The sequence below is a fragment of the Biomphalaria glabrata genome, chromosome 3, assembly GCF_947242115.1.
Source record: "Biomphalaria glabrata chromosome 3, xgBioGlab47.1, whole genome shotgun sequence".
Lineage (NCBI taxonomy): Eukaryota > Metazoa > Mollusca > Gastropoda > Planorbidae > Biomphalaria > Biomphalaria glabrata.
This window is the reverse complement of record NC_074713.1, coordinates 23,630,332-23,702,420: the sequence shown is the minus strand read 5'-3', so window position 1 is coordinate 23,702,420 and position 72,089 is coordinate 23,630,332. Positions and strand designations below refer to the sequence as shown.

At 37.2% G+C, this 72,089-nt stretch overlaps 2 protein-coding genes across 2 annotated transcripts in view; both read right to left on the bottom strand.

The window, feature by feature from the left end:
* The window catches only part of LOC106059109 (uncharacterized), a 132,189-nt gene extending 118,554 nt beyond the window's left edge, over positions 1-13,635 (bottom strand). Inside the window, exon 1 of the mRNA XM_013216650.2 lies at positions 13,452-13,635. The gene's annotated coding sequence lies outside the window, so the exon portion shown is untranslated. The remainder of the gene's footprint in view (positions 1-13,451) is intronic.
* Positions 13,636-24,379: 10,744 nt separating this feature from the next.
* LOC106059108 (uncharacterized) lies at positions 24,380-69,423 on the bottom strand. Its single transcript, XM_013216649.2, has 10 exons — positions 69,103-69,423; positions 60,017-60,133; positions 56,034-56,218; positions 35,267-35,431; positions 34,074-34,169; positions 33,361-33,547; positions 28,826-29,028; positions 27,475-27,631; positions 26,722-26,930; positions 24,380-25,561 (listed from the first exon to the last, which is right to left on the bottom strand). The coding sequence occupies exons 2-10, from the start codon at positions 60,096-60,098 to the stop codon at positions 25,256-25,258; spliced, it is 1,590 nt and encodes a 529-aa protein (XP_013072103.2). The 5' UTR covers positions 60,099-60,133; positions 69,103-69,423; the 3' UTR covers positions 24,380-25,255.
* Positions 69,424-72,089: the final 2,666 nt, after the last annotated feature.

Below are 72,089 nucleotides of genomic sequence, written 5' to 3'. Positions count from 1 at the left end.
TGATACTGCTAAACTTAATAACAAACATTTTTTAACATTTTTTTTATGGTTTAGTGTGTACTGTGCTAGTGTGACGAGAACGCTGTAAATGAAAAGACCGCAGGAAATGGTGAGACCTCTGGGAATGAAAGTTAGCTAGTATATCGTTGAAACATGTCCGCTCCGCTGACTTTATTGATAGTGCTTTATAAGTAGCTCAACGCCGTCTCTATGGCGAACGAGGATGCAAAGCCTGTTTTTATAACAAGATGGGCGGCACTAGGTGCCTCTGGAGGTACTTAACAACTATGCAGAGGAGGAGACGACGCAGACGCCATAACTTGCTAATTATAGCAGTCGTTTGTGATCTCTAGAACTACTTGTGTTTTTAAGCGGCCCCTGTAAGGGGAAAAGCCTCTATGTAGTTTGTGCAATATGTTCGTCTTTCCGTCTCTCCTTTTGTTCTTCTATCACATTAAGACATCAAAGCTAAAAGAGAAATGAAAAATTATATTTCGCCATACCTTGCGGCTTACAAAATTAATTACTATTACATCATAGCTAAGTCTATAAGAAAGTGTCTGTTAACCTTTGTTAACTCTCTCGTGTTTAAATAGACATTTTTTTAGTCTCACAAGGCCGTATAACGTAGTGGAAAGTTGTTTTTTTATCTTTGTCGTCATAGGGAATGAATTATTCAAATGAAATGCTATAAGAACTAGTGCGCCAATGTTTATTAAACCTCGTCAACTTTCTCAAATTAAAAAAGACATTTTTTTGCGGCCCTCATAAAGGGAAAAGCCGCAATTAGCTTTCTGTAGTCTTCTGTCAATCTGTCCATCATCTTAAATTTTCCTGCAAAGACATTACTTTATTATCTTTGGTAGGTTGTTCCGAATTTGTTCGTAGCATGCAATTTCAAATCTAAATATCCATAATAGGTATTTTTGGATAATTTTTAAAAATCAAAACATCAAGGACAATTATTTGAATATTTTCAATGTAATTTTCCTGCATGACGTCTAAAAATCTCATTATCAATAAAGTTATTTCATTATTTTAAAGACTGTTTGAAATCGCTTACTTGACATATTTACATTTGATTTTTTTTACCAAAAACGTTTACAAATCTCTTTATTAGTTGTTGTTTTTTATGTTAAAAGCAACACTAAATAAATTTTTTGAAATTTTTGTACTTTGGATAATCAAAATAAAATCATGACTTGAAAATTCCTTACTAATAGGCGGATCTGATGGGGGGGGGGGTACCTCTGAGTTTGTGTGATAACAGAAACTCTCTTTGTAAGCTCTCTGAATTGATCAGTTAACAATTAAAATTGGGAACTAGTTCTTTACAAGTTGAAGGAAAGCAATTTATTCTTTGTAGCATGATAAAAAGAGAATGGTTTAGAGATCTTAAGAGTTTAAAAAATGTATATAAAAATAGAATAAAATTCTTTTAGGAAACCTTGCTGGGCCAAAGCTAATTAAGTTTTCAGCCTCGAGGCCTTCCTCAGCTAGTAACAGACAAACAGTTAATACTAAATAGGCTTTTAGTTAACAACTTATCTGTCCAATGTTGTTGTTGACTATCCATGCAGAACTGAAATAAACTCCTCTGGGGAAAAATTGTGGGACATTGGGAGTAGGCGGTTCAGTCTAAGATCCATTGGACAACGGCTGAATGTTTGTCTCTATCTGTTTGGAAAGATGCTTGTGTTGATTCTAGCCAAGCATCTTCCACCCGTCAACAACCTACACAACATACTTTGTTATTTTTTACCTTAGTCAGGCGTAGGTTTGCTATTTGTATGTATATAGTGAATCATGGTGTAGATCAGGGGCGTAGCTAGGAATTTTCCATCATTTGGGGCCCGGGGGCTTGACCTCTTTGGGGGCCCCTGGTATTTAGCGTAATACTTAATATTCACTGTAAAAACACTCATTTGAGGGCCCCCTTAAAGTGGGGGCACGGGGGGATTTTGAAATTCTCCCCCCTCCTCCCCCCACCCTAGCTACGCCACTGGTGTAGATAAGAAAAAAAAACAAGGTGACCATAAGAAAACACCAGCTCATCTAAAACATTTCTCATTTTTCGGTCTGGCGACAATTTGACCTATCATTTTTTAAATTGCTTACCCCCCCCCCCCCCACTCCTAATTTGACATTGCCGAAAAAAATGGACAAATGAGGGGGTCGTGACACGCATTTCTAAAGTCCGAGAACTCTAGCACAAAGTGACAGAACCGAAGCAGAGATTTCGTCACGTTCAGCTAAGAATGAGATGCGTCAGTTTTTGTCTCCTGGGAATGTTGAAAAATGTGATCTATCAGATGTGGCGGCGATAACATTCAATCAATTTAGAAAACTTGATATATCTCGACTCGCATAATTCTTGCCTCATCCACTTCCTTAAACATCTTTAGGTAGGATCTCGCTTTTACCCCACTCTTTTTTTTTTTTTAAGAACATTTCTAAAGGCCCCCTATCAGCCACCCCAATTATGACTAATTGATGTAGAATCATATGATATCGCTTTTTTTTCTGAAACTTGTTGTGTATGTAATACAAAGGACAAAAACAATTAAAGGAATATTTTTGGTTATTTTATAAAAACAGAGAAAAAAGGTTTAAAAAATGTTACAAAAATAACATTTAAAGTTTCAGAAAAAAAAAAAAAACTCTTATTACCTACTTGTAAAATGATATTCCATGACCTTCAATGCAACATTATTTATTTATTTATTTTTGTTAATAAATCTCTTCAAATAAGCAACGACTTTCATTGACTTCTTGACATTATACTTCAGCATTTCTTTTTTAATCTACACAGAAATATTTTTCTATTCGACAACCACGCAGGGTCAGAAAACTATCTCGCATGGTGATGACCGCATGTCACATAGGATTTTTTAAATTTTATTTTGGCAAGTTTTAAGAAAAAACGGCCTAACAGAAGTAACCGAAAGTAACACTATAAAGATCAAATCACTGGCCTAGAGGGAAGCAGCTGGCAACATACTGTCTCTAAAAGCGACAGCTGGAGAGCTCTTACGCATGTCTCGAGACACCTATTTAAGACCCAAAGAAAAGCTCTTGCCGAAAACAGTTGCAGGAAACGAAGAAATTTGCAAACTATACAGGTCGTAAATTGGTCTGCGTAAACAAGTTCCCCTATCACCTTGTGGCCAATAGGTCATCTGTTTTGGGGGCCTTCGGTTAACGAGGATGTCATGTGGCCAAGCACAACGACCAACCGCCTTTACTTTTCCCCAACTAACGTCAGGTACCCATTAAAGCTGGGTGGACTCAGAGGCGCCCTAAGATCCCGAAATTGAAAATCCCAGTCTTCACTAGGATTCGAACCCAGGGCCCCGGTTCGGAAGCCAAGCGCTGTATCCCTCAGCCACCGTGCCTCCTAAATGGCTCTGTGTTGTCAGGTAAAATAATGTAATTATTTCCCATACCCGCAATCGAGAACAATGACTTACATTTTTAGTGAGGTACATTATAGCATGCAATTCAGGTCATCTACATTTACATAAATAAACAAATTCAATAAAAGAATTGAACAATTTGTCATGGGGGAGCTGCTAAATTAAAATACATTTTTACTAATCAAATAACAATAGGACGTTATTATCTATTCTTTCATAGTAACGTCTGCAATTTATAAGATTTGATAAGATTATCTTCTACCAAGCACGTCCCCTGATGAGGATAAGGACTCTTAGATATAGGATAGCGGCTAGAAGGAAAACTGTCTAGAATGTTCCCTGATCTGAATACCACACTGCAGTTCATCTCAGATATGACTATAATGTGAACCCTATTATTATATTTAGGGCACAGAAACAAAAATTTGTTCTCTTTTCCTTTCGGTGTATCTTTCCGTTGATCTCAAATGGAGTGTGACAAGAACACTAGAACAGAGTTGTTGTATTTTATTTAGAAACTCAAAAAAAAGTGTACACATGCTTCATATTTCTTAAATCTATGAGTGTATTTACAAGGCTATCTGGTCGTGTGGCTTGCGCGCTTTACTTTCTGTTGTCTCGATGGTGCCGGGTTCATTCCCCGTCGTCACTTGGTAGGTTTGGACTAAGAAGTAGATAATCATCCAGTCTGAAGGGACAGCAGAAACATGTCAAACATTGGTACAAAACGAAAACCTTTCAGCTTACGATCTGAATTGTTTTCAATTCATAGCCAAGACAAAGATGCACTAGTCTAGAGCATTGGTTCCCAAACTGTGTTCCGCCGAACCCTACTGTTCGAGAGACCTGAGTATGTGTTGCACGAACTGCTGGAATAATTAACTAGTAGGCCATAAGGTCAAATAATCTCTTTTAAAAATAAGCACAGTTTTCTGCTAAATACTCAGAATGTACGAAGTGTTCCGTTAAAGAAACTGTTTGGGAACCACTGGTATATAGTATATTATCTCTCTACAAGACAACCAGACTAGCTTTACAAAAAGATTCAATTTCAGTTTTTAGTTGGACTTTTATGTTAATTGATTTCAAGGGACATTTTGTCTAGTCCTAAATTATTCCAACACAAAAGTAGAAAAAAGTAAGGTGTAACACCCATAAATCAAATGTTTATTGTTGCCTGGCAACTGCAACAGGAAAACAAAAATATACCCTCAGGCTATTACGTCATTCGAAAATGTGTTCTAAATAAAATATTTAACTAGAAGAGGCAGGATGGAAGGTGTTTTATAAAGCATTTATTGTTTATTTATAGACTATTATAGGACTACAAGTACTATGTCTAGCACCTTCAAACCTAGAGAGACATTGAAAAATAGATTTAAGTGAAGTACAACATTTTTATAAGTATTCTGTTTGTTTTTAGGATGTCGCTTTTTACACTGTGCACAAGTTTAGAAAGACATTTTTAAAAATATTTATTTAAACAGACCTGTACCTGATTTAAAACGTACTAACACTATGTAAAAGAAATTTGTACTAAAGAACATAAACACTACATATCATCATGCCTTTCACCTGTCAGGAAGGCACAAAGCTGCTTATCGATTGTGTGCGTGTATGTGTGTGTGTGTTTCCTAGGTGATCGTGAAGAGAGGTTAAGTGATCTGCTGGTGGATATGCTGTGAGAATGATGAAATGACAAGAGGGTCTAGCAAATGTGAAACTGCAGACGATCTAGAGACATGAAAGAGTAAAGACATGTTTTTATTGTCAGTGAGAGTTGTTATTTATTAGTTTAATTTTTACAATTAAATCTATATGTAATCTCAAGTTAAATCTGTGAATAGTGTAATCAAAGTTATTATGAGTTTTTGTTCACAAGAGAAGTGTATTCAAGTTATTTAAAGTTTATATATTAAAAATAAATGCTCCTTCATCGCGGCCTAGTTGTACTCTAACTGTTTGGACAACCGGCCAACAACACCCACAAAAGTGGTCATCATGAATAGTCGATGGAAGAACTACATACATTAATTTCTAACGTAAAAATATGCGATATGCTTCCAAAGAAAAGCAATCTACAACTTAGACAAAACTACCGCACCATCAGCCTCATAAGCCATCCCAGCAAGCTTCTGTTATAAATTATATTAAACCGGCTAAAGCCATAGCAGATTAAATTATAACAAAAGAACAAGTCACTGCATTTATTTTTATTCGGGACATACATACAGGGGCGGACTGGGTATCAAAATCGGCCCGGGCATTACCATATAAACCGGCCCACAATGGCATGTCATATATTTTCGGTGTGGGGGGGGGATTTTTACCCCACTCCGCAATTTATATATATATATATATATATATATATATATTAGTGTGTGTGTATATCTAATTAATCTTCATTACATTCTGATCTTTCATTCTTTCAAGCGTTTTTTCTACCCTAGAATACTCTCTTCCAATAATTAGTGGAAAGACAGTACACACCGCCAAATTTCTGCTAGGGAGTTCGGGGGAGCGCTGCAAGCTCCCTCAGCGGGGTCCGGTGCGAAGCCCCCGTAACCAAGCATTATTTCCGCTATTTTAAGCTTTAAAAATGCATATTCTGAGGTATCTACAGTGCAATTAGCCTGCTTCTCTTCCTCTAAAAAAATTCAAAAACCAAATCTGTTATTCAATGGTGTCCAGCGACTGGTAGAAAATGGTAACTATAGTTTTGCTTTAGCTTTTCTATTGGAGGGGGGAAGGGAAACCACAAAACCCCTTTTGGATACGCTCATGAAATTTGGTGACTGTAGTTTGCTTAAGTTGGCTGCACTGGGGCAGTAAGTAAAGTTTCCCTTTCAGACAATGAGGTCTGAGGCAAGTGATGATTTAAAGACCCTCCCCTCCCGGCTACGCCCATGTGTTATATTATAGGTGTAAGCCTAATTCTCTACAAAATATATACAGTTTGATAACGCATCGAAAACTGGATGTATGCATTCATAGGATTACATAATATATTCTATTTGTACATGCATGTATTCTGAAAACTATAAACAATACAATAGCAGCCTAATGAGTTTGAAGCTTTTTGGTATTACTTATAGATTACAGACGTTTCTTCAAAAAATATATTGTTACGTCTTACGCATTTCATGTGTCAATCTAGTCATGCATGTTGATCTGTGAGTGAAAATATGCTAAATCATTGGTTTTCCTGGCTGACTCAGGCAACCCATTCCATTAAAAGATAAGAGAAAGCACAACGGTTAGAGAGGCACTTACTTAATATAAAAAGCTCTTGCTTCCTCCTAGTACATTCTCAAAAACGCGATTTGTATATGAATATACTATGAACCATTATTTAAAACTAGTCGACCGGCGGCGTAGCATATGCCGCTATTTTGCATGGCCGGTCTTAGGCCTCTGCAACCTAAGCGACCGCAGTGAGCCCCCACTTTCAAAGGATCCGCACTTTCATAGGACCCGAGCTAATTCAAGGTGTATAAATTATTAAATTTAACCATTTTATAAATTAAAACAGATTTCCCGCGCCCTCCTGTCGATTTACCAGGAGCTCCTGGAAATCTCCCGAAATTACAAAATATACGAAAAAGTCCTTAAAATATACGGAAAATATAGAAAAAAATTGTCCTTTTGGGGGTGTCATTCAATATGGAAAACGCAAATCCTACGCGCGATAAATAAAAACGGCATTATGCATTAGCCGTAATTGTGTAGTCTGGTCAATGAAGCTTCTCGCACCTCAAACTCATGAAGAGTTACTTGAGGTCAACAATTCTCAAAGATAAATTGAAACATTTGGTAATTCTTGCTATTGAGCGTGATCTATGTAGGAAACAGAATTATTATGATATACTCTATAACTTTGCTATACGCAAGGCTCGTAAAGTAATTCTGTACGTAGTAAAGAATGAATAAAATACTTAGATGAATTTATTTTCTAATACAAACTCTAAAATCTCACAGATTATCCGCTTCCCTACCCAAACTTGGCCCAGCGAAATCCGTTTCGCATAGGGCCCCAAAATGGTTAAGTCCGGCCCTGCTATTTAGTGTTTGAAGAATTTTTAACATGTTTCGGATGTTCCTTCAGAATTGAAGATAGTTTAGTTTTTAGTCCAAGCCTCCCGCAAGACGAATGGGGGTGGGAGCGGGCAGGGTTTGACAGTCCAGCGCGCAGCCATCCGTTGCGACGTGTGAATACCCACTTGTTCTCTCCCACCCCTTCTAGTTTTCTCGTGGACTATCCGCAGAAATAAGAGAGTGACCTTTCCTTTACTTCTTCTTCTCGGTTAAACTGTTGAGGGAAGAAGAGAATTATATATATAGATATAAATCTCCTTTCATTTTAATATCGGATGTGACAGCGTATAATAAATTATTGTAATAATTTTCATCATTAATGACTTCATACTAAGCATAAGTTTGCCATTACTTTTAATTATATAGTACCATTTAGATCTAGATTTATTTTGTAATTAAATATTTTTTTTTGTAAGCCTTAAGTGTAGCAGCATATATTTAGATCTATTTTATTAAAAATAAACAAAAAGAAACTTACTTTTTCTTTTCAAATCGCAGAAAGTAGAGCTTTATACCCATATTGTGCTGTGAATAAGTTGGGTGGTTTGCAATTTCGCGGCTGTGTGTATGTGTTTAAGTTAATTTCTATTAAGTATTGTTAAAGAGTTAATTGTCGCCCCTTTTTCTGCGTTATATCAATGTTTTCTAACTTAACCTCTCTCATCCCTCTTTTTGGTTAAATTTCATTGGAACCATTAAAAGACGGGGGAGGGAAGGAGCAAAAAAAAAATGGAAGTGCCATCAAAGGCCCATGCCGACCAGCAAAATAATTAGGCCAAACACAACCTCGAAGACATCAAAGCAGTCCATGCCGCTCGTGCATAGCAGAAAGTACGGTCTAACGTTTTGCAAATGATAATACGTACAGTGTATAGTGTATTTTTTAAAATTCTTGTTGAATTTCAAACAAAATTAATTGTAATAAGAAGTTCGGGCCTTTGTGTCTTGCTGCTGTGACTTTTTTTTTTTTTTTTAAGTTGTCTGCATTGAAATTTTTTTTTCTTTGGTCGCGACCAGACCGGCCCATTTGGTACCGGCCCACCGGGCATTTGCCCGTTTGCCCATATAGCCAGTCCGCCCCTGCATACATACATACTTACATAGATACGCCTTACTTTCTGATTTATATTATATATCACTAGTATATATGACAGTAATTGTTCGGTTCTTTCCCTTATAGAAGCTTTTGATTTATCTATTTTTTTCAAAATATTTTTATATTTTGTTTGTTAGTTTGTTTTACATAAAAAAATTGAATGAAAAAAGGTCAATAAAAAGAATAAGCCTATGTGTCAGTGACGTGATTTCGTTGCCCTAACACCATTAGCGAAGTTACATTTATGATAATGTCAGCCCGGAAAGAAAGAAATGTTTCTCCTTCTCCTCCCCTGCTCTCTCCCCACCAACTTCCAATCCATTAATTTAATTTATCTTTTTTTTTTCTTTCATTATTCATCAGAATTTAATGCTAAAATAGAAGAAAAAAAATAAGGTGCTGGGCTGACGGTCCCAAATAAAAGTTAAAAGAAGATTATGTTATGAAAAAAAGATCACGGGTTTTCCCCCGTTTTGGGGGTCGCGATAACAAAGATGGAAAAGGTTGTGTATGTGGAGTGTGATACACAGGCATACGTAGGCGGCCGCTGCGATAAGTCAGGCCTCCTTCAGTCGTTCTAATGGTTCATCTCGAACACTTTTTCATGTGAATGTGGAGCCCAATTTTGAAAAGGGCAATAAATAGTATGTGACAAACTCAAACCTAAATCGCACTCACAGTGTTGACCTATTCCAACCAATAGCAGACCATTTTTCTTATCCACAGACTTTATAGAAGAAAAACAAAATCTCCACTTTATTTTTAATCCTTTTTATTGCTATTGATATGGAATATTCCATTTTGGAATAATTTATAATCAAACAGCTTGTTTTGTTTTGTTTTTTAAAATGGTTGATACGTTTTTGCATACAATATGTCTACATTCTTCTTGCTCGCTGCAAAACCTAAGTAGCTAATGTTCCTTTGAACATATTTTAAACTTGATGAACGGCATAATAACATTGCTAGCTCACAATGAACATGATCTCCAGAACGCGGTAAACGAATTTGCATACGCTGCCGCCTCTTTCGGTCTATCTATAAACCTCGGGAAAACAGAAGTCATGTTCCAGAAGTCACCCAATGAAACATACTCAGCCCCAAGGATCACAGTAAACGGACAGCTCTTAACATGGTAGACCATTTCACATATCTAGGTAGTAGAGTGTCAAATGACGTCTCACTTTCAATGGAAGTTGATAACCGTCTTGCCAGAGCCAGTAGCGCTTTTGGACGCCTTCAGGCAAGAGTTTGGCAGAACAAATCGTTCCGCCTGCCTACAAAAATCAATGTCTACCAGGCGGTGGTTCTCTCAACCCTTCTATAAGGTTCTGAGACATGGACACTATACAGAAAACAACTAAGACTTCCTGAGCGCTTCCACCAAAGATGATTGCGCTCCATCATGGACATACGGTGGCAAGACCGCACTACAAACAGAAATGTCCTTGTGAACGCCGGTATGGACAGTATAGAGGGACTTCTTATGGTCCGACAGTTGCACTGGGTAGGGCACGTATCCCGTATGGGAGACGAACGTATGCCAAAGGCAGTCTTTTTTTTGGTGAGCTAAAAGGTGGTCGACGTAACAGAGGCGCCCCACTCCTCACTCCTCACTAATCATCGGACTCCAAGACAAGCCTTATTATAAAATGAATAATACCGCGTCTATCGTGTACAGAAGTTTTATATCTTGCTTTAATTAACAAAACAGTTTCTATGTGAATATTTCATAAGTAAAATATGACAAAGAATTCCTTTTTAAAAATCAAAACCTTTTTGATGTGAAATTGCATCCATAATTTTGAATCAGTCACTGAGCTATTTAACTCGAGCTTCCACGATGAAAGACCTACGTGTTGACACTGAGATATTTAACTCGAGCTTCCACGATGAAAGACCTACGTGTTGACACTGAGATATTTAACTCGAGCTTCCACGATGAAAGACCTACGTGTTGACATTGAGCTATTCAAGTACTGTTAAAAAAAAAAATGTCTGAATAGTCTTTTGTTAGTTAAAAATTGTGTAACTCACGATCTAATTCTCTTCATAAGGATTATCTGCCCTTAAAATAAAATGACTTTATTACGACTAATTCATGAGACAATTGGTTCACCTTTTGATTTATTCATATGTTGTCATCGAAAATGAACAATTTGTTCAAAGTTTTAACTTGATCCGAGGATAGAAACTGGGAGAAATAGTGTGTACAAGATTTAACCCAGACAGACAGAGAGACAGACAGACAGACTGAGTTGATATTAGCTTTGTAAAAAGAAATGTGCTTGCTTTAAGAAGATCATAAATGTTATTTGGAATCATTCAGAGCATAAAGTAGGAGTCGTTGACGGGATACTTTACATTTGTAATTCTTAGTGACTGTATCGAAGAGTGTCATGTTTTTGTTTTTATCTAGGTCAGACAACCTTGAAATAATGAGCGCTTAATTAAGCATGCAGTCACGAATGAGACTTTTTACTCTTAAGACCTCTAGAAAGTCATCAATTGCGTCATTCCTTGACGATGATTAGGTAATGTAACATTCGTCATTCTTAGTTCTTTGTATGGTCAATGATATAGGCTCTAACCATCTTTAACAAGACAAGCGTGAGTCGCTTGTTATCCACTAACAAGTTAAGAAGAGAAAACTTTTAAGTATTAAATCCATCAAGGCTTCAATCTGTCAGTCAGTGTAGAGAAAACTAGTCCAGACTTAGGACAGAAACAGTCTCGACTGAAATACTCAGTGTCAAGAGAAACAGAAGTTGAGACCAAACATATTTCAAAGTTCTATTTAAGTCGTAACATTAATACGTTTGATCTCATTATTTTACAAGCAGTGGCGTGCACACCCACAAGAAGGAATGAAAAGGATGGCCCGAACATATTTTTTGTCCTATTATCGCTTCACTAGATTAGTCATTAGTAATAGTTGGAGTCAGAGTCTTCTTTAAATTTTAATACTTTTAATTCATCACAGACACACACATACCAGAGCATGGTTGAAATATTTTTTTGTATTATGCAATGATGACCAAACTAAGACCCGTGGGCTATATCCGGTCCATAACGCGGTAATATCAGGCTTCTTGAAACTCTTACCCAAAGTGCAGGAAGAGCCCGCAGAGACTTGATTCAACTCGGAAGTGTTTTACGTTATACGGTCCATGGCCCCAGTGTCCATTATTGAAATACAAATTTAAATTACCTCCAGGTCGGAAAACAATATGCACCACTGCTATTTCATTTGCATTGCATGTGTCAATCTAGTCCTGCACCACTGCTATACAGTACTTTACCACTCTTTAAGACATCTGTCCCTACAGAAAAGGATCCGAATGTTCAACACAAACGTTAAGTCGGTTCTATTACATGGAGAGTCACGAAAACGACTATGGACAAACTCCAGACCATCACAAACAGTCGCCTACGCCGTGTATTAGGTGGCCCGAAAAGATATTTACCGTCAAGTTGTGGAAGAGAATGCAAAAACCCATAGCCCAGGGTATTATAAAGCAAAAGTTGAGTTGTATAGGACACACTCTGAGAAAACCAAGTACCAATGTTGCCAGGCACTTGATTGAAATACCCAAAGGAAAGATAAAAGTGGGCAGGCCCAAGCTAATATAGAAGAGGTCAGCTATCAGAGGTCAGCTATCAGCAAAGTATGAAATGGGAGCAGATGAAGAAAGCTGCTCTGAACCGATGTGTCGTTGCGGCCCTAGGCTCCCCTGGGGGCTCAATGAATAAGTCAAGTTAAGCTATACTGCGTATCCATTTTCTTTTCAATAAATGCGATAACGCAAAAGTGTGGATCTATATTTATTTTCTGAGATACCATTGCAAGGCTGGAATTACTTATAGGCTACAAAAGCTATAGCGTAGGGCCCGAAAGACATATTTAGCACTAAGACATAGTATCTGGACTTTAGCCCCCCCCCCCCCCAAAAAAAAAAAAAAAAACAAAAAAAACAAAAAACAATATCTCAATTAGCTATGGCTTTTTCAAGTCTAAATACGGCACCTCATCTTAGAAATTGTTATAATTTTTAAATCATTGTATTTATTATGAATTTAGTTATACTTTTTAATCATTTATGATGTTTATACATTTGTAAGGAAATAACAGTTTACTTCTAAAGGCTGTATTCATCTCAGGGCAAAAACTTTTTAATACCTGTGGGGCGAATAAACTATGGTAGATACCTGGATTTTCTACATCCAGCAGCTCAAATAAACGAAATATTACCGTATTATAAAACTAAATTACATATACATTGTTAGGCAAAATCAAGGAATCTGTTTTTGTCCTTAAGTTTAAGGTCTTATATATTCTATAAAATTACTGCATATATTTATCTCAAAAGACATATACAGTCCATGCGATGCTGTCTAATGTAATTGAGATATAAATTCATTAATTGATATCAAGTGCTACTAAGTGCTATCATGTGCTTTAAGTCTCATTGTTGTGTTGACATAAAACAGTTCTATTGCTAGCTATTGATCGCGTTAACAAACGTACACGCCATTTTGTTAAAGTTTGCTTTGATCATTGCCAACAGTCCTTTTTTTTCTCAGATAATAATTATTATAATTATACTTAAATAAATAAGACAATAATAGTTATAGCACTATTTATAAATCAAACCCGAGACCCTTGGTTCCGAAGCCAAGCGCTTTACCACTCAGCCAGGACGCCCCCTATTCTATCTAGTTAACTTGTAATTGGAAAGAACTTAAAACTGTGAACACCAAATTCTGGGGTCATGAAACATCGAAACAAAAAATGCACGTTTAAATAAAAGTTAAAATAATAATAACACAAACAAAAGACTTACCCAAAGTTGATGGAAACTATAATTGTCTTTAAAAAGTTTTGTATTCAATTTAACGGCCAAAATATTTTTAAAAAAAATAGAGAGTGGTCTGAGTGAAGCAACTTGCCGCTACTCCTTGAATGGTCTATCTGGCCGGCACGATGCCAGCGAATGACCAAAGGGGAGTCAATACGCGCGTAGGACATCAAACGAGTAGTTTGTTGAAACTTGTCTTCGGGTTGTCTCTCTTCCGGCTATAAGTGCTCTCGGTAGGTGGTAAGCGATGGATCGTGGCAAGCTGGGAGACGACATTTCGACGTCATTCATTCATAAAGACATATTTCATTCATAAAGTTTTTATCTGAAGATTTAAAAACTTAAAAAGACAATATTCGTCCGTAAAGCGATAAAGAAATATCTATCTATCTATCTATCTATCTATCTATCTATCTATCTATCTATCTATCTATCTATCTATCTATCTGTCTATCTATATATCTATCTATTTGTCTATCTATCTATCTATCTATCTATCTACCTATCTAAAACAAAGCTAGTACTTTAATAAAGTCATTCTGTTCTTCAAGTAACTTAAAGATGTATTGGTTATTAAAACGGTATTTCTACTTGTAAGTTTCTTATAATTGGGAGATTGTACACTTTGTTACTTTCCATCAAATGTACAGAATGAAATTTGGAGCATTGATATTTGTTTGGTTTACATGTTTTCAATATTCCTTCAGAATTGAAGATATTTCATCATAGTCCAAGACTTCGCAGGAAGGAGAGAAACAGCAGCGGGCAGGGTTCAAACCCGGGACCATAGAGACGACAGTTCCGTGCTCAAACCACACCACCAAGCACACACATACTCATAGAAAGAAAGATAGATAGAGAAATATATACTGAGATACAGAGAGAGAGAGAGAGAGAGAGATGTTGTAAACCTTGTCAACATTTAAACAGTCAATGCAAATGATAATAAAGGTGATAGTTTATGCTATCCTTTATGGCAGTGTTTCACAAACTGTGTTCCGCGGAACCGCGAGAACTGAATAGGTGTAGCACGAACTACTGGAATAATAGGGTTTGTTGCTGAACATAAAAATTATTGTGTATCTGACGCGAATAGCCCAATTTTCAGTAAAAGAAATTACAAAAGTCATTTCTCTATAGAAGAAGTTACGAAGGCTATATAAAATACAACCACAGACCTATATATACTACAATAAATATAGGTTTTTGATTGCTAGTTACGATTTATTTAGGTAGGTGCTGTTTTACTATTACATACCAAGTATTAGAGTTTAGAAAAACCCAGGTTTGTTTCTTGTACAACGCTATTAGCTAACACCGCATATCATCTCTCCATTAGTATATTTAGATCTATAATCTAATTCTAGTCTAGATCTATATATAAAAATCGAATAGATCTAGTAATAGTATAGATTCTATCTTCAGACTAGATTGCCGAGTCTAACCTATGCTATGCCTATAGTCAGTTTTTATTAGAAAAAAAGTCTAGATATTAATAAAGACTAAAGTTTTTTAATTATTAGATTATTAGATATAGACATAAGACATAGATCTAATAATACTGTAATACGTTTACTATACTCTATACTTAATCTACTAAACTAGAGATCTATCTATAGATCTATCTATAAGCTAGTCAATCTAGATCTATACAATATTCATTATAATACTTCTACTTATAATGACTTATTTAATAAGTTAGTACTTAGACTTAGATCTATTATAGTTTATTAATAGATTTACTTTTCAATGCCTAGACCTAATAATAAAATTGCGAATGATGTCTATAATGACTGATTATTATTTTTTTTTTATAATAATAGGCCTACTAAATCTAGGTCTAGACTCTACTTAGATCTAGTCTAAAATAATGACTGTCTAAGACTCTAGATCAGTGATTCCCAAAGTGGTCTATATAGACCCCCAGGGGTCTACGAAGACTTCCAAGGGGTCTACGAAAGTGAAAAAATAAATTGGGGGTCTATGAGGTGTCCATGGGGGTCTACGATAATGGATTTTATTTAAGCAGGTCTTAACTTTAATTTTCACATCCCTTTAATGAAATTATTTTAAACACTAATATACAAATTGTAGTTATTTGTGCCTTAGTTTTAATCCTATAAATATTTATCCTGCTATTCAAATGAATATTTTTATTTAATATTTTATTTTATGACGATATAACTAACTACGCTGGAGAATCATTTGAGACATTGTCACCCTGATAAAAAGATAAAGATTTTGAAAAAACTTTCGAACACTCAAAGTTCAGAATAGACCCACAAAATCTCTCTTCGACATCATGTAGAGAAGTTGATAGTTTGTGAGCGTCTTACAAGATCACTTTACTTATAGCCAAATACAGAGACACTACAGGTTAAACATTGATTTTACCAGCTATTGAAGTATTTTTAAAAACCTCCTTATTTTTCCTCAGGGTTGACCAACGAAACCTTTCCCATATTTGGTTAAAGCTGCAAAGCAGCAGAGGTTTGCATTCAGTTTTCCTCCTGCTAGGTGGGTAGCAGGTCAAGGCTAATGAGTCCCTCCTGCCCGAAGCTTACTGGTTTAGGCACCAGTTACTCGCCTTCGCCCCTTCTGTTAGTGGAAACAGTTCCGTGAACCAAATATTTGAGCCACTCGTAAATATCAAGAGATACACGAGAAACCTCTTTTTACAAAAACTTTTACTATGATAAATACAAATTAATTAATTAATTAATATTTAATGTGTGATTGACTACTTCATAGAAAAATGAATTCTTATATGAAACATAATATTCGTAGCCAGGCATGATGAACCTACAAAAAAACAACATAATTTTCCAGTGTGTTTGGTGATTCCAGTAATACATATTAATTGTTTTTAATTGGTTAAAACTTGAATTTTATCAATAAAAAAGATAGTTCTCCATAGTTGTGCATAAAAAAGATAGTTCTCCATAGTTGTGCATAAAAAAGATAGTTCTCCATAGTTGTGCATAAAAAAGATAGTTCTCCATAGTAGTGCATAAAAAAGATAGTTCTCCATAGTTGTGCATAAAAAAGATAGTTCTCCATAGTTGTGCATAAAAAAGATAGTTCTCCATAGTTGTGCATAAAAAAGATAGTTCTCCATAGTTGTGCATAAAAAAGATAGTTCTCCATAGTTGTGCATAAAAAAGATAGTTCTCCATAGTTGTGCATAAAAAAGATAGTTCTCCATAGTTGTGCATAAAAAAGATAGTTCTCCATAGTTGTGCATAAAAAAGATAGTTCTCCATAGTAGTGCATAAAAAAGATAGTTCTCCATAGTTGTGCATAAAAAAGATAGTTCTCCATAGTTGTGCATAAAAAAGATAGTTCTCCATAGTTGTGCATAAAAAAGATAGTTCTCCATAGTTGTGCATAAAAAAGATAGTTCTCCATAGTAGTGCATAAAAAAGATAGTTCTCCATAGTTGTGCATAAAAAAGATAGTTCTCCATAGTTGTGCATAAAAAAGATAGTTCTCCATAGTAGTGCATAAAAAAGATAGTTCTCCATAGTTGTGCATAAAAAAGATAGTTCTCCATAGTTGTGCATAAAAAAGATAGTTCTCCATAGTTGTGCATAAAAAAGATAGTTCTCCATAGTTGTGCATAAAAAAGATAGTTCTCCATAGTTGTGCATAAAAAAGATAGTTCTCCATAGTTGTGCATAAAAAAGATAGTTCTCCATAGTTGTGCATAAAAAAGATAGTTCTCCATAGTTGTGCATAAAAAAGATAGTTCTCCATAGTAGTGCATAAAAAAGATAGTTCTCCATAGTTGTGCATAAAAAAGATAGTTCTCCATGGCTGAAAATGTAGCTACCTTTTCACTCTTCGACTCACTACAGTTAGGAATTTTTATTTTTTTTTTAAATTGATGTTGAGGAATTTCCAACAATGCAATATACGTTAAGCAGGGGGTCTACCGAAAACTAGAAAACATGCCAAGGGGTCTACGAGACAAAAAATTTTGGGAACCACTGCTCTAGATGATTGAGAAGTTCACATAGAGGTGTTTTTAATAATACGGCATGTCGGCTGAAAGTATATAAAGTGCTTTTTTTTGTAATAATAAAAAAGAGGCTTCGGTACTCATTTCAACTTTCAACTAATAATAAATTTGCAATTAACTTTGAATTACAAGAAAAGTAATAATTTTTCCCGACATTGAAAAAAGGTGCCGGTACCCCGTACCGGTGCGTACCGTCACAAAAATATATGTATATCTCAATCTTCTTTCATTTCATTTTTTTTTTTGCGGGGTTATTGCTACTTAATACATTGATACCAGATCGATTTTAAATAGGGCCTAAGTACAGGGCCGGTCTTAGCCCACTTCAAACTATGCGGCTGCAGTGGGCCCCGCACTTTCATAGGCCCCGCGCGAATTCTACGTGTAAATTATTAAATCAAACCATTTTTACTTATTATTAAAGGGTTTCTGGAATTCTCCTGACATTGTAAAATATACGAAAAAGTCATGAAAATCTCCTGAAGCTATTAAAATATTCTGAAATCTCATGCAAATATCCTTAAAAATAGACAAAATTATAATTTCGAGGTGTCATTCAATATGGAAATCGCCAATTTATTCGAGATTTAAAAAAAAAGACATTGTCAGCTTTCATTTTTTAAAAATGCAGTAATAATAAACCTTGTCTTCGAATCCGAAGATTAGTGAGGAATAATAATGCAATAATAAGGCGAATTTTTACCGAAACAAAGAAGTTCAAATACTTAATTTACTTTAATGGTCACTGGCATTTAAATATAGATCTAAATCTATCTCGACCTATTAAAAAGAATAAACAAAAGCGATATTTCGCTAGTCGATAGTAAATCTAAAAGGCAGATCTAAATGTTTATCTGCTTTTTGTTGGAAAACTCTTATCTACTGTAAATGGCTCGTAAAGTTAATTTGACAGTGATTTTGTACTTAATACTCTAAGAATAAAATGCAAAGACGAATTTATTTTCTAATACAAAATCTTAATTTTCACTTTTTTATCCTTATCCCTACCCAGACTGGGCCCCGCAATCTGTAGGACCGGCCCTGCCTAAGTATATAAGCAGGATTTCGAGCATTGGATAAATTTATTTTTTAAGTACAAAGTTTTATGGAAGAGGAAATATATTAGTTGTTTGAATTTTGTAACTTCTTAAATTCAGGCTAAAAATATCGAAGCCTACATTTTTACACTCCTTTCTAAACAATTAGAAGAGATGGAATGACTCATAGTGTAGCTTATGTACATCTGCAAAAACACAAACTCAGACTTTCAAAACTATTAAAAGAAAAACTTAGTGATTATTTTTACTGTATAATTCTATTATTATTCCTTTTTAGAATTAGGATATAAACAAAAATTTGCCATATGACTTTATCTAACAGAAAAAAAAAACAACTTATGTCTATTTATACGGTTATTTATAGTTACCTAGTAATATAAAATATATTGAACTAACACGTACATTCATCATAATGCAGCCATGCGATTTTTCGTTTATAAACACAGCATTATTTAGGACCAATATTTTACAAAGGCTGCTTGGAGAAATCAGGTATATTCATTAGGAGAAAAACGACCCTTTTACTCAAGAAAAATTTAAGAAACTAGAACAGACACAAAATAAACAGTGACATTCATAACAAAATAATATTCAAAATTGATTACAGTAACACCTTTTTAACTAATCATTTAAAGTTTAAAATCACTACAATTTTTTTCAACAATTATTTTGTGTATGAAATTGTGTATCGGAAAATGCCGGGTACATGAAATAAGCTAGTCCTAAAAAAAAACAACACAGATCTTGGGTAAAATACTCATCAAATAAAGTACTGTAAATGTGTAGTTTCACGCGCTAGTTTCAGGTCTTTTCTTTTTATAGTCTCTATCGGGTTATATCCCAACAACCCGTATTTTTGTGCAGAATTATTTTCTCTATCAGGTACTCTTAAAATTATAGCATAATAATGTCAGTTTAATTTAAAAAGAGAACTGAAAAATACAAAGATATATAGGGAAAAAAGCGACTTCCGGCCCAATACTCTTTAATTAAAGAAACGAAACGGACTAGTCCAACAAACCCTATTAACTAGTTACGTCACTACGTGAATTCATCTCTCTCTAAAAAATAAGCAAAGTGTTTCCCTAAATACTTAGAATGTGCGAAGTGTTGCGTTAAGGAATCTGCATTAAATTCCAAAATGAGATAAAACATATTTTCGTTCAATTCAAAATGAATGCTGAAAAATATAAAGAATTAATTTTTTTTTATTTTGTAATTATTTTCTTTTGAAATGTTTTTTTCTTCTCCAAAATTCCACCTTTTTCTCAGAATAATTCCTTTATTTTCGGTCCATTTAGTTCGTAATTTAACTATTTCCTATCTAGATATTCTACTTCCTGTTTGATATATTTCTCCACAGATCATGGCCATGTACTTTTAATGCTACAACAAGATGCTCTCTAGTCTGTTCATAGCAAACAATTAACCATTGTGCGTCATTCTCACCTGATGTTCTGGTGAAAAGATCTTTTAGTCTCAGTTGGTGTAACACGGTACTAAGCTTCTTCCCCCCCCCCCCCCTCCATTTGGAGGACAATACTATTTTCATTAGCGCCCTATTCAGTTTAGCAGATGAACCGCAAATTTGCACACGAACTAAATGGGTGATTGATGGACATGAGACATCCATCTTTTTCGTTAACAATCAAACGCAAACACATTCAAAATAAGGAACATTAAAAAATAAGGAACATTCAACTGGTACTAAAACGAAAGAAAAGATGAAATGTTTGCCCAGCGCCCGTGATAGTAACTGTTGTCAGTGTATGGGTATGTAATGAGCCGAGAGCGTGGCGGGCTAATCAATGAAAAGTTTGATCTAACGACGCTCCTGGAAAGCCTTCCGCGGCCTGATCATGTTCACCAAACAACAAACACTAGGCGGGGAAGTGTCAACATCAGGGCCATGTGGGAAACTGAGTTGGAACACCTTTTCCGGGTGACGTCAGCCGACTGTTAGCCAAGGATTCCCACTTATTTTTCTGCATGCAGAATCATGTCTACATAAATGTACACGAATTATCCTTCTACGACCGACCCATGATGGCGCCGAGTGAGTTAAAAAACATATTGTAGGTAGATAAATAGGGGGCCATGCTCTTCATAATCACCATTTAAAAATAAAAATCTAATTCAGACTACAAATCTTCACACGCAAATATATATGACAAGCAAAAAAACAACAACAAAGTGTATATTAAGTGTATCAATTAGTCTGGATCAGTCATGTATTTAAACTTGTAATAGATCTAGACTAACAATACTAAATCTGTGTGATTAGAAATATTTTTTTTTACCTATTGTTTTTGTTAAGCTCAATGTCATGCTTTTAGCTTTCTCAATAAGCTATGATCCTATCACTTGTCTGGACCAGTTGGAAAGAGGTAGGGGGAGAAAGAAATGTGTATCTGGGTGATCGCTTTTTAAATGTATTTATAAAAAAAAAGGGAACGACCTGAATTGGAACTTGTGGGCTAAAGCCTTCTCAGGCTTGTCAAGCCAACGCGTTAACCACTCTGCTAGCGAATAGTGTATGAACATGGAAGCTTGTATCTATTTTTGCTATTTCATATTTGTATCCTCTAAGCCTCAGACGACAATATATAAAGTACATAGTACATATTCTTTAGTTTGTTTGAGATACCCCACAAAATAATTTATTATTAATAGTTAATTGTCTGGTAAAAGAAATAGTTATGCAAAATTTCAGCTCGATCCGAGATTTAGTGTCAAAATAAGGTACCAGTTATATACTGAATAAGACTGGTGAAGAATTCAGCTAGGTTTAATTACATAATGGGATGATGGTTTTATTTCTCTAAATCCAAACGATATTTCCTAGCAGTCCATTTGCCATGTTTCTTGCTCCCAACCCAAGCCGCATACTCTTTTTGTGTACACGTCCTTCGTCTGTCTGGCCACGTCACTACTTTTCACTGTCGCTACATATAATACCAAATATTTATATACAAAGTATTGTACTCTGCTTACTTTCTTACTTAAAGTAACCACTACAGAAGCAAGTAAAATGATGTAAACAAAATTAAAACAATGGCAAGAAACTGTAGAGTAGTCTTGTAGAGAGAAATATACGAATTGAAGTCTTGTCAAATACTTGAAATGCTGTACTGACAGCTGGAGTTGTCAAATACTTGAAATGCTGTACTGACAGCTGGAGTTGTCAAATACTTGAAATGCTGTACTGACAGCTGGAGTTGTAGTTGTAGATAGAAAAGAAATAAACGACTCGAAATCTTGTTTGAAAGTGAAACTGCTGTAGCAACCGATGGAATTCAATACTTGTAGATAGAAGCCATCATAAGAGATTAAAATGTAGACTTAATGTTGGTAGTTCGATTATAAAATTAAGTATTTGATTAGGAAGTCAGGTTGAGATATGTAAGTATTTCATTGAGCTGTTGTGGACCTATCTAGATGGTAGATGTAAACTAGCCTTAACTAAATATTAAATATTGTAGTTTATACTCTGCAAATGAAGTATACATAAATATATTTGTGTATATTCTAATAAATTTTCTTATTGAAGATTTTCATGCCTGGTGTTAAGGACTCAGGGGCGCCCTAAGAATCCTGAAATTCAAAATCCCAGTCTTCACCAAGATTCAAGCCCAGGACCCAAGGTAGGATGCCAAACGCTTAACCACTCAGCCACAGCGCCCTCACAAAACTAAATAAAATGTTGATACTCTATGTTCGTAACAAACTTTATATTAACTGTATGCAACAACATAGCACTGTGCTATTTAATCTATGAAGCTGTTTGGTTTGTGAATTCTATTTAGTAAGCGACTTCAAAGCTCAATTTAGAGTCCTTAACCTTGTCTAGTTCATCGTGAAAGTCTTCAATAAATGTTACAAAGTAAATAAATATAAGTCTTTGAATTACATCTAGTCATTCTATCTGTATATATTAAGAATAAAAACTAAGATCAGAATTATCACAGATAAATAAATATTAAAAGTTAAGAGAAAACATATTTACAAAGATATTGTGTATTACTGTTTATGTTACTGGCTAAGCAGCTATGGGGAAGGGAAGCGACTGTTAGGCTCCAGCGGGAACGAAATAAATCTCTGTAGTTATCGGACGTTGATCATCTTGACAATCTTGATCTAGATGGCTTTGCTTTGTTATTTTGTCAATTTTAAATAAAATGGTACACAGGGCCGGATTTAAGTAAGTGGAAGCCCCGGGGCAGGATTTTTATTTGTGGAGACGCTCAAACTTTTTCGAAAGTCTTACTACAAATCCACTTAGTACTAATACTATTTCTATCTACTAGGATGCCATATTTTAGAAGAAAGAAATAAGGTATTTGTAAATTTAATCTGTTTCTTTCTTTAATAAAATATATGCATATTATAGTTTCGAAGGATAAGTCTCTGAATAGACGAACTGTCGTAAATCTGGAACTGCATTTGTATTTTACGACCACGTGACAGCTCCAACCAAAGTAAAGGGACAATTGAGTTTTATCGTGTTAATAAAAATACTTTTAAATACTTAATTGAGTCCGTGACTGCACAGGTACAGTATTCCTAAATCAAAACTGCTTCTGGGACCGCCTATAACTAAATTTGTTTTGTATTCCAGATCCAGGTCCAAGATGATGTAATTACCAAGCAGAAGAATTTGAGTATGCTGTCGAGTCCAGCTCCCTGACCAGGTCTGCCCAATCGATTTCACTCTTATAGGAATTGCAAATGAGATATTTTAAAAAGAAAACTGACAAGAATGTTGATTCAGGACGATGTAAGTGACTTTCACTGTGGTACCTCGCCATTCCAGTTATAATTAACTCATCTGTTTATTCAGTGGTACACGACCTTTCCAATTTCATTTCAATTAACTGGTCTACTTAAACATCAATACATAACATTGCGCTTGGCTTCCAATCCGGAGGTCCCCGGGTTCAAATCCTGAAGAAGACTACGATTTTTAATTTCTGGATCTTTAGGGTTGCCTATGAATCCACCCAGCCCTAATGGGTACCTGACATTTGTTAGGGAAAAGTAAAGGCGTTGACCGTTTGTGCTGGGACACCTTAGTTAACCGTGGGTCACAGAAACAGTTGATCTTTACATCATCTGCCCTATAGACAGCATGGTCTTAAAGGGGAACTTACAAAGCCTTTACATCAACTGCCCTATTGACCGCATAGTCTTAAATGGGAACTTACAAGACCTTTACATCATCTGCCCTATTGACCACATAGTCTTACAGTGTAATTTACAACTCCTCTCCTCATGTTTTGGGACAATGTCTGCATTGAATTCCTGTATGTCGATATCCTGGGATATTAAATGCATAAATAAAACACCTTCAATTTACCTTCACTTATCCATAAGTCTGTTGGACAGTTGGGGCACCATATAAGATCTGTTCTCCATTCCTCTATGTAACAAAAGTTTAGAATCTTAATTAAGTTTAGGCAACTAGACCTTTAAAAAAAAACAGAACAATTTATTTTAAAACCTATTGCATTGCAGTGAAGCCAATGTGTAATTAATTACATTACTTTATATAGGTCTCTGGTATGGAGTGATATTATTAATTTGAATAAAAACGATCATTTAAACTGTAAATTTTTGTATTTATTTGTTTTCCACATCTGTACATTTGGAAATTTGGATTCATGAAATAAAATTGTCTTCTAAGGCCCGTTTTTTTTTATAGACATTAATCGTTGCTGTTTTTTTTTTTGTTTTTACAATAAAGTATGTCATTATACAATTATAATTATAACAATAAATAGAACTAAATAAATAAAACATAGAATGTTCAAACCAAAGAAAACATGTAAGACAGATTATTATATTATATCATCATATCCATGAGCTTATTTAATTCTGTTTTTGTATTTTGTTTTGTTGTTGTTTTATTTAGACTTTACTAGTAAATTAAAACCATTTAACAAATATTAAATAACTAAATAATTGTTATGTGACGTACAGAAACTAAAAATAGCTTGTGGTGTCTCTGGTGTACAGAATGAAGGAAGTGTTAATAAACCAAGTTTTTAGGAGAATTTTGTTGTCGTCATCAGAAAGTCACATGTTCTAATCTCTTCCTCCATTGTTGTTGTTTTATTTGGTTGACGCCACTGAATTGAACTCTTGCATCCTTGACCTTCTAGAGCGTAGCGTGCACATTCCCAATAGTAGGCCTTCACTGTTTTTAAGGACAACGTATTTACGATGGTCAGATTTGTTTAACCTTACAACAATTTTTTGACCACATTATCAAAATAAATAAAACCAGCTCTTTAATAGCAGAGGTGCCAAATATATTCAAACTATGTAAACATTAAATGTGCGATACAATGTTCAGACAAAAAAAGCAAACTGAGACCATTATTGCTGTACAAGCCTTACAGTTTTAGAACCATTGAAGTAATCGCTTATCATATACTCTGTTAGACTCAGCGTAATCCATCGAGAACTAATTTGACCTATTTTTACCCCCGCCTCCCATTTGTAAAATTTCTCTTCCAATGTTAAAATGCAAATCTTCCAACCGTTGAAAAGTTCCAACTGAAAAATTTAATCTACTTATGTTGTTGTTTTTTCAAAGCTACTAATTTCATTGTTATCCAATAATTTTTTGTATTTATGTCAAACATAAACCTCAACCTTAAATATTAAGACTATATTCTTTTTTTTTCAAATTGTTGATTGGAATTGGATCAATACAATCTTTCGTCTTTATACCACGTAATACTTTCCACCAGCCAATCACTGGGCTTGACGTAAGCGCGCGTAACCATGTCGAACTGGGCGACGGTCAGTCCGGTCTTGGTGGACACTTGCAAATACTGTTTGACATTGTTCTTCAGGTACATGAAGTAATCCTTGCTGGAGCCCTGCCTGTAGAAAGGAACGGTCCTGAGGGACTGTGCCACAACTTCGGGCACACCGTCCGTGACGTTGGGCGATCGAACGTTCGTCATCTCCAGAAACATTTCCGAGTTGTTGCCGTTGAATAAACTTTCCTGTGAATGTGTATATAGTGTTAATGTATCAATTATATGAAATTTAAATCACTAAAGATAACATTTAGCAAGCAAAAATATTTTTTTAAAACAAGGATTATATAAGGGGAATCATCTCCCAATCATTGCATATCTCTCAATACTGCAACGTTTGTTTCCCCTTTTTATATAAAACAAAATTAATTAATTTCGACTAATGAACTAACTAACTGGTTAATTTTTTTATTGATTCGTATATTTGTCCTCGATTATGAATAATCGTATAAAGTTTCAACTTAATCTCTCTCTCTCTCCCTCTCGTCCTCTTTTACTGTAACGCTAAGTTTGTTACATTTGTTTGTTAAGCTTTGTACTATGAGACTGATTCAACGACTATCTCTGGATAACCTTAATGCTTATCATCATTCCACTAACTAAATTTAATTCAATGACACACCAATTCTTGGGTGGTTGGAATGGAATGAAAAAATATATTCCATGCTATTGTAGCTTATAGTGTCACTGTATAAATTGTAACCCCGCCCCCCCCCCCTTAAAAAATCTACATAACAACTATCTTGTTTACAAGAGATTTATCTTTAATTTATTATAACTGGATAACCAAGGCAACTAGTAATAACCCTGTCAGCTAGGTAATAACCCAGGCAGCTAGCTAATAACCCAGGCAGCTAGGTATTATACACAGACAGCTAGGTAGTAACCCAGGCAGCTATGTAATAACCTAGGCAGCTAGGTAATAACCCAGGCAGCTAAATAATAACTCAGCCAACAAGGTACTGAGCTTTGTGAATAGTTATCAACCAATATGTTTAATTAATAACCCAAACACCAAGTTAATAACCCTGATAACAATTTAATAATCTAATATCTAATAAAGTACCAAGATAACTAGCTGATAATCCATATAACTAGTTAAACCTTGAAAATCAGTTAATAACCCAGATAATTTGTTAATAACCAATGTAACTAATTAATTACCCAGTTAACCAGTTTATAACCCAGATAATTTGTTAATAACCAATGTAACTAATTAATTACCCAGTTAACCAGTTTATAACCCAGATAATTTGTTAATAACCAATGTAACTAATTAATTACCCAGTTAACCAGTTTATAACCCAGATAAGTAGAAACTAAGAAATAAGCACATGCACCCTGACCTTCAACTCGAGCTTGACCCTGATACTAGAGGTCTCCATGGCGTACAAGAGACTTGTGACATTCCCAAACGTGACGTTGTTTTTACTGTCCATTACAACCACTTGGTTCCAAGGCCTGGTATCCACTGACCACGTCATCTGCATGTTCTCTGTTGACTTGGCGGAGAGTTCTCCATTTTCAATGAAGTAAAGATGGCTACGAACCACACCTGCAAAAGAGCACAGCAGTGTTCTGGAAGCTTGAAAGCTTTATTCTAATCTTCTTTCAAGATCAAAGGCTGCAAGCGTGTTTCAATTATTATTATTATAGCTTTTATATAGCGCTACTTTCATTTTATAGCATGCTCAGAGCGCTTTGGTCCAATCTCATTTGTGGACCTGTGGAAGGAAGGGGAATCTAGGAGTTGGTTTTCCGTGCTGCCTTTAATAGCTCAGTAAACGCAACTCTGCCCGAGTCGAGTGTCGAACCTCGAGCCCCCCTCTAGGTAGCAAAGACAAGCCAAGTTCAAGCGCACTCAGCCTCTCGACCACGCTTCCCAACAATGTGCTAGCTAGGGTGTCATGTGGCCAACACAACGAACATAGAAAAAGCGGGATTGAGAAAAATGTGTCTTTCAGAATGACTATTTCATATTTTAGTAGATAGTGAGACAGTTAATGTTTTGTTAAAACAAGAAATAGAGGGCCCCGAGTCTGGCCGCCTTCATTTAAAAACAATCTGGAAAATATAAATCTTAAAGCCATTTGACTTACCTGTGGTATGAATAAGTCTGAATATTTGTCTTGTTTTGGTGTTAAAAAATGTCTTGTCATTGTCAGCGCCACCTCTACGGGCCATTTCGGCAGATGTTTGGGCCACAATCACGTCATCAGGAGAGACAAACACAGAGTTTGCTTCCAGTGAGTATCCCTGTGAAGAGTTATGTTCCCATTAGTCTCCAGTTATTTCCCCTTTAAGACCTAAAACTCAAGCTAACTTGATGCCAACGGTTAACTAGGGTCATTATAAGTTCACCCCAACCATTCAGCACATCAAGTTTAACTTGGTGTGGCATTATATCTTCTCATAATTGGATGAGCCTATTTAAAAATCATTCATTAAACACTCTGGGCTAGGAGTCTAATATCCTCCATTAAAACACACTGTCGGCGTGATAACTGATTGGTAAGGCATTCAAATAGTCTAGTGTTGGATGGCCAGTAAAAAATTAAGGAATTTTAATTGATTTTTGGGGGGGTGGGGGAGGGGGGGGGGAGGTCATTCTGACTCCAATTTAACTTCACCGACAAACGAATAATATTTGTGAGACGGAAAGATGCTAGTCGTTGTGCTGGCCACAAGAAATCCTAGTTAAATGTTGACCTTAGAGTCAGAAAACATTTAGCACCACGTCTCTTACATGTCTTAGTTACAAATAGTGTCTTTCATTGAAGTCTTCTTTCATTGTATATCTCCTTTTAATATCTCCAACTCATCACTACACATTTTCCTTGGTATTTCTTTTTTTTAAACTGTCAATCCTACAGTTCAAGATAGTATTTCTAAATGTCCAGTTCTCACTGCCTATTTCGTTGTGAAGGCCACATACATTTCCGGTATGCGTGTCACAGACCCCACCACCCCAATAAATCCTCGCCTATGGAATGGAGTCTTACTATGCACGTTGGTAGAAATTTCTAGAGGTTAACTGCGTCACTGGCCAGATATGCCTAGATATGGCCCGCGTGTCGTAGTTTGAGCACGACTGCTGCTTGTCTAATAGAAATCGACAATTTATAATTTCTAGATGTGGCATTAAATACAACAGGGAATAGGATGGCCACTGATCTTACAATAGGGAATAGGATGGCCACTGATCTTACAATAGGGAATAGGATGGCCACTGATCTTACAATAGGGAATAGGATGGCCACTGATCTTACAATAGGGAATAGGATGGCCACTGATCTTACAATAGGGAATAGGATGGACACTGATCATCTTACAATATGGAATAGGGTGGACAATGATCTATGATCTTACAATAGGGAATATGATGTCCAGTGATATGACAACAGGGAATGGGATTGACACTAATCGTACAACTCAACCCTTCTGACTCACATCAAAATTGACCCTGACTCTGTATCCCATCTTGACAAATGTCTTCAGCGTCTCAAAAGATCCACGCAAGGGTTGGCCGTTCTTGTCGTGCTCGTAGACCACCGACCAGCAGGAGTCGGCGTACCACTGTAAGGCCACGTAGTCGTTGGTGTGTTTCAGTGGCTTCATATCCCCCATGGTCCATCTGGCCGAGTCCCGACGTCCTGAAGAGAATGCAATTTACCTTATTTGATATCAAACAAAATAATTAATTACCAATAATTAATTGACATATTGAGTAGTTCAGCTTGATCCGAGAATGGGTTTTGTAGAAATAACGTGTACACACTTAATACCAGACAGACAGAATGACAGACAGACAGATTGAGATGATATAAGTTTTGTAAAAAAAAGGTTGCTTTTTAAATCCATATTTTCTATCACTATTTAAATATAAAATGGCTTTTTTCAATACAAACTATCATATTTGTTAATGCCAGTGAAATACGAAGCCTCTGTAATTCGCTCTTTATCCGACAAAACAAGAAATGTCAAATGTTTTTAATCTCTTGAAACAATACCATTGTCATTTTAAAGAAAAATGATACATTGTGTTACAAGTAGCTGTTGATAATGGCAATGGGGTTTACGACATTGTCACGTGACAGGAACATTTGCACAAAGTCGGTTGACATGAGTGTAGACACAAGATGAGGTGTAGGGCTGTGCTAAATCTACAGACAATAACGTGCATTAATTAGCGAATTGTTGACATGGCCTTATACCCACAAGATGGTGGAATTCATGTCTTAGATCTAGAAACAATATTGAAATATTTTTTTAACAAACATTGATTATAAGATTTGATACCTATAAAGATGGTGGAATGTCGAGTCAGAAGCCATAAAACCCTTTGAGTTATGATTGAACTAAAAAAGAACTTTATAGAACCCAATGAGTTATGATTGAACTAAAAAAAAACTTTATAGAATCCGTTGAGTCAGGGGCGTAACTAGGGATTTGGGGGCCCGGGGGGATTGACCTCTTTGGGGGCCCCTTGCATTTTGACATTGGACATATGACATAGGATAATGTATGCAAAAATGTATAAGCCTCAAATCAAATTGGTTCAGTATATCAGTAAACTTAACAAAAAGTAATCAAGACTCTTTTAATGAATAATACCGTTGTTTATTAGTTAAATAATGCACAAGTGACAAATCTAAATTGATATCGCTTAACGTCGTGCATTCTGTGCAGCAAAGACATCTATAACATCATCTGCATCGATACTTTCTAGTATTAGGGACTTCACTGACATTAAAGCCATGATAAGCCTTTCTTGTGTCATTGTGCTCCTGAGATAGCTTTTGATGAACTTGAGCTTTGAGAATGATCTCTCACATGACGTAATGGAAGTGGCCTGAGTTAGCAGTATTCGGAGGAGGTTGCAAAGTTTGAGCACACGTAATAACCATATGAAGCCTGTTTCCTCAATATGTCTATTGGTGATTGTATTACTTGTTTGTTGATGAAAAGTGCTCGTGCATCAATGACATCATTAAAAAAGCGATTTGCCATTTATTTCATCATATTCACTACCTTCTTTTGCTTTTTCGATGGATTGGGTTTTTGTCAGTTTCTCATCATTTTGCAGAAAGCATGAAAGGGAACTAATTTCTTTAGCAGCTTCCCGTATATGCAGTCCAGACTTTTGTAGTTTCTTCTGAACTATAGTAATTGGGCGCAAGAGCTTTGACCAGAATTCAAGATAGGTAAAAAAATCTTAATTTTCCACTGCATGAAGAAGATTCTGTGCTAATATTATATGGTATTACGTCATTGTTGGTTGTTTATGTTTTGTGCGCAAGAAAAAGGATTCAGAGAATACAAAAGTGGGAAAGATCCATATCTCGTTATGCTCGAGTATAGAAATACTCCGATAAGTGGACTGCCGTATGCACCATCACAACTGCTGACGAGTAGAAGACTCAGGGAATCATTCCAACTGATTCCAAACTATTGAAACCATCGGTAGCTGAAAATGCAGAGACATTACTCAACGAACGACAGATGAAAAGCAAAATGAAATATAATGCAAAAGCAAGACTACCTAAAGATTATTCTGTCGGAGAGTTCGTCTAGGTCAAACATGGCAGAAAGCAATTGTCATAAAAAAACATTCAGCACCCAGATCTTACATCATAAAGACAAACGGAAAAACATACAGAAGAAATCAACGCTTTTTGAATAAGAGTTTCGATGAAGACATCTCTGGGTACTATGATACCGATGGAGACAATGAACTGCAAACTGTTGGAACAAACGAAACTGACAGTTATAGACCAACGTCTAGAGAACTTGTGCCAGTCAAGACAACCAGAAGTGGACGAATTGTTAAAGTTCCTAGTAGACAGGGCCGGCCTTAGGCCACTGCAGCCTATGCGGTCGCAGTGGGCCCCGCGCTTTCATAGGACCCGCGCTAATTCTAAGTGTACATTATTAAATTAAACCATTATAACGTATATAAAATAACAGGGTTTTCGCGACCCCCTGATTTTTCAGGGCCTCCAGGAAATCTCTTGAAAAGGCAAAATATACGATAAAGTCCTGAACTTTTTTTTAATTTATTAAAATCTCCTGAAGAATAGACGAAATTGACATTTTGGGGTGCCTATAAATAAAAAGTGGCATTGCGAGCTTTCATTTGATAAAAATTTATTGCAAAGACGAAAGTAGGCCTATTTTCTAATTAAAAAAAAATAATATTGACATTATGCTCATCCCTACCCAGACTAGGCACCGCGCGATCCGTTTCGCATAGGGCCCCGCAAATGCTAGGGCCGGCCCTGCTAGTAGATATCACTCTTAAGAACTTTAAATAGAAGGGTGTGGTAATAACTTCAAAAGGAAGGATGTGCTAATATTATATGATATTACGTTATTGTTTGTTGTTTATGTTTTGTGCGAAAGCAAAAGGATTAGATGGAAATAAAAAGAGAGTTTACATTGGATTGATGAAAGATGAATAGAGGGGTAATAACTCGAGTGTAAAGTTTAATTCTGAAATTGTAGACGCCAAACCTGAATAATGGACTATTCTAGCATTATTAAGAATAACTTTAGGATCTGTTATGCTCGATTGTGTGAATTTTGCTTCAAGGTTAATTAGTGTAGCCATAAAATACTCGCCATTTAGATCTATTATTAGTAAAGGTAACAAGATACCTGGAATTCGCTGTATATCATGCAGTTTTATTCGTGGCAACAAAGTTTAAAATGTAAAACTAACTTTAAAAAAAACTTTGATTTCTGTGGGAAAAAATATTTTAAAAATGTCAACAAAGTCAACGTACTGATAGACCTAGATCTAGGTTTAGTCCTTGTGATAAATTTAATCCATAAATGTTGAAAAAAAAAAAAGACACCCGTTGACACTATTTGTCAATCAAATATATTAAATTTATATATATTTACAAATAAATTTCGGACACCCATTTGGGGGCCCCCCCTAGGTGGGGGCCCGGGGGGATTTTAAAATTCTCCCCCCCCTCCCCCCCCCCCTTAGTTACGCCACTGCGTTGAGTTATGATTGAACTAAAAAAAACTTTATAGAACCCATTGAGTTATGATTGAACTAAATAAAAACTTTATAGAACCCATTGAGTTATGATTGAACTAAAAAAAAAAACTTTATAGAACCCATTGAGTTATGATTGAACTAAATAAAAACTTTATAGAACTCATTGAGTTATGATTGAACTAAAAAAAAACTTTATAGAACCCATTGAGTTATGATTGAACTAAAAAAAACTTTATAGAACCCATTGAGTTATGATTGAACTAAAAAAAAAAATTTATAGAACCCATTGAGTTATGATTGAATTTTAAAAAAAAACTTTACAGAACTCATTGAGTTATGATTGAATTAATAAAAACTTTATAGAATCCATTGAGTTATGATTGAGTTTAAAAAAAAAACTTTACAGAACTCATTGAGTTATGACTGAACTAAAAAAAACTTTATAGAACCCATTGAGTTATGATTGAACTAATAAAAAACTTTATAGAACCCATTGAGTTATGATTGAACTAAAAAAAAAACTTTATAGAACCCATTGAGTTATGATTGAACTAAAAAAAACTTTATAGAACCCATTGAGTTATGATTGAACTAAAAAAAAAAACTTTATAGAACCCATTGATTGAACTAAAAAAAAAACTTTATAGAACCCATTGAGTTATGATTGAACTAAAAAAAAAAACTTTATAGAACCCATTCAGTTATGATTGAACTAAAAAAAACTTTATAGAACCCATTCAGTTATGACTGAACTAAAAAAAAATTTAAAAGGGGCTGGGGGGGGGGGGCAAGGGAATTATTGTAAAGATAGGTCAGTGAGTTAGGCACAATGACGACCAGATGTTCGTTCTCGCTGTTTCTAGTCAGACGCTCTATCAGTACGTAGAGGTGTAGCTAGCTCACCGTGGGAATACTTCTCTATTCAAGAGATACACATGGAATTATAAGCTCATAAAGATCAAACTCTATTCACCAGTGGTCTCCCATGACGACAGCCAGTGGTATGGCGGGTCTCTGAAAACGATCCCACCAGCGCTGGTGAGGCTTTGGCTCACATGACTCAAGCTCTGTCCGCTGATGTGTTTCGTGGCGTAGTCTATGTGGATGTTGTCCATTGTAAAGGCGTATCCTCTGTCCCTCATGACACCTCTCATCTCTGACTGAAACACATAACAAACAAAATATTTTAAAAAATACTTTAAAAAAAGAAACCAAAGCTTGTATCAAAGAAAGGACTACAAAATTACTGCCATATCACATTCTCTCAATAGTACAATATATGTCTCTCTTATTTCTATAAAACAAAATGTATATTTTATTCATGTGTTGTCATCGACAGTGAATAATTGTGCTAAGTTTCAGCTTGATCCGAGAATGGAAAATGGCAACAATCTCGTGTACAAGATTCCAACAAGGCAGCCAAAAAGAGTGAGTTCATACAAACGTTACCGAACAAACAAACCCGGCATGTAAACTTATGGCATGTAAACTTATGTATTTATTTTGTAACTACGTTAAATTCTCAGAAAACAACCAATGCCTTAGTCTGGCTACTTAATTATTAACATAAATGTAATTTTAATCCACAAATTTAACAGAAGTATGAAGACTAGTATCTATTTTTATTGGACAGTAATATACTGAAAGCTCAAGGGCTAAAAAGGGTATGCTAACTAATTATATTACCTTGACTGCCATGGCCATGAAGTTGTCTCTGATGCCGTTACTGCTTGACCCGTCCAGGTAACGTGAGGTCACTGGTATATGTTCAGGACTATAATCCTGATGAAATATGAAAAGAGGTAGACGTATAAAGACCATACACATATAACATTCGAAATGTTTTCATATTAGCTATAGTTTTGGAGTGGGACAAAGCAGGCATTACATAGTGTTGCTATTAGTAAATTGCGAGAAAGAGACTTTAGGAAGTCACCAAGAATTGCTGTAACAACCTCTTGAGCACTTTCATAGTCCCCTCGCTAAGTCTAGGTGTAACTTATTAAATGAAAACATTAAAACTAATATATAAAAGGTTTTCCGCGGCTTCCTGATTTTCCAGGGGCTCCTGGAAATTATCCGCAATTACAAAATATAACAATAAGTCCTGAAAACTCATAAAAAATCTGAAAAATAGACAAAAGCATTTTTTTGGGGTACCAATTTTACGTGTGATAAAAAAAAGGCATTGTAAAAATTTTGACCTTATGCTTATCTGTAGTCAAACTGGGCCCCGCGCAATCCGTTTCGCATAGGGCCCTGTGATTGCTAGGACCGGCCCTGGTGCTAAGTTCCAGGAAATTGATCATAATTGAGTACCAAGGTCCAGAAGCATTGATGTTAAGGTGCTTGTGGGTTTTTTGTTTCACTCCATAATCTAGACCTAAGGGACGTGTTATCCCAAAGATTTGACCACTTATCTCGGGAGAATATTTCTATTATTTGGTTTAGTAGTTTTCCCAGTAACGACAATTAATATACTTTAGGTTTTTTTTTAAAATATTGGCCGTGACGTCACGTGGCTTAGTGAGTTGATGATGCTAAACAATGACATTATGAGTATCAAACATTTTGATTGTAAAACCCAACATTTTGTTTTCAAGATGAGCTAACAGCAAGCGCGCTGACTGAAGATCGAGTCTGTCCATTCTTTTTTGTTTAGAGATCTAGTAACATGTTTCTGTTCAAGTTGGTCACACATTAAAAACATTTTCTCTACGTTATGACAGCAGGGGACAGAAATGGGGGGAAATATCATCAATATATTGTTGCTACTAATTAAACAAACCAACAGATCTAAGTACTTTAATACATTTTTATTTTTTAGATCTGAACTAATTTTCAACGATTGTTTCCCATACGAGGGTTGACCTACTTACTCTGGTACTAAACATGAGTGAGTCCACCTTCCAGGCATGTGCTAGAACGTAACCATTCCAACTTCTGGCTGAGATGTTCAGGAAGCTGACGTCACCATTGGTGCACACAATGATTGGCTGAAATTCTGAATCCGGTCCTATGGGGCGTGACATTCTTTCAATGGACTGAAGGAAAATAAATGGAGCGGAAAAGTGGGTATACTGAGTTAATGGAGCTTAAAGATTATGATTAGAAATGATTTTTAGCCATTTAAAATATTTACTTCTGAAAAGAAAATAGAGAGTGAGAAATTTATTTGTGTTTGTAAGCATGTTTGTTAACGAACTATTTTTAAATACAAGATTTCACAAATTCTTACAAACATAAAAGCTTCATAACTTTTGTTTCGGCTATAATAAAAATAACATAAAGCCTAGGAACAAATGAACGGACGTAGTCGATGTGTAATGCTAGTATTAAATATAGACTCTTCTAGTAAACAAGATTTTGACACGCCCTTGTATAATTGTTGAAAATTAATAATTGATTGATATGATTAATAGATTGGCTTTAAGTTCATTCATACTAGTCTGGTCTAGCTACATTCACTACATTTACTTTCATACTCAAAATATTGAAATATTTTCTAATAGCATTAATTAATTACCAGTACATAATGGACTAATTAGTTAAATTTATTTCATTAATTCATGTCCTGTCTACGCCAGTCAATAATTGTGCCAAGTTTCAAGCTGACCCGAGAATGGGTGTGGGAGAAATAACGTGTACCAACTTTTACAATTCAGACAGAGATGATATTAGTTTTGCTATAAAACGTTCCCCTTTCAGACCTTGCGATCTATAGGACTGATGATGTAAAGGTCCCCTGTTTCTGTGGCTCACGGTTAACGAGGGTGTCATGTGATCAGCACAACGACCAACCGACTTTACTTTTCCCCAACTAATGTCAGGTACTCATAAGGGCTTGTTGGACTCAGAGGCGCCCAAAGATCCCGAAATTCACCAAGATTCAAACCTAGGACTCCCGGTTCAGAAGCCAAGTGCCACTCAGCCCCTCCCCCCCCCCCCTCCCAAAATGGTATGAACTGCCCAACTATCAAACTTGTCTTCCTTTAAGAAAGTCAGTGAACTGCAATCAGTTTAGAAACACTTTCAGTGACTTCCAGATAGCTGATAGGAACATGAAATCAAAAAATAAAGTCGCTGTCTGAAACTGAACGGTTGACCCAGTTATCGCCAATAAATTACCGTATAGGCCTACTTGAACATTTCATCTTCTCCTGTGACAGAGAACATCCTTACATCTTTAGTTTGAATATGTTTAATTATGTTGACTGTCACTTCTCACGTTTGTTGATACATGTAATCTCACGAGAGAAGCCTACTAACAAACGTCTGTGCCCTGCACAGTTTTTTTGGCATTCAGTGTAAAATGTCAACGCAGTTATGGTTCTTATTAAAGTAATAATATATTTATATATTTCTTTAACATCGTAAATGACATTCTATTTATAATTGTATTTTTATAGACATGTGACGGAAAGTTCTGAGCCTCTCTGTGATTGGTTACACATTAGGAACGTTACTTTCATAGAGAAAAAAATTAAGTGTTTCATGTGTCTGTCTAGTCCAGAGTCCTTCGTGTTTCATGTGTCTGTCTAGTCCAGAGTCCTTCGTGTTTCATGTGTCTATCTAGTCCAGAGTCCTTCGTGTTTCATATGTCTGTCTAGTCCGGGAGTGTTTCATGTGTCTGTCTAGTCCACAGTCCTTCTTGTTTCATGTGTCTGTCTAGTCCAGAGTCCTTCGTGTTTCATGTGTCTGTCTAGTCCAGAGTCCTTCGTGTTTCATGTGTCTGTCTAGTCCGGGAGTGTTTCATGTGTCTGTCTAGTCCAGAGTCCTTCGTGTTTCATGTGTCTGTCTAGTCCGGGAGTGTTTCATGTGTCTGTCTAGTCATTAGTCCTTCGTGTTTCAGGTGTCTGTCTAGTCCAGAGTTCTTCGTGTTTCATGTGTCTGTCTAGTCCGGGAGAGTTTCATGTGTCTGTCTAGTCCAGAGTGCTTCGTGTTTTAAGTGTCTGTCTAGTCCGGGCGTGTTTCATGTGTCTTTCTAGTCCAGAGTCCTTCGTGTTTTAAGTGTCTGTCTAGTCCGGGTGTGTTTCATGTGTCTGTCTAGTCCATTGTCCGGCGTGTTTCATGTGTCTGTCTAGTCCAGAGTCCTTCGTGTTTCATGTGTCTGTCTAGTCCAGAGTCCTTCGTGTTTCATGTGTCTGTCTAGTCCAGAGTCTTTCGTTTTTCATGTGTCTGTCAAGTCCGGAGTCCGGCGTGCTTCATGTGTCTGTCTAGTCCAGAGTCTTTCGTTTTTCATAAGTCTATCAAGTCCGAGTCCGGCGTGTTTCATGTTTCTGTCTAGTCCAGAGTCCTTCGTGTTTCATGTGTCTGTTTAGTCATGAGTCCTTCGTGTTTCATGTGTCTGTCTAGTCCAGAGTCCTTCGTGTTTCATGTGTCTGTCTAGTCCGGCGTTCGCCGTGTTTTATGTGTCTGTCTAGTTCGGGAGTGTTTCATGTGTCTGTCTAGTCCGGAGTGTTTCATGTGTCTGTCAAGTCCGGAGTCCGGCGTGTTTCATGTGTCTGTCTAGTCCCGAGTCTTTCGTTTTTCATGTGTCTGTCTAGTCCGGGCGTAATTCATGTGTCTGTCTAGTCCGGAGTGTTTCATGTGTCTGTCAAGTCCGGAGTCCGGCGTGTTTCATGTGTCTGTCTAGTCCAGAGTCTTTCGTTTTTCATGTGTCTGTCTAGTCCGGGCGTAATTCATGTGTCTGTCTAGTCCGGGCGTGTTTCATGTGTCTGTCTAGTCCGGAGTCTTTCGTGTTTCATGTGTCTGTCTAGTCCGGGCGTGTTTCATGTGTCTGTCTAGTCCAGAGTCTTTTGTGTTTCATGTGTCTGTCTAGTCCGGGCGTAATTCATGTGTCTGTCTAGTCCGGGCGTGTTTCATGTGTCTGTCTAGTCCGGAGTCTTTCGTGTTTCATGTGTCTGTCTAGTCCGGGCGTGTTTCATGTGTCTGTCTAGTCCAGAGTCTCTTGTGTTTCATGTGTCTGTCTAGTCCGGGCGTGTTTCATGTGTCTGTCTAGTCCGGGCGTGTTTCATGTGTCTGTCTAGTCCAGAGTCTTTCGTGTTTTATGTGTCTGTCTAGTCCGGAGTCTTTCTTTTTTCATGTGTCTGTCTAGTCCGGGCGTGTTTCATGTGTCTGTCTAGTCCAGAGTCTTTTGTGTTTCATGTGTCTGTCTAGTCCGGGCGTGTTTCATGTGTCTGTCTAGTCCGGGCGTGTTTCATGTGTCTGTCTAGTCCGGAGTCTTTCGTGTTTCATGTGTCTGTCTAGTCCGGGCGTGTTTCATGTGTCTGTCTAGTCCAGAGTCTCTTGTGTTTAGTCCATAAACCTTTCTGTTTCATGTGTCTGTCTAGTTCGGCGTGTTTCATGTTTCTGTCTAGTCCAGAGTCCTTCGTGTTTCATGTGTCTGTTTAGTCATGAGTCCTTCGTGTTTCATGTGTCTGTCTAGTCCATAGTCCTTCGTGTTTCATGTGTCTGTCTAGTCCGGCGTTCGCCGTGTTTTATGTGTCTGTCTAGTCCGGGAGTGTTTCATGTGTCTGTCTAGTCTAGAGTCTTTCGTGTTTCATGTGTCTGTCTAGTCCGGGCGTGTTGTATGTGTCTGTCTAGTCTAGAGTCCTTCGTGTTTCATGTGTCTGTCTAGTCTAGAGTCTTTCGTGTTTCATGTGTCTGTCTAGTCCGGGCGTGTTGTATGTGTCTGTCTAGTCCGGAGTCCGGCGTGTTTCATGTGTCTGTTTAGTCCGGGCGTGTTTCATGTGTCTGTCTAGTCCGGAGTCCGGCGTGTTTCATGTGTCTGTCCAGTCCAGAGTCTTTCGTGTTTCATGTGTCTGTCTAGTCCAGAGTATTTCGTGTTTTATGTGTCTGTCTAGTCTGGGCTTGTTTCATGTGTCTGTCTAGTCCAGAGGCCTTCGTGTTTTATGTGTCTGTCTAGTTTGGGTGTGTTTCATGTGTCTGTCTAGTCCGGGCGTGTTTCATGTGTCTTTCTAGTCCAGAGTCCTTCGTGTTTTATGTGTCTGTCAAGTCCGGAGTCCTTCGTGTTTTATGTGTCTGTCTAGTCCGGGCGTGTTTCATGTGTCTGTCTAGTCCGGGCGTGTTTCATGTGTCTGACTAGTCCAGAGTCTTTCGTGTTTCATGTATCTGTCTAGTCCGGGCGTATTTCATGTGTCTGTCTAGTCCAGAGTCTTTCGTGTTTCATGTGTCTGTCTAGTCCGGGCGTGTTTCATGTGTCTGTCTAGTCCAGAGTCCTTCGTGTTTTAAGTGTCTGTCTAGTCCGGGTGTGTTTCATGTGTCTGTTTAGTCCATTGTCCGGCGTGTTTCATGTGTCTGTCTAGTCCAGAGTCTTTTGTGTTTCATGTGTCTGTCTAGTCCGGGCGTGTTTCATGTGTCTGTCTAGTCCGGGCGTGTTTCATGTGTCTGTCTAGTCCGGAGTCTTTCGTGTTTCATGTGTCTGTCTAGTCCGGGCGTGTTTCATGTGTCTGTCTAGTCCAGAGTCTCTTGTGTTTAGTCCATAGGCCTTTCTGTTTCATGTGTCTGTCTAGTTCGGCGTGTTTCATGTTTCTGTCTAGTCCAGAGTCCTTCGTGTTTCATGTGTCTGTTTAGTCATGAGTCCTTCGTGTTTCATGTGTCTGTCTAGTCCATAGTCCTTCGTGTTTCATGTGTCTGTCTAGTCCGGCGTTCGCCGTGTTTTATGTGTCTGTCTAGTCCGGGAGTGTTTCATGTGTCTGTCTAGTCTAGAGTCTTTCGTGTTTCATGTGTCTGTCTAGTCCGGGCGTGTTGTATGTGTCTGTCTAGTCTAGAGTCCTTCGTGTTTCATGTGTCTGTCTAGTCTAGAGTCTTTCGTGTTTCATGTGTCTGTCTAGTCCGGGCGTGTTGTATGTGTCTGTCTAGTCCGGAGTCCGGCGTGTTTCATGTGTCTGTCTAGTCCGGGCGTGTTTCATGTGTCTGTCTAGTCCGGAGTCCGGCGTGTTTCATGTGTCTGTCCAGTCCAGAGTCTTTCGTGTTTCATGTGTCTGTCTAGTCCAGAGTATTTCGTGTTTTATGTGTCTGTCTAGTCTGGGCTTGTTTCATGTGTCTGTCTAGTCCAGAGGCCTTCGTGTTTTATGTGTCTGTCTAGTTTGGGTGTGTTTCATGTGTCTGTCTAGTCCGGGCGTGTTTCATGTGTCTTTCTAGTCCAGAGTCCTTCGTGTTTTATGTGTCTGTCAAGTCCGGAGTCCTTCGTGTTTTATGTGTCTGTCTAGTTCGGGCGTGTTTCATGTGTCTGTCTAGTCCGGGCGTGTTTCATGTGTCTGTCTAGTCCAGAGTCTTTCGTGTTTCATGTATCTGTCTAGTCCGGGCGTATTTCATGTGTCTGTCTAGTCCAGAGTCTTTCGTGTTTCATGTGTCTGTCTAGTCCGGGCGTGTTTCATGTGTCTGTCTAGTCCAGAGTCCTTCGTGTTTTAAGTGTCTGTCTAGTCCGGGTGTGTTTCATGTGTCTGTTTAGTCCATTGTCCGGCGTGTTTCATGTGTCTGTCTAGTCCAGAATCTTTCGTTTTTCATGTCTCTGTCAAGTCCGGAGTCCGGCGTGTTTCATGTTTCTGTCTAGACCAGAGTCCTTCGTGTTTCATGTGTCTGTCTAGTCATTAGTCCTTCGTGTTTCAGGTGTCTGTCTAGACCAGAGTCCTTCGTGTTTCATGTGTGTCTAGTCCAGAGTCTTTCGTGTTTCATGTGTCTGTCTAGTCCAGAGTCCTTCGTGTTTCAGGTGTCTGTCTAGTCCAGAGTTCTTCGTGTTTCATGTGTCTGTCTAGTCCAGAGTCTTTCGTGTTTCATGTGTCTGTCTAGTCCAGAGTCCTTCGTGTTTCATGTGTCTGTCTAGTCCGGGCGTGTTTCATGTGTCTTTCTAGTCCAGAGTCCTTCGTGTTTCATGTGTTTTTCTAGTCCAGAGTCCTTCGTGTTTTATGTGTCTGTCTAGTCTGGGCTTGTTTCATGTGTCTGTCTAGTCCAGAGTCTTTTGTGTTTCATGTGTCTGTATAGTCCGGGCGTGTTTCATGTGTCTGTCTAGTCCGGGCGTGTTTCATGTGTCTGTCTAGTCCGGAGTCTTTCGTGTTTCATGTGTCTGTCTAGTCCGGGCGTGTTTCATGTGTCTGTCTAGTCCAGAGTCTCTTGTGTTTCATGTGTCTGTCTAGTCCGGGCGTGTTTCATGTGTCTGTCTAGTCCAGAGTCTTTCGTGTTTCATGTATCTGTCTAGTCCGGGCGTGTTTCATGTGTCTGTCTAGTTCGGGCGTTTTTCATGTGTCTGTCTAGTCCATAGGCCTTCCTGTTTCATGTGTCTGTCTAGTCCGGGCGTGTTTCATGTGTCTGTCTAGTCCAGAGGCCTTCGTGTTTCATGTGTCTGTCTAGTCCAAAGGCCTTCGTGTTTCATGTAACTGTCTAGTCCAGAGGCCTTCGTGTTTCATGTGTCTGTCTAGTCCGGGCGTGTTTCATGTGTCTGTCTAGTCCGGGCGTGTTTCATGTGTCTGTCTAGTCCGGGCGTGTTTCATGTGTCTGTCTAGTCCGGGCGTGTTTCATGTGTCTGTCTAGTCCGGGCGTGTTTCATGTGTCTGTCTAGTCCGGGGGTGTTTCATGTGTCTGTCTAGTCCGGGCGTGTTTCATGTGTCTGTCTAGTCCGGGCGTGTTTCATGTGTCTGTCTAGTCCGGGCGTGTTTCATGTGTCTGTCTAGTCCGGGCGTGTTTCATGTGTCTGTCTAGTCCGGGCGTGTTTATTAGTTACTTCAACTTTGTTTAGAGAACGTTCGGATTTTAAGTAACGACAAAAAATAGGGGTGGGAGGATGGGTAAAAAGTTGTTACAACTTGTTTTAAGGGAGGAGAGGGGTCTGAAGATTTGTTACCTAAAAATAAAAAATATTGAACTGTAATAGCAGATACAGAGGTCCCGTGACTTTCGTACTTGGGACAAATACTCCTCGGTTTATTTTAACACCACAGAATCTCTCCCGGTTTGTACTGCGAACGCCCGATGTGTACAGTACTGCGAACGCCCGATGTGTACAGTACTGCGAACGCCCGATGTGTACAGTACTGCGAACGCCCGATGTGTACAGTACTGCGAACGCCCGATGTGTACAGTACTGCGAACGCCCGATGTGTACAGTAGTGAAAACAAAATGAATACGTCCTCCAAGTTCCAACAGAAGTCGATCAAATCCTTTCTGTGTACACTATGAAGAAAAATTAAATTTGGGAAAATGATAACGAATTCCTAGTGTAAAAATTCACATTTTCTTGTTATGTTACTGTACTAGAGGGGAGAGGGGGTAAGTCTAGTTACAATTTGTTATAAAAAAGGAGGGAGGGGGAGGGGCTAAAAAGGTGACTTTCGGCGATACATAATATTCGAACGATCCCTAAGGCGTTGATTAACCTGACTGATTCAGGCAACCCATAAGAGCATATAAACTGCTCTACTGGTACAAGGGAAGTAGGAACATTTGTACAGATTTATTGTGCACATGAAATAAGGAATCTGCCTTTATCTTTATGTTGTTTTATTTTAAGTGTTTTATTAGGTTTTGGTTTAGTATTTGAAAATCAGGGTTCAGTGTTTTAGGTATTATTGCTACTTTACGTTTTAACGCTTATATCAACTCACTCTGTCTGTCTGTTTGTCTGTCTGGAAGAAATTTTAAACACGCTATTTCTCCATCTTCTCAATCTCGAATCAAATTCTAAATTTGCACAATCACAACTGTTTATACATGAAACAATAAAAAAGATTATCCAATAAATTAATGGTGTTTAATTTATTTTGTTTAATATCAAAGAGGAAAATAAATCTTATAATATCCATATATATGGTTGTAAATGTGGAGATCTTCCCCTTAGATACTCTAAGTTGTCGTTTTTTTCAAAGTATTTTGTTACTTTTCCTTTCTTAGTCATCTGTGACGTCTCTAGATCTAGTTCTATTTCAAATACATAATTGACATCAAATATGCAGATTCGTTCTATAGAAATCTTATGCATTTATTTTGCGTCTGTTTCTCTAGGTTTCTACGAGTTGAATGACCCTCAAACAGAAGTCGCATACTTTAGTATTTGCACAACAACATTCACACATTTCGTCTTCTTTGTATGTACTGGATTGATTTGTAAACTTTTCTTTAAATAAAAACATAAAAGTATTGTTTACTATCAATGGACAAGAAGCACCAAACGTTATTGCACCTGTCAGTATTAACTAAACAAAACATCCTGCACGTTTTACATTACAATATAGTCATGGATTATGCACTAGGCAAGAAATCTTTTAAGGGACACTACCTTTACAGTTTTTAAAAATCTCAAATACTTTATATGTTTATTTCCCTTTGATTATGTCCTTTCTCTCCAATGCAATCTCAAGGAAAAAAAATTATAACACGTTATTCACGCTGTCGATACAAAAGATGTTTCATATTCTCTATGTAATCTAACGATACAGAAGATGTTTCATATTCTATATGTAATCTAACGATACAAAAGATGTTTCATATTCTGTACGTGATCTAACGATACAGAAGATGTTTCATATTCTCTATGTAATCTAACGATACAAAAGATGTTTCATATTCTCTATGTAATCTAACGATACAAAAGATGTTTCATATTCTCTATGTAATCTAACGATACAAAAGATGTTTCATATTCTGTACGTGATCTAACGATACAGAAGATGTTTCATATTCTCTATGTAATCTAACGATACAAAAGATGTTTCATATTCTGTACGTGATCTAACGATACAGAAGATGTTTCATATTCTCTATGTAATCTAACGATACAAAAGATGTTTCATATTCTGTACGTGATCTAACGATACAGAAGATGTTTCATATTCTCTATGTAATCTAACGATACAAAAGATGTTTCATATTCTCTATGTAATCTAACGATACAAAAGATGTTTCATATTCTCTATGTAATCTAACGATACAAAAGATGTTTCCTATTGCGCTGTGTAATCTAACGATACAGAAGATGTTTCATATTCTCTATGTAATCTAACGATACAAAAGATGTTTCATATTCTGTACGTGATCAACTGACAGAATATGTTTCATATTCTCTATGTAATCTAACGATACAAAAGATGTTTCATATTCTCTATGTAATCTAACGATACAAAAGATGTTTCATATTCTCTATGTAATCTAACGATACAAAAGATGTTTCCTATTGCGCTGTGTAATCTAACGATACAGAAGATGTTTCATATTCTCTATGTAATCTAACGATACAAAAGATGTTTCATATTCTGTACGTGATCTAACGATACAGAAGATGTTTCATATTCTCTATGTAATCTAACGATACAAAAGATGTTTCATATTCTCTATGTAATCTAACGATACAAAAGATGTTTCCTATTCTCTAGGTAATCTAACGATACAAAAGATGTTTCCTATTCTCTAGGTAATCTAACGATACAAAAGATGTTTCCTATTCTCTAGGTAATCTAACGATACAAAAGATGTTTCCTATTCTCTATGTAATCTAACGATACAAAAGATGTTTCCTATTGCGCTGTGTAATCTAACGATACAAAAGATGTTTCCTATTGCGCTGTGTAATCTAACGATACAAAAGATGTTTCCTATTGCGCTGTGTAATCTAACGATACAAAAGATGTTTCCTATTGCGCTGTGTAATCTAACGATACAAAAGATGTTTCCTATTCTCTATGTAATCTAACGATACAAAAGATGTTTCCTATTGCGCTGTGTAATCTAACGATACAAAAGATGTTTCCTATTCTCTATGTAATCTAACGATACAAAAGATGTTTCCTATTGCGCTGTGTAATCTAACGATACAAAAGATGTTTCCTATTCTCTATGTAATCTAACGATACAAAAGATGTTTCCTATTGCGCTGTGTAATCTAACGATACAAAAGATGTTTCCTATTGCGCTGTGTAATCTAACGATACAAAAGATGTTTCCTATTCTCTATGTAATCTAACGATACAAAAGATGTTTCCTATTGCGCTGTGTAATCTAACGATACAAAAGATGTTTCCTATTCTCTATGTAATCTAACGATAGAAAAGATGTTTCCTATTCTCTAGGTAATCTAACGATACAAAAGATGTTTCCTATTCTCTAGGTAATCTAACGATACAAAAGATGTTTCCTATTCTCTATGTAATCTAACGATACAAAAGATGTTTCCTATTCTCTAGGTAATCTAACGATACAAAAGATGTTTCCTATTGCGCTGTGTAATCTAACGATACAAAAGATGTTTCCTATTCTCTATGTAATCTAACGATACAAAAGATGTTTCATATTGCGCTGTGTAATCTAACGATACAAAAGATGTTTCCTATTGCGCTGTGTAATCTAACGATACAAAAGATGTTTCATATTCTCTATGTAATCTAACGATACAGAAGATGTTTCATATTCTCTAGGTAATCTAACGATACAAAAGATGTTTCCTATTCTCTAGGTAATCTAACGATACAAAAGATGTTTCCTATTCTCTATGTAATCTAACGATACAAAAGATGTTTCCTATTGCGCTGTGTAATCTAACGATACAAAAGATGTTTCCTATTGCGCTGTGTAATCTAACGATACAAAAGATGTTTCCTATTGCGCTGTGTAATCTAACGATACAAAAGATGTTTCCTATTCTCTATGTAATCTAACGATACAAAAGATGTTTCCTATTGCGCTGTGTAATCTAACGATACAAAAGATGTTTCCTATTCTCTATGTAATCTAACGATACAAAAGATGTTTCCTATTGCGCTGTGTAATCTAACGATACAAAAGATGTTTCCTATTCTCTATGTAATCTAACGATACAAAAGATGTTTCCTATTGCGCTGTGTAATCTAACGATACAAAAGATGTTTCCTATTGCGCTGTGTAATCTAACGATACAAAAGATGTTTCCTATTCTCTATGTAATCTAACGATACAAAAGATGTTTCCTATTGCGCTGTGTAATCTAACGATACAAAAGATGTTTCCTATTCTCTATGTAATCTAACGATACAAAAGATGTTTCCTATTCTCTAGGTAATCTAACGATACAAAAGATGTTTCCTATTCTCTAGGTAATCTAACGATACAAAAGATGTTTCCTATTCTCTATGTAATCTAACGATACAAAAGATGTTTCCTATTCTCTAGGTAATCTAACGATACAAAAGATGTTTCCTATTGCGCTGTGTAATCTAACGATACAAAAGATGTTTCCTATTCTCTATGTAATCTAACGATACAAAAGATGTTTCATATTGCGCTGTGTAATCTAACGATACAAAAGATGTTTCCTATTGCGCTGTGTAATCTAACGATACAAAAGATGTTTCATATTCTCTATGTAATCTAACGATACAGAAGATGTTTCATATTCTCTAGGTAATCTAACGATACAAAAGATGTTTCCTATTCTCTAGGTAATCTAACGATACAAAAGATGTTTCCTATTCTCTATGTAATCTAACGATACAAAAGATGTTTCCTATTGCGCTGTGTAATCTAACGATACAAAAGATGTTTCCTATTCTCTAGGTAATCTAACGATACAAAAGATGTTTCCTATTCTCTATGTAATCTAACGATACAAAAGATGTTTCATATTCTCTAGGTAATCTAACGATACAAAAGATGTTTCCTATTGCGCTGTGTAATCTAACGATACAAAAGATGTTTCCTATTCTCTATGTAATCTAACGATACAAAAGATGTTTCCTATTGCGCTGTGTAATCTAACGATACAAAAGATGTTTCCTATTCTCTATGTAATCTAACGATACAAAAGATGTTTCCTATTGCGCTGTGTAATCTAACGATACAAAAGATGTTTCCTATTGCGCTGTGTAATCTAACGATACAAAAGATGTTTCCTATTCTCTATGTAATCTAACGATACAAAAGATGTTTCCTATTGCGCTGTGTAATCTAACGATACAAAAGATGTTTCCTATTCTCTATGTAATCTAACGATACAAAAGATGTTTCCTATTCTCTAGGTAATCTAACGATACAAAAGATGTTTCCTATTCTCTAGGTAATCTAACGATACAAAAGATGTTTCCTATTCTCTATGTAATCTAACGATACAAAAGATGTTTCCTATTCTCTAGGTAATCTAACGATACAAAAGATGTTTCCTATTGCGCTGTGTAATCTAACGATACAAAAGATGTTTCCTATTCTCTATGTAATCTAACGATACAAAAGATGTTTCATATTGCGCTGTGTAATCTAACGATACAAAAGATGTTTCCTATTGCGCTGTGTAATCTAACGATACAAAAGATGTTTCATATTCTCTATGTAATCTAACGATACAGAAGATGTTTCATATTCTCTAGGTAATCTAACGATACAAAAGATGTTTCCTATTCTCTAGGTAATCTAACGATACAAAAGATGTTTCCTATTCTCTATGTAATCTAACGATACAAAAGATGTTTCCTATTGCGCTGTGTAATCTAACGATACAAAAGATGTTTCCTATTCTCTAGGTAATCTAACGATACAAAAGATGTTTCCTATTCTCTATGTAATCTAACGATACAAAAGATGTTTCATATTCTCTAGGTAATCTAACGATACAAAAGATGTTTCCTATTCTCTAGGTAATCTAACGATACAAAAGATGTTTCATATTCTCTATGTAATCTAACGATACAAAAGATGTTTCCTATTGCGCTGTGTAATCTAACGATACAAAAGATGTTTCCTATTGCGCTGTGTAATCTAACGATACAAAAGATGTTTCCTATTGCGCTGTGTAATCTAACGATACAAAAGATGTTTCCTATTGCGCTGTGTAATCTAACGATACAAAAGATGTTTCCTATTGCGCTGTGTAATCTAACGATACAAAAGATGTTTCCTATTGCGCTGTGTAATCTAACGATACAAAAGATGTTTCCTATTGCGCTGTGTAATCTAACGATACAAAAGATGTTTCCTATTGCGCTGTGTAATCTAACGATACAAAAGATGTTTCCTATTGCGCTGTGTAATCTAACGATACAAAAGATGTTTCCTATTGCGCTGTGTAATCTAACGATACAAAAGATGTTTCCTATTGCGCTGTGTAATCTAACGATACAAAAGATGTTTCCTATTGCGCTGTGTAATCTAACGATACAAAAGATGTTTCCTATTGCGCTGTGTAATCTAACGATACAAAAGATGTTTCCTATTGCGCTGTGTAATCTAACGATACAAAAGATGTTTCCTATTGCGCTGTGTAATCTAACGATACAAAAGATGTTTCCTATTGCGCTGTGTAATCTAACGATACAAAAGATGTTTCCTATTGCGCTGTGTAATCTAACGATACAAAAGATGTTTCATATTGCGCTGTGTAATCTAACGATACAAAAGATGTTTCCTATTCTCTAGGTAATCTAACGATACAAAAGATGTTTCCTATTATCTAGGTAATCTAACGATACAAAAGATGTTTCATATTCTCTATGTAATCTAACGATACAAAAGATGTTTCCTATTCTCTAGGTAATCTAACGATACAAAAGATGTTTCATATTCTCTATGTAATCTGACGATACAAAAGATGTTTCCTATTCTCTAGGTAATCTAACGATACAAAAGATGTTTCCTATTCTCTAAGTAATCTAACGATACAAAAGATGTTTCCTATTCTCTAGGTAATCTAACGATACAAAAGATGTTTCCTATTGCGCTGTGTAATCTAACGATACAAAAGATGTTTCCTATTGCGCTGTGTAATCTAACGATACAATAGATGTTTCCTATTGCGCTGTGTAATCTAACGATACAAAAGATGTTTCCTATTGCGCTGTGTAATCTAACGATACAAAAGATGTTTCCTATTGCGCTGTGTAATCTAACGATACAAAAGATGTTTCCTATTGCGCTGTGTAATCTAACGATACAAAAGATGTTTCCTATTGCGCTGTGTAATCTAACGATACAAAAGATGTTTCCTATTGCGCTGTGTAATCTAACGATACAAAAGATGTTTCCTATTGCGCTGTGTAATCTAACGATACAAAAGATGTTTCCTATTGCGCTGTGTAATCTAACGATACAAAAGATGTTTCATATTGCGCTGTGTAATCTAACGATACAAAAGATGTTTCCTATTCTCTAGGTAATCTAACGATACAAAAGATGTTTCCTATTCTCTAGGTAATCTAACGATACAAAAGATGTTTCATATTCTCTATGTAATCTAACGATACAAAAGATGTTTCCTATTCTCTAGGTAATCTAACGATACAAAAGATGTTTCATATTCTCTATGTAATCTAACGATACAAAAGATGTTTCCTATTCTCTAGGTAATCTAACGATACAAAAGATGTTTCATATTCTCTATGTAATCTAACGATACAAAAGATGTTTCCTATTCTCTAGGTAATCTAACGATACAAAAGATGTTTCCTATTCTCTAAGTAATCTAACGATACAAAAGATGTTTCCTATTCTCTAGGTAATCTAACGATACAAAAGATGTTTCCTATTGCGCTGTGTAATCTAACGATACAAAAGATGTTTCCTATTGCGCTGTGTAATCTAACGATACAAAAGATGTTTCCTATTGCGCTGTGTAATCTAACGATACAAAAGATGTTTCCTATTGCGCTGTGTAATCTAACGATACAAAAGATGTTTCCTATTGCGCTGTGTAATCTAACGATACAAAAGATGTTTCCTATTGCGCTGTGTAATCTAATGATACAAAAGATGTTTCCTATTCTCTATGTAATCTAACGATACAAAAGATGTTTCCTATTCTCTAGGTAATCTAACGATACAAAAGATGTTTCCTATTGCGCTGTTTAAACTATTAATATAAAAGATATCTCAAATTGCACTCAGTAAACTATTACTATAGTAGATCAGGGGTGGGCAACCTTTTTCAACAGAAGGACGCATTAACGAAATTTGGGTACTTGTTGCTCATATATATGTATATATATAAGAGTTAGCAATTTTTAAAACTAATTTTACGAATTATTTTTATTTTATTTCGCTATTGTCTATTTACATCAAACATTTCACCACGAATGTATAGTAGTACTTGAAGTATATAAATGTTTACTCTCGTGCATAATGTTCCGGAACCATGGAACTAGCTTACTAGTTTTTCTTGTGACTACTGTCTAATTAACTTCAATAAGCATCGACCTATTCTAACACTTGATAATTTTCAAACAAAAGAAAAATCTTTTTCAAAGATGAATGTGGTTCCATAAAATGTGAAAGTATAAGTTTTTTTAAAGTGTGGATATACAGCTTTTGGCACCCTTGAAGCTCCTGTGAAGGAACTGACTGGAACTTCTATTTCAGGTCATAATTTGCTTGGAGGTATGTCATTTGGAGTTATATCAGTTTCTGCATTAAATGGTGAGCTGATGGTATTGAAAACTGGTTTCAAGTTCTTGACGTCTTAAAATTTGCTTTAAAATTCCACAATCAAGGAATCCAAATAAGTCCTGTACTTTTCAACGATTTCCCTAGAACAAGTTTCACCTTTCAGCCGATGTAAAATGATAAAGCCTTAATAATTTCGCTTGCTGGCCTCAAGAAATGGAATAGCTTGGTTTGAAAAGATTTAGGATGCACACACATTTCATGTGCAAGCAACAAATTGCAATGCTTCCGATGATTAACATGAAGTCTGTCTTCAACTCTTCATTAGAAATATAAGGAAAGGGTCACAGTCAATGTCCATCAAGGAACCTAACAATTTCTTCCTTGTTTTTCCATATTGATTTAATGATTGGCCAGCGGATACTACTGTGATGTTTTAATTCCAAATCTTCACGTACTTTTCTGAACTGCCAGTTGGGGCCAGCCTTGGATAATTGGAGGCCATAGGCGAAGTGTTTTTGGTGGCCCCGAATAAAATAGAAAAATACAAAATAAGGTGACACATAACTAAAAGTATGGAATTAAAAACCTAGTGTACTTCGAACACTAACATGGAGTTCAAGTTTCGCTATTCCTTCTGTTTAGTATTAAATTGTATATCCTGTGTGAGGCCCCCAACAATCGTGAACCTGGGAAGCTGCATACTTGGTCTATGCCCAGGGACGGTCCTATGCACGTCAGTATATTAACTTCATGATGAGCATCTACATTATACGAATTCAATGTAGCTTTGTGTAAACTTTCAAGTTACTAGTTTATGGTTGGGATATTTTCTTTATTTTATTAAAAAGGCTGTTTTTCTCAATCAAAGCTCCATTATTTGTTACCATTTCCATATTGTACAAGCCAACCAAACTTTTTCAACACAATTCTTCAGAGCATTGAATAAATACTGGCATGGGCTTATGTCTTTTACTGAATTTATCGAAATATTGCTATTAAATATAATATTCGTTTACTTTAAACTTTTTAGAAGGATGTTTAGAGAAAATGTTTCTTTAGCCTCTTCATTATAAGTGATAAGAAATAAAAGTTATAATAAATTAAAGATATTTACAATTATTGATTTTTAATGTATTTGCATTTTTATATGTGTAATGTGTGGGCACACATGATTTATTTAGGTTTCCGCGGGCCGCATAAAACACTTCGGCGGGCCGCATGTGGCCCGCGGGCGGTAATTTGCCCACCCATGTAGTAGATGTCTCATGTCACAAATTAGTTTTGGTTTCTACTGTAAACTCTTTCTCTCAAGACGACAAATTCCAACACAAATAAAAAAAAAGATACAAATTGATTCATTATTGTGAGGCATTTGTTTTATGAAAGAAAATGTCCGGCATGGCATTCCAAAGTTTATTTGCTTGAACGGTAAACTAATGTAAAAATCAGTTCGTCTGTATAACTTTTCAAAATGTTCAATTTCCTAAAGTTATACATGTTGAAGATAAAACTATATTCTAACTAGGGGGAGGGACGGTAGCGGGAAGGATTGAACCCGAGACAACCAAATGATAGTCCGGCTAGCATATCGCATTTATAAATATCTTTCAGACAAGATAAGATTAGATAAGATTAGAAATTCATTCATTCAATGAGCCTGTCCCTGTTCGTTAATGCCTGCAAACATTTAGGTCTCACTATTAATGTAAAAAAGACAGAAGTGCTGCACCAACCTCCTCCAAATAAAGCTGTCACAGAACCAGACATTCTCATAGATGGACAGAAATTAGCAAACGTCAAAACGTCTGTCTATCTGGGAAGCACCATATCAGCAAACGCCAACCTAGATGATGAGGTTGACTTCCGTGTTGCTCGTACCACTGCTGCTTTTGGCAGACTTCAAGAACAAGTGTGGCAACGGAGAGCACTCAGCATATCCACAAAACTGAAAGTCTACAGTGCTGTGGTTCTCATGTCACTCTTATATGCATCAGAGTCCTGGACCCTATATTCCAGCCACACCAAAAGCTAAACTCCTTTCACCTACGCTGTCTAAGGACCACTTACCAGACACAGAGATCTTAAAGCTGTCCAACATGCACAGTATCAATGTGACAGTAAAAGGGTCCCAACTTCGATGGGCGGCACATGTAGTCCTCATGCTAGACTGTCGCCTTCCCAAGCGACTTCTGTACGGGGAGTTGTAATCAAGAAAGCGCTCCCAGGGAGGCCAATACAAGCGCTACAAAGACACTCTCAAGGGCTCTTCCAAGGAATGCGAAATAGACATTCACGGCTGGGAAGCACTACCTCTCGATCGCTCCTCATGGGGTGAAGCTGTGAGTCTCGGAGACTCAAGATTTGAAGCAAATACAGTGGCCAGGATGAAAGAGCGCAAAACCAACAAAAGGCTGAGAGAAGAAGCAGGCCTATCTGCAACTGACCAAACCCACCCCATGACACGTATGCGGCCGGCTTTTAAAGCGAGGATTGGACTTTACAGCCATCTTCGAGTCCATAGGAAATGAGAAATGTGCTCATCTTCGACTACACTGTGCTATGTAACAGCACACTGATTGGAGACACTTTAATCAGCTTCTTTTCTAATGTTCAACAAATGCTAGTGTAAACTAGTGTAACTGTAAATCTTTTGAATTCGTTTTATTTTATTATGGTAATGAAGGGCACTTATGCAAATGATCTTAAGATGTTTACTTTTACATTGTTTATTTGGTTTGCAGCCTTACGTTTACGTGGCAATACATTTATAACCAAGTGGTACTATTAAAAGACATTGAATATTTCAATTTAAGTTAACATCTCAGTGACTCGATTTAATTAAATTATCAACGACGATAATCTATCAAAGATTGAGATCTATACCTAGAGGCCCAATTAGAAAATATATTACTACAAGATACCACAGTTGAACAGTAACCATAGATAACACATAATTAGATTATATTACAAACAAAACAGTACATTATTTAGCTACGTGTATGCGTCTTAGGATAATAGTTATTGTGTGTGCTTTGTGTAAAAGTTAAGTTCTGTTTTCGGACCATGCGGTCTATAGGGCAGATCATGTTAAGGCCATCTGTTTCTTTAGCCAGCGGTTAACGCGAAGAGTGTTATGTGGCCCGCACAACGCGCAACAGCCTTTACTTTCCCTTAAGATAGTCAGGTACTCACAAGAATTGGGTGGTTACAGGGACGCCCTAAAGATAGTCAGGTACTCACTAGAATTGGGTGGTTACAGGGACGCCCTAAAGATAGTCAGGTACTCACTAGAATTGGGTGGTTACAGGGACGCCCTAAAGATAGTCAGGTACTCACTAGAATTGGGTGGTTACAGGGACGCCCTAAAGATAGTCAGGTACTCACTAGAATTGGGTGGTTACAGGGACGCCCTAAAGATAGTCAGGTACTCACTAGAATTGGGTGGTTACAGGGACGCCCTAAAGATAGTCAGGTACTCACTAGAATTGGGTGGTTACAGGGACGCCCTAAAAATCACGAAATTCAAACTCCTTGTTGAAGAGGTTCGACTCTAGGACCTCAAGTTAGGAAATTTTAATTTCATTTCGTTACTAGATGAAAACACACTGTGTCATTAATACAATTAGTTCAAATCCAGAGGCGGACTGGCTATCAGGGCATTCGGGCAAATACTCGGTCAGCTAGTGGGAATGCCGCCGTGTAGGCTCCTTGAAATACATGTTTAATACCGTTACTCTTTTTCAACCTTTTATTGAGACCAACAGAGCCTCGTAACTTGACCACGCCTTGAGTAAATGATCCTTGGGTTACACACTTTACAGAGTACTACCATGAGACGATGCTATCCATAATAAGGAATTAACTTAAACCCGTAAACTGTGCTTACTGTGAGCTTCAAGCCGTATGCATAGTGATTCAAAATTAAACTTGTACAATAAACAACGTAAGTTTTTTTGAGTTCCTATAGAATTCAACTTCAAGATGAACATATTTGGATGCATCTAAATGTGAATACTCTAGGCCTAGCTATAAATCAGTAATGAATTTCTCAGCGTTAAAGGGTGATCACGTTATGGTTCCATTATTACTGACATTGGCTAAGACATGGCATTCTAGTTATGTGTCAATGTATTGTGTTGGAATGTGAATAGGATGATGGCTCTAGTGTTGGCGATGTGGACTCTAGTTGCTATGGTAATGGAAGAGACTATATTTGCACACAGTCTACCCCTGTTGACGTCAATATTTTTTTTTCAAAAATCCACGCTTACAAAGTAGGAAATAAAATATAATGATATGAAAACATACAGGGACCTAGTAAATGAGAAGAAGGAATTCATAACAAAAGCTGAAATAGATTTAATGGCATGCCTCACTTTCAATAATGTAACAATATGTATAAGAGGCTTTAACAGTCTAATGTTTAGGTTGAGAATAGAGATGTTATCATCTAGAAAGACTGCACCACAAAGGAAGTAATTCTAAACAGGATCACAAATGATAATTGGATCCTACGAAAACCTGCTGACCTGATGATTATTGTGAAAAAAATGGAGAACAGAAAAGTGAACGTATGACCATATCACGAGGTCCTAGGGGGCTCTCAATGACCTCCCTGCAAAGAACAGAAAGTGAACGTATGACCATATCACGAGGTCCTAGGGGGCTCTCAATGACCTCCCTGCAGAGAACAGTGTACCATTCGATGGGAAGGCAACATCAAAAGATGGACGTGCCTGCCATTAAAAGAGATTCTCTTCCAGGGCTAACATAAAGAGGAATGGAGAACGTCGGTCGACTGACTAGGGGATAGGTAAAGGTGGTGAGTCATTTTTAGAAGTCACAATCTTTTATCCTTTTACCCTAAAATCTGTGCTACCTTCCTTGGCATAGAGGAAAGCAGCACACACAAGATGTCCTCTAAAGAGAGTGCTGGTGAGCTCTTATAAACACCTTGCTACACTTGAGACCTAAAGAAAATCTCTTGTCGAAAAAAGGCACACACATCAAAAAGAGAACTAAGTAGAACCCTCCCCCCCCCCCGGGGACAACATCTTTGTCTACATCAGATGTAGCAAAATATGAAGATCACAACTGGGTTTGCGTATCTACCTGAAGTAAGGCAATAATCTTTAATCTTTGGAGTTGAAGACAATCCCTAAAGCTAGCTTTATCCCTCATTTTGAGTTGCTGGCTTTTACAAGTACCGGCAGCTTGACTTTTCAACTCTTTGTAAGTTTTAAAATATGTACAACCCCCACTGTACAGAATGTAAGAAAAAAACTATAGCAACTAATGCGGGCTGCGAGAAATACCTCTCCACAAATGACCAGTCCGTTCATGTTGAGGTTATCCAGATTAAACGTCTCCTTGTACATGCCCTGGGTGATGACCACCTTCACGGGTTTGCCCATCAGGATGTTGTTGCGTAGGACTTCCACCGTGGGTTTCGTGGTGGACGTCAAGTGAAACCGGTTGTACCAGGAGCGTTGGCACACGGCTGAAAGTAGAAGAACGCAAACGTTAGAACTTCGCACAGCCGTGTAGAAATTGTTTGTCTCCCCTGCATACATACCAGCCGATTGATCGAGTAAGTTGGTTTCAATGTTCTAATTGGGGCAGCGGAAGTGATGTCATTTCAGCGTGTTACGAGGGGCAGCGGATCTATTGAGCAAGTGATGTCATTTCAGCGTGTTACTAGGGGCAGCGGATCTATTGAGCAAGTGATGTTATTTCAGCGTGTTACTAGGGGCAGCGGATCTATTGAGCAAGTGATGTTATTTCAGCGTGTTACTAGGGGCAGCGGATCTATTGAGCAAGTGATGTTATTTCAGCGTGTTACTAGGGGCAGCGGATCTATTGAGCAAGTGATGTTATTTCAGCGTGTCACTAGGGGGAAACTGATCTATTGGGTAAAAGGGGTAACATTCATCTGTCTTTATTAAACCTTGTCTATCTATCCCACCAGGCAATGAATCTATTTTCACTCTGATGTAATGTATTTACACCAGGCGTTGGACCTATGTTCACTCTGATGTAATGTATTTACACCAGGCGTTGGACCTATGTTCACTCTGATGTAATGTATTTACACCAGGCGTTGGATCTATGTTCACTCTGATGTAATGTATTTACACCAGGCGTTGGACCTATGTTCACTCTGATGTAATGTAATGTATTTACACCAGGCGTTGGATCTATTTTCACTCTGATGTAATGTATTTACACCAGGCGTTGGATCTAATTTCACTCTGATGTAATGTATTTACACCAGGCGTTGGATCTATTTTCACTCTGATGTAATGTATTTACACCAGGCGTTGGACCTATGTTCACTTTAATGTAATGTATTTACACCAGGCGTTGGACCTATGTTCACTCTGATGTAATGTATTTACACCAGGCGTTGGATCTATTTCCACTCTGATGTAATGTATTTACACCAGGCGTTGGATCTATTTCCACTCTGATGTAATGTATTTACACCAGGCGTTGGATCTATTTTCACTCTGATGTAATGTATTTACACCAGGCGTTGGACCTATGTTCACTCTGATGTAATGTATTTACACCAGGCGTTGGATCTATGTTCACTCTGATGTAATGTATTTACACCAGGCGTTGGATCTATTTCCACTCTGATGTAATGTATTTACACCAGGCGTTGTATCTATTTCCACTCTGATGTAATGTATTTACACCAGGCGTTGGATCTATTTTCACTCTGATGTAATGTATTTACACCAGGCGTTGGACCTATGTTCACTCTGATGTAATGTATTTACACCAGGCGTTGGATCTATTTTCACTCTGATGTAATGTATTTACACCAGGCGTTGGACCTATGTTCACTCTGATGTAATGTATTTACACCAGGCGTTGGATCTATTTTCACTCTGATGTAATGTATTTACACCAGGCGTTGGACCTATGTTCACTCTGATGTAATGTATTTACACCAGGCGTTGGATCTATTTCCACTCTGATGTAATGTATTTACACCAGGTGTTGGACCTATGTTCACTCTGATGTAATGTAATGTATTTACACCAGGCGTTGGATCTATTTTCACTCTGATGTAATGTATTTACACCAGGCGTTGGACCTATTTTCACTCTGATGTAATGTATTTACACCAGGCGTTGGATCTATTTTCACTCTGATGTAATGTATTTACACCAGGCGTTGGACCTATGTTCACTTTAATGTAATGTATTTACACCAGGCGTTGGACCTATGTTCACTCTGATGTAATGTATTTACACCAGGCGTTGGATCTATTTCCACTCTGATGTAATGTATTTACACCAGGCGTTGGATCTATTTCCACTCTGATGTAATGTATTTACACCAGGCGTTGGATCTATTTTCACTCTGATGTAATGTATTTACACCAGGCGTTGGACCTATGTTCACTCTGATGTAATGTATTTACACCAGGCGTTGGATCTATTTCCACTCTGATGTAATGTATTTACACCAGGCGTTGGATCTATTTCCACTCTGATGTAATGTATTTACACCAGGCGTTGGATCTATTTTCACTCTGATGTAATGTATTTACACCAGGCGTTGGACCTATGTTCACTCTGATGTAATGTATTTACACCAGGCGTTGGATCTATTTTCACTCTGATGTAATGTATTTACACCAGGCGTTGGACCTATGTTCACTCTGATGTAATGTATTTACACCAGGCGTTGGACCTATGTTCACTCTGATGTAATGTATTTACACCAGGCGTTGGACCTATGTTCACTCTGATGTAATGTATTTACACCAGGCGTTGGACCTATGTTCACTCTGATGTAATGTATTTACACCAGGCGTTGGACCTATGTTCACTCTGATGTAATGTATTTACACCAGGCGTTGGATCTATTTTCACTCTGATGTAATGTATTTACACCAGGCGTTGGACCTATGTTCACTCTGATGTAATGTATTTACACCAGGCGTTGGACCTATGTTCACTCTGATGTAATGTATTTACACCAGGCGTTGGACCTATGTTCACTCTGATGTAATGTATTTACACCAGGCGTTGGACCTATGTTCACTCTGATGTAATGTATTTACACCAGGCGTTGGACCTATGTTCACTCTGATGTAATGTATTTACACCAGGCGTTGGATCTATGTTCACTCTGATGTAATGTATTTACACCAGGCGTTGGACCTATGTTCACTCTGATGTAATGTATTTACACCAGGCGTTGGATCTATTTCCACTCTGATGTAATGTATTTACACCAGGCGTTGGATCTATTGGCAAGAGAAAGTAATTATGAGGAACAAACTGTTCTAATGCCTGGCAGATGTGGTAATGCCACTCTATTCTAATTGCAATAGATACATTCGTCAATGGAGATAATGTCAATAGAGTTACATGACATTTGATTTAAAGAATCATTTCTTCTTTCTTTCCATCCATCCATCCATCCATTCATCCATCCACTATCTATCTATCTATCTATCTATCTATCTATCTATCTATCTATCTATCTATCTATCTATCTATCTATCTATCTATCTAACATTAAATCTGTTTAACCGACTGAATCAAAAGCTTAAATTAAAAACAACACCACGGTGGAAAAGTCATGGAAAGATAACTATTTTATTTCTGCAAATAGGACTAGAGTATGCTACGTCGCGGGTCGGCTCGTAGTTCAATATTTTTAATCTGTTTTAAAATTATTTCATTTTCTCAGCGTGACGTAGCTATGCTTAACTTAAGTTGTTGATTTTTTGTTCAATTATTTTGTTATCATGGGAACGATAAAAGCCTTCATCAATAGGAGTAAATCTCTGTATATATAATGTATAGTATTATTATTTGTCAACCATCCATAGACATACCATTCAGAAAGATCTCTTTTCAGTGTAATAGTTTTTATTAAAAGAAAAACAACTAAAACAATTAATTTTTTTTTCCGAGGGAGAGGCTGGAAGCTTCCCTTGGCGTCAGGAGAACATGGGGGGGGGGGGGGGGGTCTCCGAACACTACAAGAAAAGTCATATATTTCTGTTTGTTTGTTAACTGCTTTTAAATTATATGTAATTTTTGTCTGACATATTGGTGACTTCTTACGCAAATTTAGATTAAGTGTACTATTTGGAGATTGGAGAGCGCCGACTGGCCTTGCAGCTCATGTTGCCTGGCAGCCTTAGAACACCACTACATGTAAATTGTTCCACTAATCCTAGGTATGTATCGTGTGAAACAATGAACTGAATTGTATGTTTAAGTAGCTAGCGATAATTTAGATTCGATGATGAGCTCTGAGGACTTACATTCAGAATATTCGAACTGAAACTGGGAGTGACCAGTCAGAATCAACAAGCTGACAATGAATGGGATGATGCTGCTGCTCATGATGGATACAGTCTGTCCAAATGTTTTCTCTTGATCTGAAAAGTAAAAGCAGACAAGTTTTGTAGATAGTCTCAAGAACTTATTCTCATGCATTTATACACAATGGAAATACTCTTAGAGCTAAAAAAAACAAAAAACAATTGATTTTTTCCCCAAATAATTTAATTTTATTGTTGCCTAATAATAATTGTCAATATTATTGTAATTGTATAAAGTTATAAGTAATAAACAATGGATTTACATTTCGAGAAACAAGATTAAGCTTCTAATGGAGCCATAAATAGCTAAGGGAGTTTCAATAAGCGGAGCCCCTTATGGGTTCTTTCCAGTCTATTTGAGCAGCTAAATCTAGAGAGAGTATTAATACAAGGGAAGACAAGAAGTGGGGTGTTGTGGGATGTGTATGTGTGTGTTTCCATGATAACAACAGGAAAGTGAGGGTTCGTTTTTTGGTGGTGTTGAATGATGAAATCATGGGCTGGTCTGTCATAATTTATGTTAAGAAGTCACGTGGGTACAATGGAGACGAATCAGAGCTGCAAGAAAGTATAAGTAGTGAGTGATATTTGGTTGAAAGTATCATTGAATTGTTTTATCGCTAGATCTCCATCTCATCTCAAATTAAATATTCATATATTATTAGTAAAAGTTATATTTAGTTTTGTTTTAAGTTGGTTCATTTAACTATAATACGCCTTCATCGGTTTAGATATACTAGCTCTTTGGACGTACAACACGGGGTCAGATAATAAGTGTCTACTTTTACGAGGTTATAGTTTATATTAAAATATATTGTTTTTTAATTGTGTGCGTTCAATCTTTTCATGATCGCTACTTCAAAGTTCTATATTTTGTAAAGAGGAATTTCTGTGACTTCTTCATGTAAAGAGTTCCGGCATACAATTTCATAGGATTCCTTCTAACTAACATCATACAATGCAAGTCCTCTAATCCATAATACCGTAGTAATAGTATACGTATGATTACTATTGTAGGAATGTGTGCCTAAGTGGCTACCTAAGGGGATTGACTTCGAATCTCGATGTAGAGTACGAGATTTTAATTTGAGATTTTTCTCAGACGATGTTGTGATTGTTGACCGGTGCACGTCAACCCTCTCCCCTACACCCATCCCACATGTCCACAAAACAGATTAGACCAGAGCGCATAAAGCATGCTATGGGATCTTGGCAACAGATTAGACCAGAGCGCATAAAGCATGCTATGGGATCATGGCAACAGATTAGACCAGAGCGCATAAAGCATGCTATGGGATCATGGCAACAGATTAGACCAGAGCGCATAAAGCATGCTATGGGATCATGGCAACAGATTAGACCAGAGCGCATAAAGCATGCTATGGGATCATGGCAACAGATTAGACCAGAGCGCATAAAGCATGCTATGTGATCATGGCAACAGATTAGAGCAGAGCGCATAAAGCATGCTATATATATATAGTTCGTCCATCGTAGTTCGATGATGACCACTTTGTCATCCAGAGGGCTGAGGGCTTTGCACTGGGGTTTTATGCCTCCTCATGTGGCTGGTGAGACTTATGTGAGCCCGGAATGTTCGGCCGCACACTGGGCAGGTTATTCCAGCTGGAGCTAGTGTCGTGGGCCTTGCTTTTCTTTTCTGGCGTTTTTCTTCTGCCAGCTTTGTTCTTTTTTCCTCAGCAACCTGTGCGCCAGTTTTCACAGCGCGACGCCATGATGCTCTGTCATGTGCCTCTGTCTCCCAGGTGCCTGGGTCTATGCTGAACGCCTTCAGAGAAGCTTTGAGGGTGTCCCTGAAGTGCTTTCTTTGACCACCTTGCGAGCGCTTTTCTTCGCTTAGTTGGCCATACAAGAGTCGTTTAGGGATGCGGTGGTCTTCCATTCGTGACCTGCCCATCGCAGCTGGGACTGTATCAGGATTGTGTGGACTTCTGTATCTGGTATTTTGTCTTGCCGTTTGACATTTAGTATTTTCCTCAGACATGTCATGTGGAAGTGGTTTAGTTTCTTTGCATGTTTACTGTACACTGTCCATGTTTCTGAGGCATAGAGCAATGTAGGGAGGATGACGGCTCTATAGACCCCTGGCTTGGTGTTTGTGGTGATACCACGTCTGTTCCAGACATTTGTAGACAGTCTGCCGTAGGATGCACAGGCCTTGGCGATACGCAGGTCGATTCACTATCGATTTTTCCATTTCTGGAGAGTGTGCTGCCAAGATATGTGAATTTCTCCACTGCGTTTATATCCTGTCCATTTATAGTAATGCTTGGATCCGAGTAGGCTTTCCCAGGAGCAGGTAGATATAAGACTTCAGTCTTGTTCGTATTGATGGTAAGGCCAAAGTCTGAGCATGCTCTTGAGAAGTCACTGACAATGATCTGCAGATCGTTTTCAGAGCAGGCATTTAGGGCACAGTCGTCAGCAAATAGCAAGTCTCTGATTACTGCTGCATTTGTTTTTGTTTTTGCTTTAAGCCGCCTCGGGTTGAATAGGCCACCATCAAATCTGTATGATATATTTATCCCGTTGTTTTCTCTATTTGTGAATGCATCTGTCAGCATAGTGGAGAACATGATACTGAACAGTGTAGGTGCTAGGACACAGCCTTGTTTTACCCCGTTTGATACTTCGAAGGGTTCTGATGGTTCTCCACTTTCTTGGACACGAGCCTTCATGCCATCATGAAATAGTCTCACCATGGTTATGAATTTTTGTGGACAGCCATACTTTGACATGATCTTCCAGAGTCCTTCTCTGCTAACAGTGTCGAATGCCTTTGTTAAGTCGACATATATTGAGAACAGGTCAGCATTTTGATCTTGGCATTTTTCCTGGAGCTGCCTTGCTGCAAAGATCATGTCAATGGTTCCACGCTTAAAGCTGGGAATGCTTCAAAGAAGCTATCTATAGCACAGCATTAAACATACTCGGTCCTATGGAGAGAAAGCATCAGGACTGGTTTGATGAAAACAGTACTGAGATCAGAAAACTATTAGACGAAAAGCACAAGCTCCACAAATTGTGTCTGAACAACCCAAACTCCCAGTCCACTAAAGATGCATTCACTAACATCCGCAAAAATGTGCAAAAACAGCTACGCCAAATGCAAGATACCTGGCTTAGCAAGAAAGTGGAAACAATACAGAAATTTGCTGACAAGCACGATATGAAGAACTTCTACCATACCATAAACGAAATCTATGGACCCACAAAGTCAGGCTCATCCCCTCTATTAAATGCTGATGGGACAATCCTATTGACAGATAAGGAAGAAATCCTAAAACGCTGGGCAGAGCACTTCGAAAAGGTTCTCAATACACCTTCCATCATAAATGAAGCGGCCATAGGCAGGCTACAGAAAGTACCAATAAATGAAAAATTGGATGACCCCCCCTCCCCCTTACGCTAAAGGAAACCGATCTTGCCATTCAACAGCTCGCAAGCGGAAAAGTCCCAGGAGCTGACTCCATTCCCGCAGAGGTCTACAAAAAATGTGGATTAGCCCTGATTGAAAGACTTCATAAGCTCTTCTTAATTATGTGGGAAAAAGAGTCAATACCACAAGACTTTAAAGATGCCACAAGTGTTCATTTATACAAGCGAAAAGGAAACCGCCAGATCTGCGACAACCACAGAGGAATATCTCTTTTCTCTATTGCTGGGAAAATCCTTGCACGCATCCCACTAAATCGGCTCATGCAACACATAGAATATGGTCTACTACCAGAAAGCCAGTGCGGCTTCAGTAAAGCATGCTATGAGATCATGGCAACAGATTAGAGCAGAGCGCATACATCAGGCTATGGGATCATGGCAACAGATTAGACCAGAGCGCATAAAGCATGCTATGGGATCATGGCAACAGATTAGACCAGAGCGCATAAAGCATGCTATGGGATCATGGCAACAGATTAGACCAGAGCGCATAAAGCATGCTATGGGATCATGGCAACAGATTAGACCAGAGCGCATAAAGCATGCTATGGGATCATGGCAACAGATTAGACCAGAGCGCATAAAGCATGCTATGGGATCATGGCAACAGATTAGACCAGAGCGCATAAAGCATGCTATGTGATCATGGCAACAGATTAGACCAGAGCGCATAAAGCAGGCTATGGGATCATGGCAACAGAATAGACCAGAGCGCATACAGCATGCTATGGGATCATGGTAACAGATTAGACCAGAGCGCATAAAGCATGCTATGGGATCATGGCAACAGATTAGACCAGAGCGCATAAAGCAGGCTATGTGATCATGGCAACAGATTAGACCAGAGCGCATAAAGCAGGCTATGGGATCATGGCAACAGAATAGACCAGAGCGCATACAGCATGCTATGGGATCATGGTAACAGATTAGACCAGAGCGCATAAAGCATGCTATGGGATCATGGTAACAGATTAGACCAGAGCGCATAAAGCATGCTATGGGATCATGGCAACAGATTAGACCAGAGCGCATAAAGCAGGCTATGGGATCATAGCAACAGATTAGACCAGAGCGCATAAAGCATGCTATGGGATCATGGCAACAGATTAGACCAGAGCGCATAAAGCAGGCTATGGGATCATAGCAACAGATTAGACCAGAGCGCATAGAGCATGCTATGGGATCATGGCAACAGATTAGACCAGAGCGCATAGAGCATGCTATGGGATCATGGCAACAGATTAGACCAGAGCGCATAGAGCATGCTATGGGATCATGGCAACAGATTAGACCAGAGCGCATAAAGCAGGCTATGGGATCATGGCAACAGATTAGACCAGAGCGCATAAAGCAGGCTATGGGATCATGGCAACAGATTAGACCAGAGCGCATAAAGCATACTATGGGATCATGGCAACAGATTAGACCAGAGCGCATAAAGCAGGCTATGGGATCATGGCAACAGATTAGACCAGAGCGCATAAAGCAGGCTATGGGATCATGGCAACAGATTAGACCAGAGCGCATAAAGCAGGCTATGGGATCATGGCAACAGATTAGACCAGAGCGCATACATCATGCTATGGGATCATAGCAACAGATTAGACCAGAGCGCATACAGCAGGCTATGGGATCATAGCAACAGATTAGACCAGAGCGCATACATCATGCTATGGGATCATAGCAACAGATTAGACCAGAGCGCATACAGCAGGCTATGGGATCATAGCAACAGATTAGACCAGAGCGCATAAAGCAGGCTATGGGATCATAGCAACAGATTAGACCAGAGCGCATACATCATGCTATGGGATCATAGCAACAGATTAGACCAGAGCGCATACATCATGCTATGGGATCATAGCAACAGATTAGACCAGAGCGCATACATCATGCTATGGGATCATAGCAACAGATTAGACCAGAGCGCATACATCATGCTATGGGATCATAGCAACAGATTAGACCAGAGCGCATACAGCAGGCTATGGGATCATAGCAACAGATTAGACCAGAGCGCATAAAGCATGCTATGGGATCATGGCAACAGATTAGACCAGAGCGCATAAAGCATGCTATGGGATCATGGCAACAGATTAGACCAGAGCGCATAAAGCATGCTATGGGATCATGGCAACAGATTAGACCAGAGCGCATAAAGCAGGCTATGGGATCATGGCAACAGATTAGACCAGAGCGCATACAGCAGGCTATGGGATCATGGCAACAGATTAGACCAGAGCGCATACAGCAGGCTATGGGATCATGGCAACAGATTAGACCAGAGCGCATAAAGCATGCTATGGGATCATGGCAACAGATTAGACCAGAGCGCATACAGCAGGCTATGGGATCATGGCAACAGATTAGACCAGAGCGCATACAGCAGGCTATGGGATCATGGCAACAGATTAGACCAGAGCGCATAAAGCATGCTATGGGATCATGGCAACAGATTAGACCAGAGCGCATAAAGCATGCTATGGGATCATGGCAACAGATTAGACCAGAGCGCATACAGCATGCTATGGGATCATAGCAACAGATTAGACCAGAGCGCATACAGCATGCTATGGGATCATAGCAACAGATTAGACCAGAGCGCATACAGCATGCTATGGGATCATGGTAACAGATTAGACCAGAGCGCATACAGCAGGCTATGGGATCATGGCAACAGATTAGACCAGAGCGCATACAGCAGGCTATGGGATCATGGCAACAGATTAGAGCAGAGCGCATAAAGCATGCTATGGGATCATGGCAACAGATTAGACCAGAGCGCATACAGCAGGCTATGGGATCATGGCAACAGATTAGAGCAGAGCGCATAAAGCATGCTATGGGATCATGGCAACAGATTAGACCAGAGCGCATACAGCAGGCTATGGGATCATGTCAACAGAATAGACCAGAGCGCATACAGCAGGCTATGGGATCATGGCAACAGATTAGACCAGAGCGCATACAGCAGGCTATGGGATCATGTCAACAGAATAGACCAGAGCGCATACAGCAGGCTATGGGATCATGTCAACAGAATAGACCAGAGCGCATAAAGCAGGCTATGGGATCAACAGTACAAACGTAATGACATGACTCCCAGTTTGGTTAGTGTGACGACAAGGGAGATAACAGCCAGTCTAGTCAGAATGCACAATTCTTTGTACTTGTTTATGTTTTCAAACGATAAGTTATCAATAACAAATTTGAATACCCAAATATTGGAGAAGGGGATGGGTGTTAAATTATTCCCTAGAATTAGATTCGACTATGATGTAAGACAGTGATTGTTAAATAGATGTACATTGCGTCTTTTGTTCATGTTCAACACTGTGTATTTATTGTTGTGTATAACATTTAGTTGTAGAGCCATTTTTATTGAAGAGAAAGACAAAACAAGTGCACTTATAAGTATTATTATTTTAACTTACTCTAATTTCAGAAATAACAAGACATTAAAAAAAAATAATTCCTCCTGGGGATTCAAAACATGTAGTATTCGTATAAACATATTCGTATTGTATATGTCACGAAAAAAGAAGAAAGTTGGCCCATGTAGGGATTGATCCCAAAACAATCGCGCTATTAACAAGACGCTCTACGGGGCAGATGGTGTAAATATCATCTATTTCTTTGGCTACGTTTAACGAGGGTGTCATGTGGCCAACACAACGACCAACCGCCTTAACTTTTCCCCAACTAATTTCAGGGGCCCATTGGAGCTGGGTGGACTCACAGGCACCCAAAGATCCGGAAATAAAAAAATCCCAGTCTTCACTAGGATTTGAACAGGGACCCTCGTTTTGAAAGTCAAGCGCTTTATCACTCAGCCATAGTAAAGTGATCTTTCTAAACTAAAAATGTGTTGTCACAAGTATATCTTGTAAATTTCATCTCGACAGTTTCATAAAAATTATAATGAAGCAGAAAAACATTTACAATACTTTTTAAAAAGACAGTATCTCCTTTGTATAACTTTTAATAAGGCTTGTCTTTGAGTCCCAAGATTAATTACAAGTGGAACTTATAGAGCAGAGCGTCATAATTAGTTCAATATTCTTTGTTTTGTATAGAGCGATTATTTCGCAAAGATGTAGATAACATTGTTAAAAAGGTTTATTGCGACATCGATACTCAATAGTAGACTGTGGATGAAATTCTTCTTTAATTGTTTAAACTCTACAATTAATAATGCCTTACATTCGGAAACTTACGAACGCGATAATCTTTTCCCAACCTATAGTGGATCTAGATCAAGACGTTGTTACAAAAAACAGTTGTTTTTTTTCTTCTTGTATACTTTGACAAAATACAAAAGTCTAACCTAAAGTGTTCCCCTAATGGCTTACACGCTAGAATTTTTTTTTTCTAATAATATACATCAAGTATAAAATTTATAGGAAAATCTTTAGAACCGTTTTGGATATTCATGTCCATACAGCTTCCACCCATCCACCCACGCGTCTGTATGAAGTCTGACTTGAATAAAAGTGTTGTAATAATTGATTCAAAGTTTGTATTTTTTTTTTACTAAGACGAAAGTGTGAGCCAATGATTGTATCAGTTTCCTGTTGACCTAACTTGATACAACACAGTTTTACTGCCACTAGTGTACTGGAGTATTAGTGCATCATTGACATTTAGTAGTCCAATACATGAACACAAACACACCGGCGTGACCGGCGGAGGAATTGCTTTTCTTGAAGGCACATGTGGCTTATGACGGGAAATGGGGCAATTGTGGTTATAGGATGCTAAATGAACCTGTCGAAGCTCATGAATATAATAAAGATAATGAGACTTATGAGGCAAATGGTGCTAATGAGTCTGATGAAGCTAATGAAATTAATGAAGCAAATGAGGCTTATGATAAAAATGAGGAAACTGCTCGCATCTATTCAAACGGTCGCCGCAGTGGCCAGAAGAAAAGTTATGAACAAATACAAAACATGTATTTACTTCACATAGATAATGTCACGCAGACAAGAATCTCACTAATATCCGAAAAAAAAAATTCATGAATTTTAAATTTTGAATTCGAAAATTTTTTTCGAATTTTTTTTAAATCACAGTTTACATTTTTTTAATTACATAGATTTATAACTGAACTCACTCTGAAATAGTGAATATAGTGTATGTATTTAATTAATCATGAATATGCTCCTAGAACATCATTAAATGATAATATATAGAATGGTAGGGAAAAAAGATTCAGAAAAAGAAATATAAATAGTTTTGTTGTAACAAACTTTTTTTAGTCTGTAAACAAAACCTTATTTCAATGACAAACAATAATTTGTTAAGTTGTAAATTGACGGTCATTTCAAGTCTACACATGATCTACGCTGAAGTGTAATGTATATTCTATTCTTTCCATTGAATTGAGTACATTCAGAAATGATTTAAATAGAATCCACAAATAAAATATGATATAAATAGACTATTAATCAGGGTCTAGCCAAAACCTAATGGATGTTTGTAAACTTCAAAAAGAATCCTTTAATCCAGATAACGATTACTCCAAGTTCAGAACACAAGTGTTATCTGGAATGAGTATTACTTACGTAAGTGATAAGATAATTCCTGTTTGATCACACTACACGAGCTCGGTGGATTGTGTGACTCGTAATTGGTTCGTTGTTTTGTTTTGTTTTTAATTTCGTTTCTTTTCTTTTCACTACTTGAATTTCAATTTGACAATTTTTTTGTTATCGATTCCTTAACTCACTTAGCAAGAAAGTGTTTTTCCAATTTAATTTTGTATTTTAGCTAAATTTCAAATTTATTTATTTTGTTTCTGTCAGAACAAGAGAAGAATTCTCTTCAAACTTGAGAAGTTTTGTTTTTTTTTAATGGAAAAGAAAAGAAAAGTTGAAAAAAAAAAATAAAGAGTGTAAAAGTGTTGTTTAAATTATGCAGGTATGTCATCTGCCTACAGCTTGGATGTCATTACGTGTCACGTGTATGACAGGCTCAAGTGGGCGGGGCTAGATAGGAAATTTATTGTCCAAAAAAAAAAAAGAGTTATGGACATTGGAGCGTGGATAGACGAAAGATGAAGTCCAATGTTTGACCTCCAGTGAAGACTCCATGTAATTCATCTTCAATTCTGGCGTTAAATAAATAAACATTCACCAATCAATGAGCAGCCAGAACTTTCCCTTTTTTTTATTTACTTCGCGTGTACTTCTAAACGCTGAGTTGAGTTAAAGTGCGTTTTACCGAGCCCATTCCTAAATGTTGGTCCAACCTCCTAAATGTTTGTCTAACCTAAAAAATGTTTGTTAAAGTTCTTAAATGTCTGTCAAACCTCCTAAATGCTAGTACAAATTTGTACAAATACTCCTTCTTCCCTAGTGCTATTAGACTTTATTAGAGCATAGAATGGGTTGCCTTACCTAGCTAGGAAAACCAGTGACTTGGCAGAATTAAGGTCATTGGTTGATATGCATGACTAAATGCATGACGCGTAGGACGTAATCATCTTCTTATTTTAAGTAACTTCTGTATCATATAATATAAATGTTTGTCTCACCTCCTAAATGTATGTCAAAGTCCTAAATGTTTATCTAACTTCCTAAAAGTTTATCTCACCTCCTTAATGTTTGTCTAACCTCCTAAATATTTGTCTCACCTCCTAAATGTTTGTTAAACCTCTTAAATGTTTGTCAAAGCTCCTAAATGTTTGTTAAATCTCCTAAATGTTTCTCAAAGCTCCTAAATCTTTGTTAAACCTCTTAAATGTTTGTCAAACCTCCTAAATTTTTGTCTCACCTCATAAATGTTTGTCTCACCTCCTTAATGTTTGTCTCACCTCCTAAATGTTTGTCTAACTTCCTAAATGTTTGTCTCACCTCCTAAATGTTTGTCTCACCTCCTTAATGTTTGTCTCACCTCCTAAATGTTTGTCTCACCTCCTTAATGTTTGTCTAACCTCCTAAATTTTTGTCTAACTTCCAAAATGTTTATCAAACCTCCTAAATGTTAGTCTAACTTCCTAAATGTTTATCAAACTTCCTAAACGTAGTCTAACTTCCTAAATGTTAGCCTAACTTCCTAAATGTTTGTCTAACTTCCTAAATGTTTGTCTAACTTCCTAAATGTTTGTCTAACTTCCTAAATGTTTGTATAACTTCCTAAATGTTTGTCTAACTTCCTAAATGTTTGTCTAGCTTCCTAAATGTTTGTCTAACTTCCTAAATGTTTGTCTAACTTCCTAAATGTTTGTCTAACTCCCTAAATGTTTGTCTAACTTCCTAAATGTTTTCTAACTTCCTAAATGTTTGTCTAGTTTCCTAAATGTTTGACTAACTTCCTAAATGTTTGTCTAACTTCCTAAATGTTTATCAAACCTCCTAAATGTTAGTCTAACTTCCTAAATGTTTATCAAACCTCCTAAATTTTTGTCTAACTTCCAAAATGTTTATCAAACCTCCTAAATGTTAGTCTAACTTCCTAAATGTTTATCAAACTTCCTAAATGTTTGTCTAACTTCCTAAATGTTTGTCTAACTTCCTAAATGTTTGTCTAACTTCCTAAATGTTTGTCTAACTTCCTAATTGTTTGTCAAACTTCCTAAATGTTTTTCTAACTTCCTAAATGTTTGTCTAACTTCCTAAACGTTTGTCTAGCTTCCTAAATGTTTGTCAAACTTCCTAAATGTTTGTCTAGCTTCCTAAATGTTTGTCTAACTTCCTAAATGTTTGTCTAACTTCCTAAATGTTTGTCTAACTTCCTAAATGTTTGTCTAACTTCCTAATTGTTTGTCAAACTTCCTAAATGTTTGTCTAACTTCCTAAATGTTTGTCTAACTTCCTAAATGTTTGGCTAGCTTCCTAAATGTTTGTCAAACTTCCTAAATGTTTGTCTAACCTTCTAAATGTTTGTCTAACTTCCTAAATGTTTGTCTAACTTCCTAAATGTTTGTCTAACTTCCTAAATGTTTGTCTAACTTCCTAAATGTTTGTATCTTCTTTAATAAGTGCTTTCAGTAGCCTAATTAACATTTTAGGTGTCATTCCAAACTGAACAACAGTTTAAGAAGACACCAGAGTATCTCACCTCCTAAATGTTTGTCAATGCTCAAAAATGTTTTTCAATCCTCCTAAATGTTTGTCAATCCTCAAAAATGTTTGTCAATCCTCCTAAATGTTTGTCAATCCTCCTAAATGTTTGTCTAACCTCCTAAATGCTTGTCTCACCTCCTAAATATTTGTATCTTCTTTAATAAGTGCTTTTAGTAGCCTAATTAACATTTTAGGTGTCATTCCAAACTGAACAACAGTTTAAGAAGACACCAGAGACAATGTCATATCTACAGACTTTACTTATGTGTGTGTATGCTCGTGTGTATGTGTATGTGTGTTTGTGTGAGAAACAGAAACATATTGAAGGGCGTGGATCTAGTTCTCAATTCTAAAATGATTTTATCAACTTGTTAATATTTTATGTACATGGACCACAGCTCTAGAACATGAATAGACAAACTACGCCGCTGGAATGTGATACCTATGCAGAATACACTCCACTAGTCAACTTTACATTTACTTTT

What these genes read in the sequence shown, in the direction of transcription:
- LOC106059108 (XM_013216649.2), bottom strand. Translation starts at nt 60,098, where the DNA reads ATGAGCAGCAGCATCATCCCATTCATTGTCAGCTTGTTGATTCTGACT. An exon ending in CACTCATGTTTAGTACCAGA is followed by an intron (nt 34,170 to 35,266) that starts GTAAGTAGGTCA and finishes ATATTTCATCAG; the next exon opens with GATTATAGTCCTGAACATAT. An exon ending in TCATGGCCATGGCAGTCAAG is followed by an intron (nt 33,548 to 34,073) that starts GTAATATAATTA and finishes TATGTGTTTCAG; the next exon opens with TCAGAGATGAGAGGTGTCAT.